Below are 72,089 nucleotides of genomic sequence, written 5' to 3'. Positions count from 1 at the left end.
ATCACTGACTGGATGGACGTGAGTCTGAGTGAACTCCAGGAGTTGGTGATGGACAGGGATGCCTGGCGTGCTGCGATTCATGGGGTCGCGAAGAGTTGGACACGACTGTGCGACTGAACTGAACTGAACTGAAGACACTACTATGAGCAACTATATACCAATAATATAGACAATTTGGAAGAAATTGACAAATTCTTAGAAAAGTATAACCTTCAAAAACTGAACCAGGAAGGAATAGAAAATTTGAATAGACCAATCACAAGCATGGAAATTGAAACTGTAATAAAAAATTCTTCCCTCAAACAAAAGCCCAGAACCAGATGGCTTCCCTCGTGAATTCTACCAAAAATTTACAGAAGAGTTAATACCTATCCTACTCAAACTCTTCTAGAAAATTGCAGAGGAAGGAACACTCCCAAACTCATTCTACAAGGCCACCATCACCCTGATACCAAAACCAGATGAAAATGCTACAAAGCAAAAAAAAAAAAAAAAACTACAGGCCAGTATCACTGATGAACTTAGATGCAAGAATCCTCAACAAAATTCTGGCAAACAGAATCCAACAGCATATTAAAAAGATCATATATCTTGATCAAGTGGGCTTTACTCCAGGGATGCAAGTATTCTTCAATATTCACAAATCAATCAATGTGATACACCATATTAACAAATAAACAATGAAGCCATATGACGGATGCAGAGAAAGTCTTTGACAAAATTCAACACTCATTTATGATAAAAACTCTCCAGAAAGTAGGCATAGAAAGAACATGCCTCAACATAATAAAAACCATATATGACAAACCCACAGTAAACTTTATCCTCAATGGTGAAAATGGAAAGTATTTCCTCTAAACTCAGGAACAAGACAAATGTGACCACTCTCACCACTAATATTCAACATAGTTTTGAAATTCATAACCTCCACAATCAGAGAAGAAAAAGAAATAAATGGAATCCAGATTGGAAAAGTAGAACTCTCACTCTTTGCAGATGACAAGATGCTCTACATAGAAAACCCTAAAGATGCCACCAGAAAGTTACTAGAGCTAATTAATAAATATAGTAAAGTTGCAGGATATAAAATCAATACACAGAAATCCCTTGCATTCCTATACACTAACAATAAAAAAAATCAGAAAGAGAAATTAAGGAAACAATCCCATTCACCATTGCAATGAAAAGTATAAAGTATTTAGGAATAAATTTACCTAAGAAACAAAAGACCTGTGAAGAGAAAGCTATAAAACACTGATGAAAGAAATCAAAGATGACAGAAACAGATGGAGAAATAGAAACCATGTTCATGGATTGGAAGAATCAGCATAGTGAAAATGAGTATACTACCCAAAGCAATCTATAGATTCAACACAACCTCTATCAAACTACCAAAAATGTTTTTCACAGAACTACAACAAATAATTTCACGATTTGCATGGAAACACAAAGTGCCCCAAATAGACAAAAGAATCTTGAGAAAGAAGAATGGAACTGAAGGAGTCAACCTTCCTGACTTCAGACTATACTACAAATTTGCAATCATCAAGACTGTTTAATACTGACAAAGACAGAAATATAGATAATGGAATAAAATAGATAGTTTAGAGGTAAATCCATGTGCCTATGAAGAGCTTATGTTTAAAAAAGGAGGCAAAAATATGCATTGGAGAAAAGAAGGTCTCTTCAACAAGTGGATTTGATTTAGGTCATACCTGAATGGTCTAGTGGTTTTCCCTACTTTCTTCAATTTAAGTCTGAATTTGGCAATAAGGAGTTCATGGTCTGAGCCACAGTCAGCTCCTGGTCTTGTTTTCCTTGATTGTATAGAGCTTCTCCATCTTTGGCTGCAAAGAATATAATCAATCTGATTTCAGTGTTGACCATCTGGTGATATCCATGTATAGAGCCTTCTCTTGTGTTGTTGGAAGAGAGTGTTTGTTATGACCACTGCATTTTCTTGGCAAAACTCTATTAGTCTTTGCCCTGTTTCATTCCATATTCCAAGGCCAAATTTGCCTGTTAGTGCAGGTGTTTCTTGACTTCCTACTTTTGCATCCAGTCCCCTATAATGAAAAGGACATCTATTTTTGGCTGTTAGTTCTAAAAGTTCTTGTAGGTCTTCATAGAACCGTTCAACTTCAGCTTCTTCAGTGTTACGGGTAGGGACATAGACTTGGATTACTGTGATGTTGAATGGTTTGCCTTGGATACGAACAGAGATCATTCTGTTGTTTTTGAGATTGCATCCAAATACTGCATTTCAGACTCTTTTGTTGATCATGATGGCTACTCCATTTCTTCTGAGGGATTCCTGCCCGCAGTAGTAGATATAATGGTCATCTGAGTTAAATTCACCCATTCCAGTCCATTTCAGTTCGCTGATTCCTAGAATGTCGATGTTTACTCTTGCCATCTCTTGTTTGACCACTTCCAATTTGTCTTCATTCATGGACCTGACATTTCAGGTTCCTATGCAATATTGCTCTTTACAACATCAGACCTTGCTTCTATCGCCAGTCACATCCACAGCTGGGTATTCTTTTTGCTTTGGCTCCATCCCTTCATTCTTTCTGAAGTTATTTCTCCACTGATCTCCAGTGTCATATTGGGCACCTACTGACCTGGGGAGTTTCTCTTTCAGTATCCTATCATTTTGCCTTTTCATACTGTTCATGGGGTTCTCAAGGCAAGAATACTGAAGTGGTTTGCCATTCCCTTCTCCAGTGGACCACATTCTGTCAGATCTCTCCACCATGACCCACCCATCTTGGGTTGCCCCAAGGGCATGGCTTAGTTTCATTGAGTTAGACAAGGCTGTGGTCCTAGTGAGATTAGATTGACTAGTTTTCTGTGAGTATGGTTTCAGTGTGTCTGCCCTCTGATGCCCTCTTGCGACACCTACCCTCTTACTTGGGTTTCTCTTACCTTGGGTGTGGGGTATCTCTTCAAGGCTGCTACAGCAAAGCCCAGCCAATGCTCCTTACCTTGGACGAGGGGTATCTCCTCACCACCACCCTTCCTGACATTCAACATGGGATAGCTCCTCTAGGCCCTCCGGTGCCCATGCACCATGGTGTGGGGTTGGTCCTCCCAGCCACCGCCCCTGGCCTCGGGCGTGGGGTTGCTCCTCCCACCGGCCACCCCAAGCCTCGGACTTAAGGGCGTGGGGTAACTCCTCTAGTCACCGCCCCTGACCTCAGATGTTGGGTAACTCCTCTCGGCCGTTCCTGCGCCGTTGCACACAGTGGAAGTAAGAAATAGACTTAAGGGCCTAGATCTGATAGATAGAGTGCCTGATGAGCTGTGGAATAAGGTTTGTGACACTGTACTGGAGACAGGGATCAAGACCATCCCCATGGAAAAGAAATGAAAAAAAGCAAAATGGCTCCCTGGGGAGGCCTTACAAATAGCTGTGAAAAGAAGAGAAGTAAAAAGCAAAGGAGAAAAGGAAAGATATAAACATCTGAATGCAGAGTTCCAAAGAATAGAAAGAAGAGAAAAGAAAGCCTTCTTCAGTGATCAATGCAAAGAAATAGAGGAAAACAACAGAATGGGAAAGACTAGAGATCTCTTCAAGAAAAGCAGAGATACCAAAGGAACATTTCATGCAAAGATGGGCTCAATAAAGGACACAAATGGTATGGACCTAACAGAAGCAGAAGATATTAAGAAGAGGTGACAAGAATACACAGAAGAACTGTACACAAAAGATCTTCACAACCCAGATAATCACGATGGTGTGATCACTGACCTAGAGCCAGACATCCTGGAATGTGAAGTCAAGTGGGCCTTAGAAAGCATGACTATGAACAAAACTAGTGGAGGTGATGGAATTCCAGTTGAACTATTTCAAATCCTGAAAGATGATGCTGTGAAAGTGCTGCCCTCAATATGCCAGCAAATTTGGAAAACTCAGCAGTGGCCAGAGGACTTGAAAAGGTCAGTTTTCATTCCAATCCCAAAGAAAGGCAATGCCGAAGAATGCTCAAAGTACCGCACAATTGCACTCATCTCACAAGCTAGTAAAGTAATGCTCAAAATTCTCCAAGCCAGGCTTCAGCAATATGTGAACCGTGAACTTCCTGATGTTCAAGCTGGTTTTAGAAAAGGCAGAGGAACCACAGATAAAATTGCCAACATCTGCTGGATAATAGAAAAAGCAAGAGAGTTCCAGAAAAACATCTATTTCTGCTTTATTGACTATGCCAAAGCCTTTGACTGTGTGGATCACAATGAACTGTGGAAAATTCTGAAAGAGATGGGAATACCAGACCACCTGATCTGCCTCTTGAGAAATTTGTATGCAGGTCAGGAAGCAACAGTTAGAACTGAACATGGAACAACAGACTGGTTCCAAATAGGAAAAGGAGTACATCAAGGCTGTATATTGTCACCCTGCTTACTTAACTTATATGCAGAGTATATCATGAGAAACACTGGACTGGAAGAAACGCAAGCTGGAATCAAGATTGCTGGGAGAAATATCAATAACCTCAGATATGCAGATGACACCACCCTTATTGCAGAAAGTGAAGAGGAGCTAAAAGGCCTCTTGATGAAGGTGAAAGAGGAGAGTGAAAAAGTTGGCTTAAAGCTCAACATTAAGAAAATGAAGATCATGGCATCCGGTCCCATCACTTCATGGGAAATAGATGGGGAAACAGTGGAAACAGTATCAGACTTTATTTTTCTGGGCTCCAAAATCACTGCAGATGGTGACTGCAGCCATGAAATTAAAAGACGCTTTCTCCTTGGAAGGAAAGTTATGACCAACCTAGATAGCATATTGAAAAGCAGAGACATTACTTTGCCAACAAAGGTCCGTCTCGTCAAGGCTATGGTTTTTCCTGTGGTCATGTATGGATGTGAGAGTTGGACTGTGAAGAAGGCTGAGCGCCGAAGAATTGATGCTTTTGAACTGTGGTGTTGGAGAAGACTCTTGAGAGTCCCTTGGACTGCAGTGAGGTCCAACCAGTCCATTCTGAAGGAGATCAGCCCTGGGATTTCTTTGGAAAGAATGATGCTAAAGCTGAAACTCCAGTACTTTTGCCACCTCATGTGAAGAGTTGACTCATTGGAAAAGACTCTGATGCTGGGAGGGATTGGGGGCAAAAGGAGAAGGGAACGACAGAGGATGAGATGGCATCACTCACTCGATGGATGTGAGTCTGTGTTAACTCTGGGAGATGGTGATGGACAGGGAGGCCTGGCGTGCTGGAATTCTTGGGGTCGCAAAGAGTCGGACACGACTGAGCGACTGAACGGAACTGATGAAATACCTAGAATACTCAAGTTCATAGAGTCAGAAAGTACATTGAGTCTCAGTTTAGGAAAGTGAAAACTTCAGGAGATGGATGAGAGAAAGAGGAAAGAATTGGTTGAGAATCTTTGATTTGAGGCTGCTCAAGAACTGTAATTTCTGAAGGAAACATATTTATAGTACTTGTAGACTGTGAATTCATGGTTGAGGATATGGCTAAATGTATTAGAAAAAAATCAGACATATATAAGGTAAGCAAGTAATACAGTATGTTAGCTGCTTCTGTCTGCTTTGGTGAATGGAAAGTAAAATAAAAATAGCTCCAGGCTTCCAGAACCACCTTGTTATGGGTGATGGGTCAGTCTAAAAAGAAGAGAGATGTTACCTTAAAGGAGCATATACCTCTTTTGATTGAAGTATGATCTGTATCATAATAAAAATATAGTGTATAGTGTAAAATATGGGAATATTCAGTCAACAGTTAAATTATTTTGTGGATCTCCCTAGGCAACCTCCTGTTGAAATGCTTTTACTCAGCCTCTTTTGAAATAAGTTTTATAATTAATGAAAAGGAAGCTACTGTTACCAAATTCAAGCTGGCTTTGCTTACTACAGTACAGGCCAATGAACTTGAGAGATGAGGTGTTGAGACAAGGAATACAACTTTATTTGGAACTGTGGCTGGTTGAGAAGATGACAGACTAGTGTCTCAGAGTAACCGTCTTGTCAAAGTCTGGATGCCATTTTCTTTTTTAGATTCAGAAGGAAGCAATAGGAACTAAGGTCGAAAGCTAGAATAGAGAGGGAGAAGCAGTGAGGAAGTAAAGTGAAATAGAGGGAGAGCAATGGGGAAGTAAAGTGAAAGGGTCTTCAGTCTTACTGAACATCTCCAGGAATGACCTGTCTTTGGAAGGGGTGTGTAATATCTTCTTTTTGTTGCACCTATTCACAGGTGGTGAGGGTTAGATTATTTCTCTATAAGCTGAACAGAGTCACTTTATTTTACAATCAAGCAGAGGGACCGGATCCTCTGAGGCAGGCTATTTTATATGATTATAATAGCAAATCTAGGGCTTCTCAAGTACTGCTAGTGGTAGCAAACCCACCTGCCAATGCAGGAGACATAAAAGAGGTGGGTTAGATCCCTGGGTTGGGAAAGGCCTGGAAACTCACTCCAGTATTCTTGTCTGGAGAGTCCCCAGACAGAGGGGCCTGGTAGGCTACAGTCTATAGGGTTGCAAAGCACCGGGCATGACTGAAGTGACTTAGCACACATTATAACAAAAGCAACAAAAAGAAAGTCAAAGAAACAGTTTCTAACATGGAATCAGAATTGATTTCTTCTCCACAATACTGCTTCTTTTGATTATTGAGCATGCTTGCTCAGTTGCAGCTGATTCTTTGTGACCCAGTGGACAGCAGCCCACTAGGCTCCTCTGTCCATGGAATTTTCCAGGCAAGAACACTGATGTGTGTTGCTATTTTCTACTCCAAGTGTTCTTCCAAACCCAGGGATTGAGCCCATATCTCCTTAGTCATCTGAATTGGCAGGCAGATTCTTTACCACTGAGCCACCTGGCAGGCTCCCTTTCTTGATTAAGATACTGCCAACTGGAAGGGTTTATTTAATGTTTCTCTGGGTCCACAATTAGATATAGCCTTTTCCAAAAATATGGACATGTGACAAAATTACAATTAAGCAAAATAGAGATGGAGTTCAAACATGCCTTAACAATTTAATTGTCCAGTTTTCCTTTGATACTTGTAGATTCTTCTTCTAAGGGTGGTAAAATATTGAGCATGCCATCACTTTTGTATTTTTTCATATTCTGCTAGTAAAGTTTCCTATAACTCTATGCCTTTGGCCCAAGTGATACTTGATGCTTTGTTAAAAGAGATTCCCAGCTCCTATGAGACTCTGTTGGAAATAAGGAGGCACACTAGGGAGAGTAATATTAGGACCTTTTTTTGCCAATCTCACGGTATAGCTTTAACCATTGGGAATGAATGATGATAAATCATGTAATATTGCTCATTTATCTACTTATTTTTGTTTCATTGTGTTGCTAATGGTGGTGAGATGGTAATAGGAGTTCTTGTCTGCAGAGCTGAAGAATGGAATCCACAAACACTCAAGGTAGCAAGCAAATAGGATTTATTAAAGAGGAGAAAAGTACAAAGCTCTCAGCATAGACACTGAGAGGGGATAAGGAGTCACACCAAAGTGGAACTTACAGTAGTTTTTATATCCTTACTTAAATCACATTATTTCTACCCAATCAATTTAAAGGTCAAGATATTTAACATCTTTATGGCTTCTCTTGATTCTTGGATAAAGTCACCACACTTTTTCATGATCTCTGGCCATTTTAACATGGTCCAGATGTGCGGACTTAAGATTAATGATCATCAGTTTCTAAAGCATATAGAACAGAATTTAATTACTGCCCTTCCCTGGATCTGAGTGCTGGTAGTTTTTTAGACTAAAGACGCAGTCCAGGAGTTCAGGACAATGGAGTGGGATGCTTACTGAAAACAAGACTGAGGTCTCAGAGCTCTATACAAACTGCATAGTAATTTCTACTTCAATCCCCTCCCTCTAGAGATGGAGACTCTAACTGCCATTATAGGTAAAAAGGAAAGATGACCGATCTGGCTTCTCAAGCTATGTAGGGGTGTCATTAAGGGATGGCAGTTAGGTCTCCACCAGTGGGATGATCTAGTGGACCTCAGTATATCATCTTAGGCTCCATTTCCATAACCATTTGAAGTTTGATAGTTTCTATGTGAGCTATTGAAAAGCAAGAGAGGCAATTTAGAATACAAGGACCAAAAAAGCAATAAGAGTAAAACAAGGCTTCCTATCAGGACCAGGGGTTTCTGCCAGGTGGAAGTTGATATCCAGTTCCATAATGTGGTCCCAAAAGGAGAAATGGAATCAGCCATTGCCTGGACTTGACTCTTCATTTCTTTTGAAAATTGGGTCCATCTAAGGGTGATACTAATCAAGGCAGTCCATTATTGAAGGATAATGATAAGCCTCCACAGACCCAACAGTCTGATTGATTTTGGAACATTGCATAAGAATGTGCTCATGAAATGAAAACATTACCCTGCGTCCAATCTAAAGGGACTTGACAGGCCATTATTACATTAAGAAGAACAAAATAGAGTAAAATGTATGTCTGAGCATGTTGAGTTAGAAGAATTACTTATCTGGGCACTTCTTGAACAGTCCTTTCAATCCTTCTAAGGGGGTATATTGATATTCCAAGCAATGAGAATTTTCCTGTGAATTTTCCTCTGGGGATGTTGGATGGTCTTCATGATTTTCTCCAGGAGACTTTCAAGGCTTTATCCTTGTGTGATGAATCCAGGCATCAGATACCTATAAGCTTAACAGCAGTGGGTGAAGAAAGAATAATAGAAAATGGTCCCTCCCATGTGGAAGCTAAGCTGGGACCATTGCCAGGAATAGTCTTTACTAATACCAAGTCCCCAGGATTATAAGGATTTTTTGCTTTCTTTTGGTTGTGAGATCTCATTTTCTAGGGATTGTAACTGTTTTCGAAAAGAAGTTAAGCTAGTGACATATTTTGTTAGTTCAGCAGTTTCTTGGAGTAGAAGTAAATCATTTTTGAGAAATGGCCTCCCATATAACATTTCAAAAGGCTTAAGTTCCAGTGACTGTGGAGTATTTCTTATTCTCACTAGAGCTAAAGGAAGTAATGAAGTCCAGGAAAGGTGAGTAGCTTGTAAGTGTTTTCATAAATGTCTCAATTATATCATTAGCTTTTTCTACTTTCCCAGAGGACTGAGGCCTCCAGGCGCAATGTAAATGAAACTAAATTCCTAGGGCCTGGGAGAAGCCCTGCGTTATTGTAATCTTAAAAAGGAAGGGCCATTGGCACTTTAAATCATGAGTGGCAGGAAAAAGTGAGGAATGATCTCATGTACTAAAGTTTTAACAACGTCTTTTTCTTGTTCTGTTCTACAAGGGAAAATCTCTATCCACCCGGTAAAGGTATCAACCCAAAACAGTAGGTATTGATGTCCCTTGGCTTTTGGCATATGAGTGAAGTCTACCTGCCAATCCTCTCCAAGATATCTTCCGGTACACTGTAAGCCTGAGAGAGCTGACAGGTTGTTACAGGATTATTCTTTTGACAGATTTCACATCTTTTGACAATCTGGCTTATAGTTTTTACTAATCCTTTTCCCTTGAAAAGACTCTTAGCAAGTCAGTAAGTATTTTCAATTTCCAAATGGAAAGTGTGATGTAGAGTTTTAAGAATTTTCCATTGGGTGCTCTGGGCAATACAAATTTTTCATCTTCTGCTTGAAGCCATCCAGAGTGGAGTAGAGTATCTCCACAACAAAGAGAGTGGTGGCATTCCTTGGGAGAATACTGGGGTTTTATGTCAGTGGGGAACTTATCCCACAAGAGGGGAACCTGAGTATTAAAAGGCTGGGTGGCTGCCTCTTTTGCTTGTTGGCCAGCTCTCCTACTTCCCTCTGTTATGTCAGAATCATCCCTTTGATGGCCCTGGCAGTGTATCACTGCCACTTCTTTGGGTAGTTTAATTGCATCTAAGAGGTGTATAATTTCTTGGCAGTATTTAATGGAACTTCCATCTGAGGTCTTAAAGTTCCTTTCCTTCCAGATAGCAGAATGAGCATGAAGTACTAAGTAAGCATATTTAATCAGTATAGATATTCACTCTCTTGTCAGGACTCATCTCTAAGGCTCTGGTTAAGGCAATCAATTCAGCTAATTGAGCACTAGTTCCAGTGGATAGAAGATTACTTTCTAAAATTTTAGATAATGCGACCACTGCATACCTACCTTACATTCTCCTTTTCCCGTGAAGGAGAAGCCATCTGTAAACATAGTTTCATCAGGATTTTCTAAAGGCTTATCTTTTAAGTTCTCCCTGGATGAGTAATTTAAAGATAGGACTTTATGGTAATCAGGTTCTGGCTTCTTCTGTAATGATTCAGGAGGGAATTTTGTGGGATTAAAGGCTGGACAAGATTTCAGCTGAATTATAGGTCCTTCTAAGAGCAGGGATTATCTGAGAAGCTGATTGTCAGAAAGTCATAGCTATCCCTTAGAACTTAAAATTCCAGAGATATCATGTGAAGTATAGACTATCAGATCTTGGCCTATAATTGACTTAGTGGCTTCAGGAATTAAAAGGGCGACTGAGGCCACTATTAATAGACAATGTGGTCATCCTTGGACTATAGAATTGAGCTATTTACTTAAATAAGAAACAGGTTTTTGTGAGCTTTCTTTCGCCTGAGATAGAACTCTCAAGATTATTCCTGATCTCTCTATTACAAAAAGTTTAAATTGGTCTCCTGTAGCCAGGCTGAGAGCAGGACCCTGAAAAAGAGACTGTTTTAAAGTCTTAAACACATGTATTTCTCCAGGTTCCCATTGTAATACCTTTTGTTCTGATTGTTGAGTTTCTTTTAATAACTTATATAAAGGTCAAGCCAGCTCTCCATATCCAGGAATACAGTAGCCAGCTATGCCAAAGAAACCTCAGAGCTGCCTGAGAGTATTAGGGAAAGGATGTTGTAGAATGGGTTCCATTATTTCATTGCCCAGAGATCAAACTTCATGGGAGAGTTTGACTCCTAAATATTTGACTTCATGTTGGCATATTTGAGCTTTTGATTCTGATATCTTGTAGCCATTCCATGTAAGGCTACCCAAGATGGACAGGTCATGGCAGAGAGTTCTGAAAAAATGTGGTCCACAGGAGAAAGGAATGGCAAGCCACTTCAGTATTCTTGCCTTAAGAACCTCATGGATAGTATGAAAAGGCAAAAGGTAGGACACTGAAAGATGAACTCCCAGGTATATAGGTACCTAATATGCTACTGGAGAAGAGTGGAGAAATAACTCCAGAAAGAATGAAGAGACAGAGTCAAAGCAAAAACAATGTCCAATTGTGGATATAATGGGTGATGGAAGTAAAGTCTGGGACTGTAAAGGACAATATTGCACAGGAAGCTGGAATGTTAGGTCCATGAAGCAAGGTAAATGGGAAGTGATAAAAACAGGAGATGGCAAGAGTAAACATTGACATTTTAGGAATCAGTGAACTAAATGGTCTGAAATGGGTAAATTTATTTCAGATGACCATTTATATCTACTACTGTGGGCAAGAATCCCTTAGAAGAAATGGAGTAGCCCTCATAGTCAACAAAAGAGTCAGAAATGCAGAAATGTCATCTCAAAAATGACAAAATGATCTCTGTTCATTTTCATGGCAAACCATTCAATATTGCAGCAGTACAATTCTATGCCACAGCCAGTAATGCTGAAGAAGCTGAAGTTGAACAAGACCTTCTAGAACTAACACCCAAAAGAGATGTCCTTTTCATTATAGGGGACTACAATGCAAAGGAAGGAAGTCAAGAGATACCTGGAGTAACAGGCAAATTTGGCCTTGGAGTACAGCATGGAGCAGGGCAAAGGCTAAGAGTCTTGCCAAGAGAACACCCTGGTCATAACGAACAACCTCATCCAACAACAGAAGAGATGACTCTACATATTGACAATACTGAAATCAGATTTATCATATTCTTTGCAGCCAAAGATGGAGAAACTCTATACAGTCAAAAGAAACAAGACTGGAAACTGACTATGGCTCAGATCATGAACTCCTTATTGCCAAATTCAGACTTAACTTGAAGAAAGTAGGGAAACCACTAGACAATTCAAGTATGACCTAAATCAAATCACTTATGATTATACAGTGTAATTAACAAATGAATTCAAAGAATTAGACCTGATAGACTGAGTGCCTGAAGAACTATGGATGTAGTTTTGTGACACTGTACAGGAGGCAGTGATCAAGACCATCTCCAAGGAAAAGAAATGCTGAGGCAAAATGGTTGACTGAGGAGGCCTTACAAATAGCTAAGAAAAGAAGAGAAGCCAAAGGCAAAGAAAAGGGAAAATATACCCATTTGAATGCAGAGCTCCAAAGAGTAGCACAGAGAGATAAGAAGCCTTCCTCAGTGATCAATGCAAAGAGATAGAGGAAAACAATAGAATGGGAAAGCCTAGAAATCTCTTCAAGAATAATAAAGATACTAAGGGAACATTTCATGCAAAGATGTGCACAACAAAGGATAGAAATGGTATGGACCTAACAGGAGTAGAAAATACTAAGAGGTGGTAAAATACACAGAAGAACTATACAAAAAAAAATCTTCATGACCCAGATAAAAATGATGGTGTGATCACCCACCTAGAGCCAGACATCCTGTAATGGGAAGTTAAGTGGGCCTTAGGAAGCATCACTACAAATAAAGCTAGTGGAGATGAAAGAATTCCAGTTGAGCTATTTCAAATCTTATAAGATAATGCTGTTAAAGTGCTGCTTTCAATATGCCAGCAAATTTGGAAAACTCAACAGTGTACACGGGACTGAAAAGGGTTAGTTTTCATTTCACCCCCCCCCCCCCCATAAAAGCAGTGTCAAACAATGCTCAAATTATCACACAATTGCACTCATCTCACATGCTAGCAAAGTAATGCTCAAAATTCTCCAAGCCAGGCTTCAACAGTATGTGCACCATGAATTTCCAGATGTTCAAGCTGGATTTAGAAAAGGCAGAGGAACCAGAGAGCAAATTGCTAACATCTGTTGGATCACTGAAAAAACCAGAGAGTTTCAGAAAAAAAATCTATGTCTGCTTTATTGACTACGCTAAAGCCTTTGACTGTGTAGATCACAGCAAAGTGTGGAAAATTCTTAAAAAGATGCTAATATCAGACCACCTTACCTGCCTCCTGAGAAATCTATAGGCAGCTCAATAAGTAACAGTTTGAATCTAACATGGAACAACAGAATGATTGCACATTAGAAAAGGAGTACTTCAAGGCAGTATATTGTTGCACTGATGATTTAACTTATATGCAGAGTATATCAGGTGAAATGCCAGGCTGGATGAAGCACAAGCTGGAATCAAGATTGCCAAGAGAAATATCAATCACCTCAGATACACAGATGACACCACACTCATGGCAGAATGTGAAGAAGAAATAAAGGGCCTCTTGATGAAAGTGAAAGAGGAGAGTGAAAATGTTGGCTTAAAACTTAACATTCAGAAAACTAAGATCATGGCATCAGGTCCCATCACTTCATGGCAAATAGATGGGGCAACAATGGAAACAGTGAGGCACTTTATTTCTTGGACTCCAAATTCACTGTGGATTGTGACTGCAGCTATGAAATTAAAAGATGCTAGCTCCTTGGAAGAAAAGCTATAACAAGACTAGACAGCATCTTAAAAAGCAGAGACATTACTTTGCAACAAGATCCACCTAGCCAAAGCTATGGATTTTCCAGTAGTCATGTTTGGATGTAAGGGATGGACTATAAAGAAAACTGAGCATCAAAGAGTTGATGGTTTGGAACTGTGGTGTTGGAGAAGACTCTTGAGATTCCCTTGGACTTCAAAGACATCAAACCAGTCAATCCTAAGGAAAATCTGCCTTGAATATTCATTGGAAGGACTGACACTAAAGGTGAAAGTCCAATACTTTGGCTACCTGATGCAAAAACTTACTCATTGGAAAAGACCCTGATGCTGGGAAATATTGAAGGCAGGAGGAGAAGGTGATGACAGAGGATGAGATGTATGGGTGGCATAACTGACTTGATGGACATGAGTTTGAGTAAGCTCCAAGAGTTGGTGATGGACAGAGAAGCCTGGCTTGCTGCAGTCTATGCAGTCACAAAGAGTTGGACATGATTTACCAACTAAATTAACTGAGCCACATCGAGCTAGATGTGGCTAGATTAAGGTTATCACAGGTGGCTTGGTAACATATTTTCCCTGTGTCAGCACAAAGGAGAATGCCATAGATTCAGTTGTCCAAAATGCAGCTAGGTCTTTGGCTAAAGCCTGCCCAAACAACTGAGTGCTATTTCTGAATCCTTGGGGAAACTCTGTCCTAGTTAATTGAGTAGTGGAATCAAATGGATACTCAAAATCAAGTAAAAATTGTGAACTCTGAACTAAGTGTATGGATAAAAAAGGCATCCTTCAAATCTAAAATGGTAAAATAAGTGGCTGTTTATGGGATTTGGTAGAGTATAGAGATTAGGCATTACAGGATGTAATGGAATTGCAGTCTCATTAATGAGACAGAGATTCTGAACAAATGCCATTCCCCATTAGGCTTTTGGACTCCCAGGATATGTGTACTACAATGGCTGTTACATTCTATTAAGAGCCCCTGCCCTTTGAGGTTTTCAATTAAGGGAATGAGTCCCTCTTTTGCCTCTGGCTATAAAGGGTATTGTTTCTGGTGAGGAAAGTTATTAGGATTTTTAAGAGTTATCTACACTGGTTGAGCTGAGATGGCTCTTCCTTATCTTTCCTCTGGTTGCCCAGACTTCAGGTTAATTTCTACTTCTGTCAGGGATAAGCATACATTTTCTGTAGATTCCTTTTCCATATGAATTTATGCTTACATTTTAGATAGACTCTCTCTTCCTAGGATCAGGGTTGGGCTTTCTGGAGAAAAAAAGAATGGAATCCCAGTTACAACTCAACTGTTGTGTAAAGAATTTTATAATCCACTTTCCAGAAATGCCAGGTATATAGTAGCTGACTTAGTAGAAGGAGAACCCAGATTAGAGAGGATGGCTGAGAAAGTGGCTCCTGTATCAAGTAGGAAGCTAACAGGATGGCCTCCTACAATCAGAGTCACCTGAGGCTCATGTGGGGTGATGAGGATAGGAGCCAAAGTAGAAAGCCCAGGGCCCTATCAGTCTTGATCCTGGGTCTGAGATTCTGACCCCTGAAACCTACATCCCTGGGGACAGTGACTATTCCAGTGATCTCCCTTGCAAGTGGGGCAAGTCTTATGTGGTGGTTTATGGTTGCCTTGGGGACATTGTCCCTTTAAGTGTTCATCCTTGCCACAACGGAAACAGGCTCCAGGTTTTTCTATTGTCCTTCTGACTTTGGAGCCCTAAGGTTTGGAGCTAAGGTAGGGCCATAATAAAACCTTTGGCATTTCTCCTATCTCTCCTCTCTTTTTCCTTACATCCCTCCTGATCTCTCTTGAAGAATACTGATGTGGTAGCTCTTAGAACGGAGAAGGCAATGGCACCCCACTCCAGTACTCTTACCTGGAAAATCCAATGGACGGAGGAGCCTGGTAGGCTGCAGTCCATGGGGTCACTAAGAGTCGGACACGACTGAGCAACTTCACTTTCACTTTTCACTTTCATGCATCGGAGAAGGAAATGGCAACTCACTCCAGTGTTCTTGTCTGGAGAATCCCAGGGAAGGGGGAGCCTGATGGGCTGCCGTCTATGGGGTCGCACAGAGTCGGACACGACTGAAGTGACTTAGCAACAGCAGCAGCAGCAGCAGCCCTTAGAAGGCACTGTAAATCCATATTGGGGCAGAAGACCAATTTCTGGAGTTTCCTTCAAATATCTGGAGCTGATTGAGTAGTAAATTTGTCTTTAAGAATAAGTTGGCCCTCTGGGGAATCTGGGTCCAAATAAGTATGTTTTCTCAATGCTTCCCTGAACCTTTCCAGAAAAGCTGTGGGATTTTCCTTCTTTTCCTGAGTCACTCCAGTTAGTTTGGAGTAGTTTAAGGGTTTAGTTGGCAATTTTTTAAGCCTTCCTTATTGTAAGTGATAAAGTGAACTCTCTTCCAGTCATCACTGTCTTTGTTGTGTGCCAAGTTAGGATTAGCTATGGACACTGCCTGGAGTCCTGTAGGTAACCAGGTTGATTCACTGTCAGAGCTCCCTGGCATGCTAGTAGCATATCATTCATCTCCCCATCCTCTGTCATCCCCTTCTCCTCCTGCCTTCAATCTTTCCCAGCATCAGGATCTTTTCCAATGAGTCAGCTCTTCACATCAGGTGGCCAAAGTATTGGAGTTTCAGCTTCAACATCAGTCCTTCCAATGAACACTCAGGGCTGATCTCCTTTAAGATGGACTGGTTGGATCGCCTTGCAATCCAAGGGACTCTCAAGAGTCTTCTCCAACACCACAGTTCAAAAGCATCAATTCTTCATTGCTCAGCTTTCTTTATAGTCCAACTCTCACATTGATACATGACTACAGGGAAAACCATAGCACTGACAAGACGGACCTTTGTTGGTAAAGTAATGTCTCTGATTTTTAATATGCTGTCTAGGTTGGTTATAACTTTGCAGGAAGTTATAGGCAGCATAGAGGGAACAAGCCCACAACTTCTGTATAAGAAGGTGTTTTCTCTCAAGGCAAAGAAAACCTGTATATATGGGACTTCTGACTTTTCCTTCTCGTCTACAAAAGAGGTCTAGTTGGAGGATGGTATTATAATTAAGTGCACTGTGGTGTGGGGTGGGGCCATTCTTCACCATCAGATAGATTATATTGAGGCCATGCCTCAGTGCAGAAAAAGATCATATGCTTCTTTAACAGGGTCTGAGGGTCAAACATCTTCTAGTTCTTCAGTATACATGCCAAAAGAATCCACTTTGAGCATGGTATGGGACTCAGAGAGGTTGTTCCCATCTGAAAGAGAGAAGACCAGATTCTAGTGCTCATTGTCTTTTCTCTGGTTCCTCAGATAGAGGGCATCCCCTCTTTATGGAGTGGGAAAAAAGAAGCACCCATAACATATGATTTCCTCAAATTTGGAGTGCACCTAGGATTGACCACTTTTATGTGGGTGCCCTGGCCTTTCTCCTCTTCCTGTCTCTATCTTCCCTTCCGCTTAAAGATGGAAGGAGTTAGACCCTAGGTTGGTGAACTTCCTATGTGCTTAAACATTGGATATGCCCGAACGGGAGTTCCCCTAAAGCAAGCTACAGGACAAAAGGTTCAGTTCGGTTCAGTCACTCAGTTGTGTCTGATTCTTTGCGACCCCAAGAATTCCAGCACGCCAGGCCTCACTGTCCATCACCAACTCCCGGAGTTCACTCAGACTCACATCCATTGAGTCACTGATGTCATCCAGCCATCTCATCCACTGTCGTCCCCTTCTCCTCCTGCCCCCAATCCCTCACAGCATCAGAGTCCTTTCCAATGAGTCAACTCTTCACATGAGGTGGCCAAATTACTGGAGTTTCAGCTTTAGCATCATTCCTTCCAAAGAAATCCCAGGGCTGATCTCCTTCAGAATGGACTGGTAGGATATCCTTGCAGTCCAAGGGACTCTAAGGAGTCTTCTCCAACACCACAGTTCAAAGGCATCAATTCTTCGGCGCTCAGCCTTCTTCACAGTCCAACTCTCACATCCATACATGGCCACAGGAAAAACCATAGCCTTGACTAGATGGACCTTTGTTGGCAAAGTAATGTCTCTGCTTTTGAATATGCTATCTGGGTTGGTCATAACTTTCCTTCCAAAGAGTAAGCGTCTTTTAATTTCATGGCTTCAGTCACCATCTGCAGTGATTTTGGAGCCCAGAAAAATAAAGTCTGCCACTGTTTCCACTGTTTCCCCATCTATTTCCCATGAAGTGATGGGACCAGATGCCATGATCTTCGTTTTCTGAATGTTGAGCTTTAAGCCAACTTTTTCACTCTCCTCTTTTACTTTCATCAAGAGGCTTTTTAGTTCCTCTTCACTTTCTGCCATAAGGGTGGTGTCATCTGCATATCTGAGGTTATTAATATTTCTGCCGGCAATCTTGATTCCAGCTTGTGTTTCTTCCAGCCCAGTGTTTCTCATGATGTACTCTGCATATAAGTTAAATAAGCAGAGTGACAATATCCAGCCTTGACCTACTCTTTTTCCTATATGGAACCAGTCTGTTGTTCCATGTCCAGTTCTAACTGTTACTTCCTGACCTGCATACAGATTTCTCAAGAGGCAGGTCAGGTGGTCTGGTATTCCCATCTCTTTCAGAATTTTCCAGAGTTTATTGTGATCCATGCAGTCAAAGGCTTTGGCATAGTCAATAAAGCAGAAATAGATGTTTTTCTGGAACTCTCTTGCTTTTTCCATGATCCAGCGGATGTTAGCAATTTGATCTCTGGTTCCTCTGCCTTGTCTAAAACCAGCTTGAACATCAGGAAGTTCATGGTTCATGTATTGCTGAAGCCTGGCTTGGAGAATTTTGAGCATTACTTTACTAGCATGTGAGATGGGTGCAATTGTGCGGTAGCTTGAGCATTCTTTGGCATTGCCTTTCTTTGGGATTGGGAAGAAAGTCAGACCTTTCTGTCTGACATTTTCAAGTCCTCTGGCCACTGCTGAGTTTTCCAAATTGGCTGGCATATTGAAGGCAGCACTTTCACAGCATCATCTTTCAAGATTTGAAATAGCTCAACTGGAATTCCATCACCTCCCCTAGCTTTGTTCATAGTGATGTTTTCTAAGGCCCACTTGACTTCACATTCCAGGATGTCTGGCTCTAGGTCAGTGATCACATCATCGTGATTATCTGGGTCGTGAAGATCTTTTTTGTACAGTTCTTGTGTCTATTCTTGCCACCTTTTCTTAGTATCTTCTGCTTCTGTTAGGTCCATACCATTTCTGTCCTTTATCGAGCCCATCTTTGCATGAAATGTTCCCTTGGTATCTCTAATTTTGTTGAAGAGATCACTAGTTTTGCCCATTCTGTTGTTTTCCTCTATTTCTTTGCATTGATCGCTGAGGAAGGCTTTCTTTTCTCTTCTTGCTGTTCTTTGGAACTCTGCATTCAGATGCTTATATCTTTCCTTTTCTCCTTTGCGTTTTCCTTCTCTTCTTTTCACAGCTATTTGTAAGGCCTCCCCAGACAGCCATTTTGCTTTTTTGCATTTCTTTTCCATGGGGATGGTCTTGATCCCTGTCTTCTGTACAATGTCATGAACCTCGGTCCATAGTTCATCAGGCACTCTATCATATCTAATCCCTTAAATCTATTTCTAACTTCCACTGTATAGTCATAAGGGATTTGATTTAGGTCGTACCTGAATTGTCTAGTGGTTTTCCCTACTTTCTTCAATTTAAGTCTGAATTTTACAATAAGGAGTTCATAATCTGAGCCATAGTCAGCTCCCATTCTTGTTTTTGCTGACTGTATAGAGCTTCTCCATCTTTGGCTGCAAAGCACATAATCAATCTGATTTTGGTGTTGACCATCTGGTGATGTCCATTTGTAGAGTCTTCTCTTGTGTTGTTGGAAGAGGCTGTTTGCTCTGACCAGTGTGTTCTCTTGGCAAAACTCTATTAGCCTTTGCCCTGCTTCATTCTGTATTCTAAGGCCAAATTTATCTGTTACTCCAGGTGTTTATGGACTTCCTACTTTTGCATTCTAGTCCCCTAAAATGAAAAGGACATATTCTTTGGGTGTTAGTTCTAAAATGCCTTGTAGGTCTTCATAGAACCATTTAACTTCAGCTTCTTCAGCATTACTAGTTGTGGCATAGATTTTGATTACTGTGATATTGAATGGTTTGCCTTGGAAATGAACAGAGATCATTCTGTCATTTTTGAGATTGCATCCAAGTACTGCATTTTGGACTCTTTTGTTGACCATGATGGCTACTCCATTTCTTCTGAGAGATTCCTGCCCACAGTAGTAGATATAATGGGCATCTGAGTAAATTCACCCATTCCAGTCCATTTTAGTTTGCTGATTCCTGGAATGTCGATGTTCTCTCTTGCCATCTCCTGTTTGACAACTTGCAATTTGCCTTGATTCATGGATCTGACATTCCAGGTTCCTATGCAATATTGCTCTTACAGCATCAGGTCTTACTTCTATCACCAGTCACATCTACAACTGGGTATTGTTTTTGCTTTCGCTCCATCCCTTCATTCTTTCTGGAGTTATTTCTCCACTGATCTCCAGTAGCATATTAGGCACCTACCAACCTGGGGAGTTCCTCTTTCAGTATCCTATCATTTTGCCTTTTCAAACTGTTCATGGGATTCTCATGGCAAGAACATTGAAGTGGTTTGCCATTCCCTTCTCCAGTGGACCACATTCTGTCAGATCTCTCCACCATGACCCGCCCATCTTGGGTGGCCCCTCAGGGCATCTCTTAGTTTCATTGAGTTAGACAAGGCCCTGGTCCGTGTGATTAGATTGATTAGTTTTCTTTGATTATGGTTTCAGTGTGTCTGCCCTCTGATGCCCTCTCTCAACACCTACTATCTTACTTGGGTTTCTCTTACCTTGGACATAGGGTATTTCTTCACGGCTGCTCCAGCAAAGCACAGCTGCTACTCCTTACTTTGGAGGAGGGTATCTCCTCACCGTGGCCCCTCCTGACCTGTTGTGGGGTTGCTCCTCTGACCTCAGGCATGGAATAGTTCCTCCTGGCCGCCATCTCTGGCCTCAAGTTCAGGGGCTGTTTGGATTTCTGCTGCTGCTGCTGCTAAGTCACTTCAGTCGTGTCCGACTCTGTGTGACCCCATAGACAGCAGCCCACCAGGCTCTGCAGTCCCTGGGATTCTCCAGGCAAGAACACTGGAGTGGGTTGCCATTTCCTTCTCCGATGCATGAAAGTGAAAAGTGAACGTGAAGTGGCTCAGTCGTGTCCGACTCTTAGCGACCCCATGGACTGGAGCCAACCAGGTTCCTCCATCCATGGGATTTTCCAGGCAAGAATAATTCCAGAATAGAGGCAAACTGATATCATCATAAATCTGTGACCAAATTGCAAGCCTGGTTTCATGTTAATGCTGTTTGTTCTGTATGGTAAAACTTGGACTGTTGCTAAGCCTGGGGCTTAGTTGACCAGGCTTCCTCCAGGGACTCAATAATCTCAAGATTCCTGCCCCATTTTATCTATGGTGCTGCAAGTCTTAGACTCACAGCAGGCAGTCACTCCTAGTCATTCCCAGTGAAGGCAGTGTCGAGTCAGGTTAGAAGCAAGGTCAGAGGAATACTCTGCTTTGTCTCTGAAGCCTAAACAAGACTATTTGATTTCCCTAACTGTATCACATCTGGGACTTCTATTAGCCTCTAATTACAAGGTTACCAGGAGAAGAACTGAATTTAAGAAGGCTCTGAGCAACAAAGATCTTTGTGGAAGTTTCTAAGAGACACAGCTCAATTATTCCCTTGGTTTCCTCTGTTCCTCTATAATTGTGGAAGTTCAAATAATGAGCTTGAGCTCCAATAATATTGGAGCCTTCAATAATATTGGAAGTATCCACTATGCTCAGTCATGCTGATGGACAGAAATCTTCTTGATTTCCTGTGAAAAAACATATTTTCTAATTCTTTTTGCTAAATTTTGTTAATTTTCCTTTATAAAATTATGTTATTGGGAATATATCAATTTATAATTATTTTATATGACTCACGATTTAAGACTATAATATGAAATGCCTTATTTACAATGGTAAGGTTCATGTCACTGTCTCCTTCGTCTAATGAGTTAGGTACATCAGCGTTTTTCTGATCTATTTTTGCATGCTACATACTTATCTTTACTTTAACTGATAACATCTGCTAATAAATATAGATTTTTGTTTTACTTCCCTACTAAAATGTACTTTTCATAATACTTGGAATATTTTCTCTTTATATATTGTGTAATTATTGCTATACTTAGTTTAAATCTATAAGCTTTCTTTTGCTTTCTGTTGTTGCAACTTGTTTTGTTGTTTCTATTTTGCTTTTTATTTTGGATTAATCAAGATTTTCTCTTAAAAAATTTCATTGTTACTAGTATCTTGTTAGTTATATGTTAATTTATAATTTATTGCCATATTCTATAATTGGCGTAGACTGCTGTTGTGGTCCTTTAATGGACTGGAAACTGGCAGTCTGGAGTCAACAATAAGAAAGTGAAAGAGAGAAAAAGAGAGAGAAAGAAAGAAAGACTTGGGGACCCAAACTCTGATGGAGCAAGGGTGCTTTATTAGCAGAAATGTAGGCTTATATATCTTTAGTAAGATGATTACTCAGCTATCACACAGGATGAAATTTTATCAATAGCCACAATATGGATAGTCTAATACATACAAAGTCGCTGACGCTGAAAAGTCACTGCTTGTCTCATCCTATGACCTCAGTCCTGAGAAGTGCAAGCACCTCTACTCGTTCTCGGAATAAGAACTGATAAGGAACAGAGAATCCTTGAGAAATAGAAAACAGGATGCAGGAATCCTCCTGTTAAATGTTCCCTAACAGACTGCTTAGTCACTGCTTGAAATTTTTGCTTCTAACCATTTTCTGAAAAATGGAAAGATCTTAAGATAGTTTAGCTGGATTTTGGTCTATAATTTAGTTGGATTTTGTTCTATACTTAATAGAATTTCACATACATTTACAGTTACATGTTAGAAAATTATCTACAAAGATATATTTTTCAGTATCATCTTTTCTTTTAAAGTATATCTGGAATTATTTTCTCTTCATCTTGAAGAATTCTCTTTAGTATTTCCTTAGAATTTCTTTTTAATATTTCTTTAAGAATTATCTTTAGTACTTCTTTCTTTTTAGTATTTTGTACAGGTTTACTGACAAATCCTATTAACTTTTGTTTCTGCCAACACATACTAGTTTGGATATCATTTTTTCAAAAATGATGGTTTTTACATTGACAAAATTGTATTCTTTGATGTTAAAGATATTTTAAAATGTTTATTCTGTCATATTTCTAAGGTAAACTGTCAGTTTTAATTTTACTATTAAAATAATAATGATATTTCATTTTTTCTAGATGCTTTCAATTTCAAGATGTTTTCTTTGAATATAATTTTCCAGTGTTTATCATTATATACCTGCATTTAGTTATAACCTGAAAATAATTTAATTAAATATAATCTATACTTGTTATACTTCATCTTGCTTGAATTTTGCTGATAGGCACATCACTTCATTCTAATCATGAATTGAATTAAATGGGACTTGGCTGATGTTGTGATCATACTCATTGAACATCTGGCTCTTTTCTGTTTCTTATGGAGTACTCTTAGGTTTTAAAATCAGAATCTAGCAGATTCGCAAGTTCAGTTTCTCAGATGTGCCATTTTGTCTTCTGAATATCAATTAATCTCCTTAATCTCTTGGCTGGAGATGGCTGAATAAACATAAATAAAAACACACATTTACTAAACATATATACATTTATGTGCATTTGAAATTTCTAATTTTAATCATTAATATCTTTTTATATAATTTTATACACAACTGTAATTTTTATTTACTTATTTCTAGTTTTTCAGTAAAAGCATTGGTCTACTATGCTCAAATACATCTTTATTACAAGCAGACTACACAATTCTTGGCTTATATTTTGAGAACAATATTGACAAGCTGGCCTCAGTGACCAAATTTTATGTGTAAATACTCACAAAAAGGAATTTATTTTGAGCAGCATTTAGTTACTTGTGGCAGCTCTAGAAACATTATCTACTACATGCTGTGTTTTCATTTGCTGCTGCTGCTGCTGCTAAGTCGCTTCAGTCGTGTCTGACTCTTAGCAATCCCATGGACTGCAGCCTACCAGGCTCCTCCGTCCATGGGATTTTCCAGGCAAGAGTACTGCAGTGGGATGCCATTGCCTTCTCCACTTCATTTGCTAGATTAGTAAGTTTAGGAATATATGTGTATATTTATAAGCTCAGTTCAGTCACTCAGTCGTGTCTGACTCTTTGCAACCCCATGGACTGAAGCATGCCAGGCTTCCTATCCATCACCAAATCCTGGAGTCTATTCAAAATCATGTCCATTGCGTTGGTGATGCCATCCAACAATCTCATCCACTGTCGTCCCCTTCACCTCCCTACTTTAATCTTTCCCAGCATCAGGGTCCTTTTTCAATGAGTGCATTCTTCACATTAGGTGACCAAAGTATTGGAGTTTCAGCTTCAGCATTAGTCTTTCAAATTAATATTCAGGACTGACTTCCCTTAGGAGTGACTGGTTGGATCTCCTTGCAGTCCAAGGGACTCTAAAGAGTCTTCTCCAGCACCAGAGTTCAAAAGCATTAGTTCATCACACTTAGCTTGCTTTATAGTCCAAATCTCATATCCATACATGACTACTGGAAAAATCATAGCTCTGACTAGATGGACCTTTGTTGGTAAAGTAATGTCTCTGCTTTTTAATATGCTGTCTAAGTTGGTTATAACTTTTCTTCCAAGGAGCGTGTGTCTTTTTATTTAATGGCTGCAGTCACCATGCTCAGTGATTTTGGAGCCCCAAAAATAAACCCTCTCACTGTTTCCATTGTTATTTCACCTATTTGTCATGAATTGATGGGACAGGATGTCATGATATTTGTTTTCTGAATGTTGAGTTATAAGCAAACTTTTTTACTCTCCTCTTTCACTTTCCTCAAAAGGCTCGTTAGTTCTTCTTCACGTTCTGCCATAAGGATGGTGTCATTTGCATATCTGATGTTACTTATATTTCTCCTGGCAAACTTGATTCCAGCTTGTGCTTCATCCAATCCAGCATTTCACATGAGGCACTCTGAATATAAGCTAAAAAAGCAGTGTGACAATATACAGCAATGACATACTCCTTTCTTGATTTGGAATCACTAAGATCATGACATCTGGTCCAGTCACTTCATGGCAGATAGATGGGGGAATAGTGGAAACAGTGTCAGACTTTTTTGGGGGGTGCTCCAAAATCACTGCAGATGGTGATTGCAGCCCTGAAATTAAAAAACGCTTCAGTTCAGTTCAGTCGCTGTCATGTCTGACTCTTTGTGACCCCATGATTTGCAGCACAACAGGCCTCCCTGTCCATCACCATCACTGGGAGTTCACTCAAACTCCAATCCATCAAGTTGGTGATGCGATCCAGCCATCTCATCCTCTGTCGTCCCCTTCTCCTCCTGCCCCCAATCCCTCCTAGCATCAGAGTCTTTTCCAATGAGTTGACTCTTCACATGAGGTGGCCAAAGTACTGGAATTTCTTTAGCATCATTCTTTCCAAGGAACACCCAGGGCTGATCTCCTTTAGAATGGACTGGTTGGGTCTCCTTGCAGTCCAAGGGACTCTCAAGAGTCTTCTCCAACATCACAGTTCAAAAGCGTCAATTCTTCGGTGCTCAGCTTTCTTCACAGTCCAGCTATCACATCCATACATGAGCACTGGAAAAACCATAGCCTTGACTAGATGGACCTTTGTTGGCAAAGTAATGTCTCTGCTTTTGAATATGCTATCTAGGTTGGTCATAATTTTTCTTCCAAGGAGTAAGCATCTTTTAATTTCATGGCTGCAGTTACCATCTGTAGTGATTTTGGAACCCAACAATATAAAGTCTGACACTGTTTCCACTGTTTCCCCATCTATTTCCCATGAAGTGATGGGACCAGATGCCATGATCTTCGTTTTTTTGAATGTTGAACTTTAAGCCAACTGTTTCACTCTCCTCTTTCTCTTTCATCAAGAGGCTTTTTACTTCCTCTTCATTTTCTGCCATAAGGGTGGTGTCATCTGCATATTTGAGGTTATTGATATTTCTCCCTGCAATCTTGATTCCAGCTTGTGCTTCTTCCAGCCCAGAATTTCTCATGATGTACTCTGTATATAAATTAAATAAGCATTTATTTAACCCCACGTCCAAGGAAAGAGAAACCCAGGTAAGACGGTAGGTGTTCCAAGAGGGCATCATAGGGCAGACACACTGAAACCACACTCACAGAAAACTAGTCAATGTAATCATGCTAGGACCACAGCCTTGTCTAACTCAGTGGAACTAAGCCATGCCCTGTGGGGCCACCCAAGATTGGCGGGTCATGGTGGACAGGCCTGACAGAATGTGGTTCACTGGAGAAGGGAATGCAAACCACTTCAGTATTCTTGCCTTGAGAACCCCAGGAGCAGTATGAAAAGACGCTTACTCCTTGGCAAGAAAGTTATGACCAACCTAGATAGCATATTCAAAAGCAGAGACATGACTTTGCCAACAAAGGTCTGTCTAGTCAAGGCTATGATTTTTCCAGTAGTCATGTATGGATGTGAGAATTGGACTGTGAAGAAAGCTGAGTGCTGAAGAATTGATGCTTTTGAACTGTGATGTTGGAGAAGACTCTTGAGAGTCCCTTGGACTGCAAGGAGATCCAACCAGTCCATTCTAAAGGAGATTGGTCCTGGGTGTACTTTGGAAGGAATGATGCTAAAGCTGAAACTCCAGTATTTTAGCCACCTGATGTGAAGGGTTGACTCATTGGAAAAGACTCTGATGCTAGGAGGGATTGGGTGCAGGAGGAGAAGGAGACGACAGAGGATGAGATGGCTGGATGGCATTACCGACTTGATGGACGTGAGTTTGAGTGAACTCCCGGAGTTGGTGATGGACAGGGAGGCCTGGCGTGCTGTGATTGATGGGATCGCAAAGAGTCGGACACGACAGAGCAACTGAACTGAACTGAACTGAACTGTTGTTCTATGGACAGTTCTAACTGTTGCTTCCTGACCTGTATACAGATTTCTCAGAAGACAGATCAGGTTGTCTGGTATTCCCTTCTCTTTAAGAATTTTCCACAGTTTGTTGTGATCTGCACAGTCAGTAATTTGGCGTAGTCAATAAAGCAAAAGTATATGTTTTTCTGGAACTCTCTTGCTTTTTCAATGATTCAGTGGATGTTAGCAATTTGATCTCTGGTTCCTCTGCCTTTCCTAAAACCAGCTTGAACATCAGGAAGGTCACGGTTCATGTATTGCTGAAGCCTGGCTTGGAGAATTTTGAGCATTACTTTACTAGCATATAAGATGAGTGCAATTGTGAGGTAGTTTGAGCATTCTTTGGCATTGCCTTTCTTTGGGATTGGAATGAAAACTGACCTTTTCCAGTCCTGTGGCAACTGCTGAGTTTTCCAAATTTGCTGGCATACTGAGTGCAACACTTTCACAGCATCATCTTTCAGGATTTGAGATAGCTCAACCGGAATTCCATCACCTCCACTAGCTTTGTTCGTAGTGATGCTTTCTAAGGCCCACTTGACTTCATATTCCAGGATGTCTGGCTCTAGGTGAGTGATCACACCATTGTGATTATCTGGGTTGTGAAGATCTTTTTTTTTTTTTTTTTGGACAGTTCTTCTATGTATTCTTGCCACTTCTTAATATGTTCTGCTTCTGTTAGGCCCATACCATTTCTTTCCTTTATTGTGCCCATCTTTGCATGAAATGTTCCCTTGGTATCTCTAATTTTCTTGAAGAGGTCTCTAGTCTTTCACATTCTATTGTTTTCCTCTCTTTCTTTGCATTGCTAGCTGAGGAAGGCTTTCTTATGTCTCTATGTTATTCTTTGGAACTCTGCATTCACATGGGTATATCTTTCCTTTTCTTCTTTGCCTTTAGCTTCTCTTCCTTTCTCAGCTATTTGTAAAACCTCCTCTGACAACCATTTTTTCTTTTTGCTTTTCTTTTTCTTGGAGAAGTTCTTGATCACTGCCTCCCATACAATGTCACAAACCTCTATCCATAGTTCTTCAGGCACTCTCTCTATCAGATCTAATCCCTTGAATCTATTTGTCATGTCCACTGTATAATTGTAAGGGCTTTGGTTTAAGACATAGCTGAAGGGTCTAGTGGTTTTCCTTACCTTCTTCGATTTAAGTCTGAGTTTGGCAATAAGAAGTTCATGATCTGAGCCACAGTCAGCTCCTGGTCTCATTTCTTGTGACTGTACAGAGCTTCTCCATCCTGGCTGCAAAGAATATAATCAGTCTGATTTCAGTATTGACCATCTGTTGATGCCCATGTGTTGTGTCTTCTCTTGTGTTGTTGGAAGAGGGTGTTTGCTATGACCAGTGTGTTCTCTTGGCAATACTCTGTTAGTCTTCGCCCTGCTTCACTTTGTACTCCAAGGTCAAATTAGCTTTATACTCCAGCTAGCTCTTGACTTCTTACTTTTGCATTCCAGGCCCCTATTAAGAAGAAGACATCTATTTTGGGTGTTCTGGAAGATCTTGAACGTCCTCATAGAACAGTCCAATTTCAACTTCTTCAGCATTACTGTCAGGGCATAGACGTGGATTACTGTGATATTGAATGGTTTGCCTTGGAAATGAACAGACAGCATTCTTTCATTTTTGACAGTGCATTTCTTTGTTTTGAGAGTGCAAGTATGGATTTTGGAGTCTTTTGTTGACTTTGATGGCTACTCCATTTCTTCTAAGGGATTCTTGTCCACAGTAGTAGATATAATGTTCATCTGAGTTAAATTCACCCATTCTAGTTCATTTTAGTTCATTGATTTCTAAAATGTCAGTGTTCACTCTTACCATCTCCTGTTTGACCACTTCCAGTTTGCCTTGATTCATAGACCTAACATTCCAGGTTCCTATGGAATATTGCTCTTTGCAGCATCGAACTTTACTTCCATCATTCGTCATATCCACAACTGGGTGTTGTTTTTTCTTTGGCTCCATTGCTTCATTCTTTCTGGAGTTATTTCTCCACTCTTCTCCAGTAGCATATCGGGCACCTACCAACCTGGGGGATTCATCTTTCAGTGTCATACCTTTTTTCCTTTTCTTACTGTTCATGGGATTCTCATGGCAAGAATACTGAAGTGGTTTGCCATTCCCCTTCTCCAGTGGACTATGTTTTGTCAGAACTCTCCGCCATGACCCATCTGTCTTGGTTGGCCATACATGGCATTGCTCAACATTTCATTGAGCTAAACAAGGCTGTGACAGTTTGGTTAATTTTCTGTGATTGTAGTTTTTCATTCTGTCTGCCCTTTGATGGATAAGAGGCTTATGGAAGCTTCCTGATGGGAGAGACTGACAGAGGGGAAACTGGGTGTTGTTCTAATGTGCAGGGCATATTCAGTAAATCTTTAATCCAATTTTCTGTTGTTAGGAAGGGCTGTGTTCCCTCCTTGTTGCTTGACCTTAGGCCAAACTATGGTGGAGGTAATGAAGATAATGGGACCTCCTTCCAAAGGTCCCATGCACTCATTGCTGGACACTGCTCCTTTCTCCTGGCTCCTGATGTGCACAAGGTTTTGTTTGTGCCCTCCAAGTGTCTGTTTCCTCAGTCCTGTGTAGGTTCTGGTGGTTCTATGGTGGGGTTAATGGTGACATCCTCCAGGAGGGTTTATGCTTTATCTAGGTCTGCTGCACCCAGAGCCCCTTCAGCAGGCCATTTCTGACCTGTACCTCCACAGGACACTCAGACACAGTTCTGGCTCAGTCTCTGGTTTGGGTGTGCATTTTGTGCCCTTTCCAGGTCTGAGCAGCTCAGGCAACCAGGTGCCTGGTGCGCACACTGTCCCAGGCGGGCCATGCATCTTAATCACCTCCCTGGTCCCAGAAGCTCGGTTTCACCAGGTGCTCATACCTGGAGAGCACCGGCTCAGGTGTGCCATATGTCTCCTCTCGAGATCTGATCTCAGGCTGCGACCCTCCTGCTAGAAATCAACCATCCAGGATCTCAGGAAGACGTGGTTAGCAGCTGTAAGGCTGCTCACAGTTTGGTGGAGAGCTTAGCTCTCGTCTCTGGAGCAGAGATTGGAGCAGTACCTTGTCTTCTGGCTCTGACTGTCTCAAGCCTACCTCTCAGCCTCTGGGTGGATGCGAGCTGGTACACACTGGTTAGGTTGTTAGGTTAGAGCTTTTTGCAGGAAAGTTCTCTTTTCTGGAGTTGCAGTTAGGTGTGTATTCTGTATTTCCTTTTTTTTTTTTTTCCCCTCTTGTTTATTTTCGCCCTATGAGATTCCAAAACTCTCCACACACCCACCTGTGAGCAGGTTTCCTACTGTGTGGAAACTTTTCCTCCTTGATGACTCTCTCCCCAGGGCAAGTCTAGTTTCTAACTCTTTTGTCTCTCTTTTTGTCTTTTATATTTTGTCTATCTTCTTTTAAAGAGAATGGGCTGCCTTTCTGGGTGTCTGGTGTCCTCTGCTAGTGTTTAGAAGTTGTTTTGTGGAATTTGCTCAGCATTCAAATGATCTTTTGAAGAATTTCTGGGGGAGAAAATGGTCTCCCTGTCCTATTCCTTCATGTATATTTATACATCTAGCTATATTCTGCTTCAGGATATTGCCCCCCTCCCCCCAAAAAAGTGTGAAATTTATTATTCAAATTCATTTAAATAACAAATATTCATTAATAGTACTACACTCATTAATAGTGTTTTTTAAACCCCAAATACTGTTGCATAGTGTTTCATATAATAACAAACTTGTTTTAAAGTCAACTTACTTAATTGCAAATATGAAGAAACTTCTGAATAATACTAAATTTATTTCTCTGGAGAGTCAATCTGTTACTATAATACAGTATGTTACATAGAATTGTCATTGTTCAATATTAAAGATATGATTTTAGGGAAAATATCAAGTTGAGTTTATGAGTTTTGAAAATCTGGAGAAATTACCACATGTATCTTTATCATCGGTTCATAGCGATAACTAATGAAAGTCCCAGTACCCAACTTTGCCTTTTCTTACTTTAATAAGAAGTAAAACACTAAGACAGTGGTTATGTCAAAAGCCGATGGCAAGTAAATTAATATAATCTCCCTCTAGTTATCAATTATAGATTTTCTGAAAGCTTGTGATAATAGGATCATTTTTAGCTATTCATTCTAATAAAGACAACAATGTAGCTTAAAAGGTATAAAAAGTGAATTCATTGGATCAAAAAATAATTTCCATGATTAAAATAGACTTTAGGAGGAAAATCCTTTTTCAATATTATACATGAGAAAATATAACTGCTTGTCAAATGTAAATGTTCAAAGATGTCTAATAAAACCATATTTATAGAAAGTTTTATTAGACTAGAATAAAAATTCTTACAGAGGTTGCTATGGATATGAATTATTAGGCTCAAAAAGCCAGTTATATTTTTTAATCATTTCAATATTAGCCTGGAAAATCCCATGGTTGGAGAAGCCTGTAGGCTGCAGTCCATGCGATCGCTAGGAGTCGGACACGATTGAGCGACTTCACTTTCACTTTTCACTTTCATGCAAATGGCAACCCACTCCAGTGTTCTTGCCTGGAGAATCCCAGGGACAGGGGAGCCTAGTGGGCTCCCCTCTATGAGGTCGCCCTGAGTAGGACATGACTGAAGCAACTTAGCAGCAGCAGCAGCAATATTAGCAGTGGCTGAGGAGAAGACTCCTGAGAGTCCCTTAGACTGCAAAGAGATCCAACCAGTCCATTCTAAAGGAGATCAGCCCTGGGTGTTCTTTGGAAGGAATGATGCTAAAGCTGAAACTCCAGTACTTTGGCCACCTCATGCAAATAGTTGACTCATTGGAAACGACTCTGATGCTGGGAGGGATTGGGGGCAGGAGGAGAAGGGGACGACAGAGGATGAGATGGCTGGATGGCATCACTGACTCGATGGACGTGAGTCTGAGTGAACTCCGGGAGTTGGTGATGGACAGGGAGGCCTGGCGTGCTGTGATTCATGGAGTAGCAAAGAGTTGGATACGACTGAGCGACTGAACTGAACTGAACTGAACTGAGGGTCAAATAAAGTTGATATCTTTGTTGTTACTCAATTTTTTCCCCTTTTTTAATATTAATAGACTTCTAATTTTTTTTTTACTGTTACCTGTTTATATATCATAAAAGAAGGCAAATTTAGTTAGTTAAAACATATTAATGATCACTTTTGCTATCTCTCCAAAATTACCATATTCTTTGATTCTATATTTGTGTTAAATTTGGCATACCAGTTGCATTAATAGTTTTTAACAGTATTTCTTTATATGCATATTTACTTTTAGTTACCTCTAATTCCATCCTTCCTGCAGGATTTCAGTCTAGTATTATTTTCTTTCTTCCTGAATGACTCTCTTTGGACTTTGTTTTAGTACAAGGTTTGCTGCTGCTCCTGCTAAGTTGCTTCAGTCGTGTCCGACTCTGTGTGACCCCATAGACGGCAGCCCATCAGGCTCCCCCGTACCTGGGATTCTCCAGGCAAGAACACTGGAGCGGGTTGCCATTTGCTTCTGCGATGCATGAAAGTGTAAAGTGGAAGTGAAGTTGCTCAGTCGTGTCCGACTCTTAGTGACCCCATGGACTGCAGCCTACCAGGCTCCTCCATCCATGGGATTTTCTAGGCAAGAGTACTCGAGTGGGGTGCCATTGCCTTCTCCAAGTGCAATGTTTACTGATGTTGAAAGCTTATAGATTTTTTTTGGCATTACATGTCTTTATTTTGACCTCATTTTTATTGGACTTTTATTTTGCGGAGATGGTTTATAGAGCTGTTTGTACAAGTCACCTTAAAGATGCCATCGAAAGCTTCAGACTTTTAACATATATGAAATTTAGTTTTGAATTTTTATTTTTTGTTTCTTTAAATATAACATAATATGTTTTTTATTTGACTGCTTGGAAGATATCCTTTGCCTCTAGTTTTCTTTGTATTTATTCTGATTGATATTTGTACAGTTCTTGAATCTGTGATTTGAGTCCATTTGTGAATTTTGGAAACCTATCAATTGCAACATTCTTGAATACAGTGTTAGTCTTATACTGTCTGTTGCTCTCTTTCTCCTTCTTTCCATCCCTCTTCTGGAATTTTATTTAGTAATATGAAAGATTTTCTGTGTCCCTGGTAACAGCAGTCTCCAACCTTGTTGGCACCAGGGACAAGTTTTGTGGAAAATAATTTTCCCATGGACTGGAGTGAAGGGAAAATGGCTTCAGGATGATTCAATCGTGTTACATTTATTGTGCTCTTGATTTATATTATTATTACATTGTAGTATGAAATAATTATACAACTCACTATAATGCAGAATCAGTGGGAACCTTGAGGTTGTTTTCCTACAACTAAACAGTCCCATTCCAAAGTAATGAAAGACAGAGACACCAAAAGTAGTTTGCTTCTATCCAGTCTATTCCATGATCTTTTTTGGTTGTTGCAGTCCAAAAAATCCCGTTTCACAAAGAATGCTGGAAACAGAAGCTGGCTTTTCAGTGCTTTTACTGAGTTTAATCCAGAATATATGGAGATTTGAAGTTGTCTCAAACATACTTTTAAGACCATTGTCATTTAGATCTCAAGCAGTTGAACTTCTATCATGGACAAAGTTGATTCACCTGGTTTATTCACAACTGGTTCAATGATCCATTCCTCCCTATTTTGGAAATATTTTGTCATTGGGAAACAGTGTCCAAACTCTTTTGAAAGCTGAGATATGTGTTTATGCACCACCTGGGAGAAAAGAAGACTCTGGTTTGGTCTCTTTCAAAATCTCTGCTAATGTTTGTTGAAACATGTCAAAAATTCCAATGTTCAGTTTTACCCCCATAATTTCAAGTTGGCTGTGAAAGTAGCCATTTTATCTGCTGACTTATACAGTTGTTATTCTTCCCTGAACAGACAGATTGAGTTCATTGAGAGATTGAATATGCCAGTTTTGTGACCCATTCTGTGTCACTGAAATGTGCTGCCAATGGTGACTCTTCTTCTAAAAGAAATCTCTAGAGTGGACTGGTAACTCAAAAGCTCTGGCCATTGACCAATCTTTAGAAAATCATCTCCCTCTTCTGTATAAGAGAAGACATATATGTTCTGTGTTCCTCTCTTCACTGCATGAAAAGACCTGAGTTAAAGACATGTAATTTAATGTGATAATTTTAATTACATTTTGCAAAACTTTGTTAAATTCAGTTGACACTTTTCAGCTAACCAGGATTTCTTTATGGATGACAGATTGCATCAATTCGCATTCAGAAACAACTTATTTGACTCAAGTTATGAAACCAGAAAACCATCCAGTCATTACAGCCAATCCATCCATGCATATACCAAGACAAAAAGACCAGTTCACTTTTCCTGATATGTAATAATCAAAGACTTGAGTAGTTCTGCAGCTCTGGTGTTGGTTAGCAACAAAACTAAATATAATACATCCTCATGTACATCTTCTTGAAAAATATATCATGCAGAACCAAACATTATTGCCTTTTTGTCAGCAATGGTAGATTCACCAACCAGGATAGTGTACCACAGTTCAGTTCAGTTCAGTTCAGTCACTCAGTTGTGTCCGACTCTTTGAGACTCCGTGAATTGCTGCACTCCACGCCTCCCTGTCCATCACCAACTCCCAGAGTTCACTCAAACTCATGTCCATTGTGTCGGTGGTGCCATCCAGCCATCTCATCCTCTGTCGTCCCCTTTTCCTCCTGCCCACAATTCCTCCCAGCATCAGAGTCTTTTCCAATGAGTCAACTCTTCGCATGAGGTGGCCAAAGTACTGGAGTTTCAGATTCAGCATCATTCCCTCCAAAGAACACCCAGGGCTGATCTCTTTAGAATGGACTGGTTGGATCTCCTTGCAGTCCAAGGGATTCTCAAGAGTCTTCTCCAACACCACAGTTCAAAAGCATCAATTCTTCAGTGCTCAGCTTTCTTCACAGTCCAACTCTCACATCCATACATGACTACTGGAAAAACCATAACCTTGACTAGATGGACCTTTGTTGGCAAAGTCATGTCTCTGCTTTTGAATATGCTATCTAGGTTGGTCATAAATTTCCTTTCAAGAAGTAAGTGTCATTTAATTTCATGGCTGCAATCACCAACTGCAGTGATTTTGGAGCCCCCCCAAAAAAAGTCTGACACTGTTTCCCCATCTATTTCCTATGAAGTGATGGGACCAGATGACATGATCTTAGTTTTCTGAATGTTGAGCTTTTAGCCAACTTTTTCACTCTCCACTTTCACTTTCATCAAGAGGCCTTTTAGTTCCTCTTCACTTTCTGCCATAAGATGGTGTCATCTTCGTATCTGAAGTTTTTGATATTTTTTCTCCTGGCCATCTTGATTCCAGCTTGTGTTTCTTCCAGCCCAGCGTTTCTCATGATGTATTCTGCATATAAGTTAAATAAGCAGGGTGACAATATACAGCCTTGATGGACTCCTTTTCCTATTTGGAACCAGTCTGTTGTTCCATGTCCAGTTCTAACTGTTGCTTCTTGACCTGCATACAGGATTCTCAAAGGCAGGTCAGGTGGTCTGGTATTCCCATCTCTTTCAGAATTTTCCACAGTTTATTGTGATCCACACAGTCAAAGGCTTTGGCATAGTCAATAAAACATAAATAGATGCTTTTCTGGAACTCTCTTTCTTTTTTTGATGATCCAGCAGATGTTGGAAATTTGATCTCTGGTTCCTCTGCCTTTTCTAAAACCAGCTTGAACATCTGGAAGTTCATGGTTCGCATTTGCTGAAGCCTGGCATGGAGAATTTTGAGCATTACTTTACTAGCGTGTGAGATGAGTGCAATTGTGCAGTAGTCTGAGCATTCTTTGGCATTGCCTTTCTTTGGGATTGGAATGAAAACTGACCTTTTCCAGTCCTGTGGCCACTGCTGAGTTTTCCAAATTTGCTTGCATATTGAGTAAAGCACTTTCACAGCATCATCTTTCAGGATTTGGAATAGCTCAACTGAAATTCCATCACCTCCACTAGCTTTGTTCGTAGTGATGCTTTCTAAGGCCCACTTGATTTCACATTCCAGGATGTCTGGCTCTAGGTGAGTGATCACACCACTGTGATCATGTCGGTCATGAAGATCTTTTTTGTACAGTTCTTCTGTCTATTCTTGCCACCTCTTCTTAATATCTTCTGCTTCTGTTATGTCCATCCATTGCTGTCTTTTATCAAGCCCATCTTTGCATGAAATGTTCCCTTGGTATCTCTGATTTTCTTGAAGAGATCTCTAGTCTTTCCCATTCTGTTGTTTTACTCTATTTCTTTGCATTGATCACCGAGGAAGACTTTCTTATATCCTCTTGCTATTCTTTGGGACTCTGCATTCAGATGCTTATATCTTTTCTTTTCTCCTTTGCTTTTCACTTCTCTTCTTTTCACAGCTATTTGTAAGGCCTCCACTGACAGCCATTTTGGTTTTTTGAATTTCTTTTCCATGGGGATGGTCTTGATCCCTGTCTCCTGTACAATGTCACAAACCTCCGTCCATAGTTCATCAGGCACTCTATTTATCAGATCTAGTCCCTTAAATCTATTTCTCACTTCCACTGCATAATCATGAGGGATTTGATTTAAGTCATACCTGAATGGTCTAGTGGTTTTCCTTACTTTCTTGAATTTCAGTCTGAATTTGGCAATAAGGAGCTCATGATCTGAGCCACAGTAAGCTCCTCATTTTGTTTTTGCTGACCGTATAGAGCTTCTCCATCTTTGGCTGCAAAGAATATAATCAATCTGACAGTGACCCATTAATTCTCTCTAATAATTGTGCTTCAATATCCTTTTCTATTTCATTAATTTGTCTAGTTATAGTGCCATCCAAAAGAGGAACATATACCACCTTTTGAACTGCAGCCTCTCCTCAAAGTTCATGACAAATATCCTTGGCAGCAGATAGGATCATCTTTTCACCAATGTTAAAGGGCTTCTTAACTTTGGCTATGTGTTTAGCCATGAAGAATGATGTTCTCAGTAAAGACATATTTGATGAAAAGGAGGACTTTAATAATTGTTTTTTATTCATGTTCACTTATTTTTTCTTTTGAAAAATTCCAAAGGCTTGTCTTTTAATGCAGGGTGCTTGGTTTCAATTTGGCAAAGTGGTTTTGAAGGTTTCATGGCTTCACTGGATAGCTGGTCACATTTTATACAAAGGCAACTTGGCTATCCTAATCACCTGTTGTAATGAACTGAACCCGTAATTTAAGTAGGACTCTTGTCATTTCCTTTTAAATGAAATATTCTTTTTTGTTAGCAGTCAGAGTACTCTGCTAAGTGCATCATTGGATCTTTCTCCTTTTTCAAAGAAACTCTCTAAAGACATTTGTTTTCACTCACTTTGTCTAAGACTAGTTTACCAAAGGGGCTTCCCTGGTAGCTCAACTGGTAAAGAATCCACCTGCAATCCAGGAGACCCCAGTTTGATTCCTGAGTTGGGAAGATCCCCTGGAGAAGGGTAGGACACCCACTCCTATATTCTTGGGGTTCTCTGGTAGCTCAGATGTAAAGAATCCCCTGCAGTGTGGAAGACCTGGATTCGATCCCTGGATTGGGAAGATCCCCTGGAGGAGGACATGACAACCCACTCTAGTATTCTTGCCTGAAGAATCCCCATGGACAGAAGAGTCTGATGAGCTACAGTTTATGGGATTGTAAAGAGTCAGACAGGACTGAGTGACTGAGCACAGCATAGCATAGCTTACCAAAACTGTGTTTGAGATAAGTGCTCAGTGAAGGAAAGAGATACAGATGGGAAGTGGTAAATAAATAAAACAATGAGTAGGCTCTGCATGGACTAAAGTAAGTGTCAGATTCTGACATAATACTTGCCACCAGATACAGTTGTACAATTGAAGTACATAGACTCATTGCCACTACAACACCTGCCACGAGGTGCAACTTAATTGTCACTTGCCACTCACTGTTAGGGTTCTAATATGAATCTGCAAGCAATTGATTTATTATGGTCTCTGTGCAGACCTCTCTGCTAATGATAACTTTTATTTTCAGTCACTCCACAATTTCATCTCAGGTCATCAGGCATTATATTCTCATAGTGTGCAGCATAGATCCCTTACAAATGCAGTTCACAGTAGGGTTCACACTCCTATGAGAATCTAATGCTGCCACTGGTCCGACAAGAAGCAGAGCTCAGGCAGTAATGCAAGCAATGAGAGTCTGTAAAAACAGCTTGTTGTTTGCTTGCTAGACCACTGCTCACCTCCTGCTGTGTGGCTTGGTTCTTAACAGTACCAGTTCATGGTCCAGGGATTGGGGGCCCTTAGCTTTTAGCTCTGTCTCACACTTTTTTTTTTTTCTTTTCTATTTGCATAATTTCCTTATTTGAACCTCTATCCAGATATTTTTCTGATCTTTCAATTTACCTATATTCTGTTCTGTCACAACTAACTTTCTTTTAAATATATTTATTGGGCATTTTCTTTTGGTTACTGTATTTTCTACTTCTACTATGAACATTTGATTTTTTTTTTTTTTGGTATATTTTAAGTAGCTGATGCTATTCATGTTCACTTTTTGTTGACAAAAATCTGCATAATCAAAACCATTGTTTTTCCAGTAGTCATGTATGGATGTGACAGGTATACTCTGAAGAAGACTGAGCACCAAAGAATTGATACTTTTGAACTGTGGTACTGAAGAAGACTCTTGAGAGTCCGAAGGACAGCATGGGAACCAACCAAACCCTGGTTGAAAATCACCAAATTCATATACCATGAATATTCAGGAAATCAACCCTGGATACTCATTGGAAGGACAGATGCTGAAGCTGTGGCTCCAATCCTTTGGCCACCTGATGCAAAGATCTGACTCATTGGAAAAGATCCTGATTTTGGAAAAGATTGAGGGCAGGAAGAGAAGGGAATGACAGAGGATGAGATGGTTAGATGGCATCACTGACTCAGTGAATATAAGTATGAGCAAATTCTGAGAGATAGTGAAGGACAGGGAAACCTGGTGTGCTGCAGTCCATAGGGTTCCAAAAAGTCAATCATGACTGAGTTACTGAACAATTATTTTTTATGTATTATTCTCTATTTTTGTAAATAGGTTGACCTGAATCACTTTATTTTTTTAATTTTATTTTATTTTTAAACTTTACATAATTGTATTAGTTTTGCCAAATATCAAAATGAATCACTTTAAAGATATGTCTTAAAGTTTTGAAGTCTAGATCAACAAGGTAGTTCTGTTAGGTTTTATTTTAATTTTGGCTTTAGGTTAGTTGATGTTCCTTTATGCAATATGATTCTTTCTTTTGACCTAGGGAATTAAGCTTTCCCTTTGCAAGGAATATAGATGGCTTCTCTTGTGGCTCAGTTGATAAAGAATCCACCTGCAGTGCAGGAGACCTGGGTTTGGACCCTGGGTCAGGAAGATCCCTTGGAGAAGGAAATGGAAACCCATTCCAGTATTCTTGCCTGGGAAATCTCATTGACAGAGGAGCCTGGTGGGCTACAGCCCACCATACATTCTCAAGAGTCAGACAAGACTAAGCAACTAAATCAAATCACCATTGCTAGAAAAATAGAGTGACTAATCACCTTAATTCAATCCAGACCAAAATGACTAAAAGGTGTTTTATGTTTTGGATTAATTTCTGTTTTCTGTTTCATGGCTAGTCATCAAGTATATCCATGTAGTAGTTCCACCTGAGTATCGGGTGTTATGCAACACTGATGTATATCCAAACTAAACTATGATTCAGGTCCCTCAAGTACCTGTTTGTTATGTTTTGTCTTAAAAATTGATAGAAGAATTTGTCCTTCTATTTCTTAGTATCAGATCATTCCTGCAGGACTTTGTTGAAATCATAAGACTTTGATGTGTTCTCAGAATTCAAGAATGTCCTAAGGGAAATAGCTGCTACAGAGTGTGTTCAGTCACTCAGTCATGGGCTGTAGCCTGCCAGGCTGTACTGAACATGGAGTTTTCCAGTCAAGAATACTGGAGTAAGTTGCCATTTCCTATTTCAGGGGATCTTCCCAACCCAGGGATTGAACACATGTTTCTTAGGTCTCCTGTGTTGGCAGGTGGATTCTTTATGACTAGTGCCACATTGGAAGCCCTGGCTGCTGCAGAATGCCATACCAAATTTTAGCACAATTCCCATTTTCCTAAACTTGTGTTCTCTCAAGTCCTTGCTGCCTTAGAAGATTTCTGATGCCTTCAAGTATATTTAATTTGTTTATTACTTTTTCTTGTCAATGGGATTCTCTTATTTCCTTTAGATCAGTTGATCTATTGCAAGATAAACCATCTTTTCTGAAAGCAGAACTATAATGGTCTTATAAGTCTTTCAAATTATTTAAATTATAATTTTAAATAATCTTTTAAAAATAAGATTTTACTGTCAACTTTGAGAACAAGCTGTTTGGATGTCTATCTGCCATCAGAATAAGTCTCAGCTATTCTCAGTTGTAAGTGACTGAGTAAAATGTCCCAGCCAAATTTGATGAAATAATATATCTATCCTATTTCTCATGTGAGAGGTTGTTATGCTAAAGGAATTCATCACATATTTCTGAATAGTTTACTTTTATTCCTAAATGAAAATATCATTTGAAAAGGATAATTGCACACATATTTTTAAAAAATTGTTAAATAGCAAGTAGTCATCATCTAAAGAACCACAATTTTTAAAGAGTTCTGAAATATATTAGGAAAAAATAATTTGTGTTAGATCTCTACCTCATACCATATATGAAAATAAACTTGAGCTATGCTTAATAATTGAAAATAACAAAAGTTAAGTGAACATAAAGAGGGCATGAAATAATAGTTGAAGATGTACTATGTGGAGGTCTTCCTAAGTAAGAAAGCATCATATACAAAAGAGATGGATACAGCTTTCAAATTACTCATATGTACACATTTTCCACCCTTGGGGTCATAATTGCTTGATCTCTGAACTTCCAAGGATATTTTTAGCCTCTTCACTGTTGACATTTACTCCCAAAGTCACATAATAAAATTCTCAGCACCAAAAAGGTAATTGCCCAAATCGCAAAATCTCCAGTAATTTCTAGGCATACCATTGAAATTGTTACTCAAAGTCATTATGACAAGAAATCAATTAATTCAATTTTAATTTCACTATTTCTAAAACTCCAACTTTCTTGCTGTTTCAAGAAATGCTTCTGGTCTATTTTTTTTTTTTTAAGATACTTCTTCATAATTATCTCAAAACACTTTTGCCACATTGCTCTCTAACAACTGACAGTGAATTTACTTACTCTATGGTATCACTTTTCAGTTTCCTCAAAGTTCAAAAATCTCAAAGAAAAAAGAAAACTAGACATTTTAATAAATAGTTCAGATTTCTGGATTTCATTATTTAAAAGTAAACTGGCATAAATAGAATTATGAATGCTGTTTATGTGTCTTCACTGAGCACCATTAATGGAGAAAACTGCATACCGTATGCACTGAATTCATGTTAAATTAGTAAACCCACACCTCAAACAGTCTCTCAATATTGCCTAGTCTTAAAAATTAATAATCTTAGAATAAGTGTGAGTTTCTAGCTTAAAGTTACATGTTTTTATCAGTAAAGATTCTCTAGAGCAACAGAACAATTGGATATGTGTATGTGTGTGTCTATCTGTATACCTAGAAATGGAACCCATAGAGATTGAGGGATGATTGTACCTTGCCATTTTATATAAGCAACTTGAGTATCTGAAGAGATTGATATCTTTGGAATTCTAGAGCAAATTTCCCATAAATACCTAGGGACACCTGAGATAGAGACAGAAAGACAATTTATTTTTATTTTTAGGAATTCATACAGTTGTTGTATTAATTGATACAATTTGGTAAATTGGGGGTTGGTAAATTTGAGATTTCTAAGACGGGCCAACAGGATGGAAACTTGTGGGGGTATGGAACAGTGGTTGCTTGTTATACCAATCTAGTCATACATCTTGTAAAATTTAATTGACACATTCCAAACTAAATAACTTTTAAGTGTTTCACAGATGTTTGTATTTATAATTTCCTGCATACATACACGTTAATAATCTTTGATTAACAAATTATTGAAAAGCAGAGACATTACTTTGCCAACAAAGGTCCATCTAGTCAAGGCTATGGTTTTTCCAGTGGTCATGTATGGATGTGAGAGTTGGACTGTGAAGAAAGCTGAGCACTGAAGAATTGATGCTTTTGAACTGTGGTGTTGGAGAAGACTCTTGAGAGTCCCTTGGACTGCAAGGAGATCCAATCAGTCCACTCCGAAGGGGATCAGCCCTGGGATTTCTTTGGAAGGAATGATGCTAAAGCTGAAACTCCAGTACTTTGGCCACCTCATGTGAAGAGTTGACTCATTGGAAAAGAGCCTGATGCTGGGAGGGATTGGGGGCAGGAGGAGAAGGGGGTGACAGAGAATGAGATGGCTGAATGGCATTACTGACTTGATGGACGTGAGTCTGAGTGAACTCTGGGAGTTGTTGATGGACAGGGAGGCCTGGTGTGCTGAAATTCATGGGGTCGCAAAGAGTCAGACACGACTGAGCAACTGAACTGGACTGAACTGAACTGAACAGTAACTAAACCATGAAAAACTTGAAAACCACTGCTGCAACAGGTAACTATTACTTTTCAACTTATGTTTGGTTGAAAATTTGAGTTCATTCATCAAAGGGTATGGAGATGCCAATAAAACATGAATTCATGAATAAAAGGAGTGAATCAAATGGAACTGGGTCAACAATAAACAGAAAAAATATATAAATTTCACTTGGTTTTATATTTTTACATCACATCACATTCAAAAGAATATCTAATTCTACTTTACTACAATAGTACTACAGTATAATAGTACCTTATGTCTGTGTTTGTACTGGTATGAGATTTTTCTTGTACAATTATAGGGTGAGAAATAATGTAAACAAAACAAAACCAAAAAGGCAAAAAAAAAAAAAAAAGGCTTTAAAAAGTTCTGCTTGAAACTTTTCCATTTCCATGGATTAAAAAAAAAAAAAAAAAAAAAAAAAGCCTTTTCCATGTTTGAAGAATAGAAACATGGGCAAAATTAGGTTTTCATTACCATTTTAAAGGGGATGATTATATGATTATAGAACCATAATATTGAGCTAGAAGGAGGGAAATCAGACAGATTAATCTCATTACCAAAAAGTCAACAGGAAAGAATAAACTATGGAAACAAAATATCTGGATTATTGAAGAGAAATTAATTAACAGAGTAAGAAAAAAACAAGCCTTCCCTCTGAATTAAGAAGGGACATTATAAAGGGTATAATCACAACACTGACAATGATTGTCAACACCTCTTGTAGTAGGCACGTTTCCCCTAAGGAGACACATAATTACAACAAATTGTGATTTGGTAGGCATGAGTTTTCTCGTAAATTCAAACATTTTTAAGTCACAGAAATGTACCTTATAACTATGCTTAATTTATCCTTGGACCTATAGATTTTAATATTCCAATCATCACAAATCACCAAGTAATTACTAAAATAAGCTATTTAATATTATTTTTGATAAAATATATAAAACACTATTTTATATTATAATGTATGTACTGAATTTGGAAGTGCAAAAACCATTCACATAATCAAATAACTTAATCACACTGTAAGATGAAGATGCCTAAATGCCCTGTGTCACATTTTTTTTCTTTGTTTGTGAAAGCCAATAAGTAAACACCACTGGGAACACATTTATGTTTAATAAAATTAGTTTTGATTTCCTTGGTTGTCCAGTAGTTAAGACTCCATGCTTTCAATGCAGGGGGCATTGGCTTGATTCCTGGTGGGGAACTAAGTTCCAACATGCCATACTGAGTGGCCAAATAAATAAATAAAATTAGGTTTATGAATTTGGTATATCAAGGAAAATGTATCTTAGGAGAAATGAAGATGTCCTGAGACAGCTGGAGTAGGGGTACTTCTTTGAAGATTTAAAATTGTGGTTAAGGTTTTAAGGAGGGGTTAAACAAAGGAAAGAGAGTTACCTATTAGCTGATGTCAAGAAATTATGGCAGTTCAGAAAATAATTTTCAAACCAAAAAACTGGCATCACTTTCACTCAGAAATTATTCTGGGAAGTTGGCAAAATAAACAACAATAATAGAATATATTTACGTGGTCTGACTTAAAAAAAAATACCAGAAAAATGCTTACCTGGAAAGGATTTCAAGTGGGGGGATGGGGTGGAAATTGACTGAAATGGAAATATGGGAGCATTCTGGTCATCGGAAACTGTTCTATGACATAACGTGGCATAATTTACCTGGATATATCCATTTGGCAAAATTGTAACGCTGTTTTAAGTCTGGCAATGATGACTTTATGTACTGTTGATTAAATAAATATATTAATCATTAAAATTATGGCAGTTCAGTGACTGCATTTTAAAATCAACTTTATAAAACAGTAGTCTTATTTTATTGCTTATACAGAGAAAGGGGTATTTAGTAATTTTTGTCATTTACGTGGCCTTCTATCACACTGAGAATATGATTCTAATGTAGACTTTTCTAAGCTTTACCATTTGACTTCCAGCAATGCTAATGTTTGTTGTTGTTTTTCAGTCAATCTGTCACGTCCAATTCTTTGTGACCCCATGGACTACAGTATGCCAGGCTTCCCTGTCCTTCACTATCTCCTGGAGTTTACTCAAACTCATGTCCATCAAGTTGGTGATGCCATCCAACCATTTCATCTTCTGTTGCCCTCTTTCCTCCTGCCTTCAATATTTCCCAGGATCAGGGTCTTTTCCAATGAGTCAGCTCTTCACATTCAGATCAGATCAGTCGCTCAGTCGTGTCCGACTCTTTGCAACCCCATGAATCGCAGCACGCCAGGCCTCCCTGTCCATCACCAACTCCCGGAGTTCACCGAGATTCATGTCCATTGAGTCAGTGATGCCATCCAGCCATTTCATTCTCTGTCGTCCACTTCTCCTCCTGCCCCCAATCCCTCCCAGAATCAGAGTCTTTTCCAATGAGTCAACTCTTCGCATGAGGTGGCCAAAGTACTGGAGTTTCAGCTTGAGCATCATTCCTTCCAAAGAAATCCCAGGGCTGATCTCCTTCAGAATGGACTGGTTTGATCTCCTTCAGAATGGACTAGTTGGATCTCCTTGCAGTCCAAGGGACTCTCAAGAGTCTTCTCCAACACCACAGTTCAAAAGCATCAATTCTTCGGCGCTCAGCCTTCTTCACAGTCCAACTCTCACATCCATACATGACCACAGGAAAAACCATAGTCTTGACTAGACGGACCTTTGTTGGCAAAGTCATGTCTCTGCTTTTGAATATGCTATCTAGGTTGGTCATAACTTTCCTTCCAAGGAGTAAGCATCTTTTGATTTCATGGCTGCAGTCACTATCTGTAGTGATTTTGGAGCCCAGAAAAATAAAGCCTGACACTGTTTCCCCATTTATTTCCCATGAAGTGGTGGGACAGGATGCCATGATCTTCGTTTTCTGAATGTTGAGCTTTAAGCCAACTTTTTCACTCTCCACTTTCACTTTCATCAAGAGGCTTTTTAGTTCCTCTTCACTTTCTGCCATAAGGGTGGTGTCATCTGCATATTAGGTGGCAAATATTGGAGTATTGGAGAATACTCCAATACTTTGAGTATCAAATATATTTGATACTCAAATATTGGAGAATCAGCTTCATCATCAGTCTTTCTAATGAATATTCAGGATTGATTTCCCTTAGGGTTGACTCACCTGATCTCAAAGTCCAAGGGATTTTCAAGTCTTCTCCAGTACCACAATTCAAAAGCATAAATTCTTTGGTTCTCAGTCTTCTTTAAGATCCAATTCTCAAATCCATACATGACTACTGGAAAAACCATAGCTTTGACTACATGAATCTTGGTTAGGAAAATGATGCCTCTTCTTTTTAATATGCTATCTAAGTTTGTCATAGATTTTCTTCCAAGGAACGAGTGGTCTTTAATTTCATTATGGAATTACAAGTCCCATAATGCAATTGGGAATAAGGGAGAGAAAAATTTATAAGCAACCCCTTTGATTAGGGGGAAGTGAGAGATGACTACTGTCACTGGCTAAGTTATTTTGCAATACAGTAGGCATATTTTCTCCCCAAAGTACAGAGTCGAGGAATATTTCATTTGACTTCTCAATGTGGACTCTCCAGTGCATTTTCTCTGCAACTTTCCCTTCTGTTCTCTAGGAAACTCTTGTTGTTGTTTCTTTTTTCCCCCTTCTTGAACACTTCTGAATAAGGCATTGGGTTATATGCTCTTCAAATAAACTTCTCAGCCTGTTTTCAGCCTGGAGAAATTTGGGGGCCTAAGGTGTATTTCCATCTTGAAAGTTTTACTCTCTTTTAATTAAAGGTGGGAGCTAATACAGTTCCTTTTAAAATTTATTTTTTTTTCTTTTTATTTATTTCCTATAAATCTGAATTCTATATGTCAAAAAACATTTTCACACTTTGTATCTAACAATTGCCACTCTGGGTTTGTGATGCTGTGACATAATGTCCTTAAGGTTTCTTGTGCTGCATGTCTGTGCTCAGTCGCTCAGTCCCATGCAACACTTCGTGACACTTTGGGATATAGCCCACTGGGCTCCTTTGTCCATGGGATTTTTCAGGAAAGAATACTGAAGTGGGTTGCCATTTCCTCCTCTAGGGGATCTTCCTAATCCAGAGATTGAACCCACATCTCCTGTGTCTTCTGCATTGCAGGTGGATTCTTTACCTTCCAAGCCATTAGAGAATCCTCTATGAGGTCTCCTAGAAGTCATTTTACCTGAGAGGACAAATCTCTTTAACTTTTTCTATGGTATTAACAAAGGAAATTACAGTTATATTTCCAATTTGCTTTGCCTCTAGATTTTTTTTTCTCAAATTTTTAACTTTACAATATTGTATTGCTTTTGCCATATATCAACATGAATCCACCACAGGTATACATGTGTTCCCCATCCTGAACCCTCCTCCCTCCTCCCTCCCCATACCATCCCTCTGGGTCATCCCAGTGCACCAGATTTTATTTTAATTTAAGAAGGTTTTTTTTTGTCTAAAAGTGTGAGTGAGAGATACACTTTCTAACTAAAAGAGTTTTCAGCTTCTTCTATTTCTTCTAAGTTTTGCTTGCAATCTCTCACTTTATCTCTTTAGTTTTTCTCATTTTCTAGTATCCTATCATATGCACCTGGTAAAATCTACATAAAATGTTAACATTATTCTATGAAACTTTATTTCTCAAATCTTAAATGTCCTTAGGCACATGCTTCTCTATCCATCCAAGAAATTGGAAGTAGAAACCTAACCATTTTTTTGGTCAAAACTATATTATATGGATTATCATTTTTCAAGCTTTCTGTAACAATTTTTTCACCATCTTTCAGCTCCTGCAAATAGTCTCTTCAAACTTTACGAGAGTATGCTACTGAAAAATCTCAAGACCCAAAACTCAAGGTTTGGGTTTTTTTGTTTGCTTGTTTTATCTTGCTTTGTTTTTCCAGCAGCACCACACTCTTGTAACAAATTCATCTCTTACAGCTGTTGTAGAAAAGCAAACCATCTCTATAATATTGTATTTTATTCCATGTCATAACTTCTCAGAGTGTACTCCAAGAACTCTTGAGATCCCAAAGTCCTTCTAGGATCTGTAATTGTCAAAAATGTTTTTTTTTTCCATATTTCTAATATATAATTTACATTTTCTAGTGAAAATTGTACAGCAAAGCTTTTCAGATGTCATACGAAATATGATGACACACTTCTAAATGTTAATGGATATGTAATTGTGTATTTTTTGCCTTAATTTTCCAAGATAGTCTGTTTAGCATATAAAATGCATGCGTTTTCAGAGACTAGTTCATTTGTCCTCAGTACTCCTCAGTTCAGATCAGTTCAGTCACTCAGTCATGTCCGAATTGTGACCCCATGAGCTGCAGCATGCCAGGCTTCCCTATCCATCACCAACGCCCAGAACTTGCTCAAACTCATGCCCATTGAGTTGGTGATGTCATCCAATCATCTCATCCTTTGTCAACTCCTTTTCCTCCTGCCTTCAATCTTTCCCAGCATCAGGGTCTTTTCCAATGAGTCAGTTCTTCACATAAGGTGGCCAGAGTATTAGAGGTTCAGCTTCATACCAGTCCTTCCATTGAATATTCAGGACTGATTTCCTTTAGGATTGACTAATTTGATCTCCTTGCAGTCCAAGAGACTTTCAAGAGTCTTCTCCAAAACCACTGTTCAAAAGCATCAATTCTTTGGCACTCAGCTTATTTATACTCCAACGCTCATATCCATACATAACTACTGGAAGAAACATAGTTTGACTAGGTGAACATTTGTTGGCAAAGTAATGTCTCTTCTTTTAATATGCTGTCAAGATTCGTCAGAGCTTTCCTTCCAAGGAGCAAGTGTCTTTTAATTTCATGGCTTCAGTCACCATCTGCAGTGATTTTGGAGCCACAAAAAATAAAGTTTCTCACTGTTTCCATTGTTCCCCAACTATTTGCCATGAAGTGATGAGACTGGATATCATGATCTTATTTTTTCTGAATAGTTATTTTTAAGCCAACTTTTTCACTCTTTTTTCCTTTTCATCAAAAGGCTCTTTAGTTCTTCTTCACTTTCTGCCATAAGGGTGGTGTCACCTGCAAATCTGAGGTTATTAATATTTCTCCCAGCAATTTTGATTCCAGTTTGTGCATATATAAGTTACATGAGCAGGGTGACAATATACAACCTTGATGTATTTATTCCCTATCTGGAACCAATATGTCATTCAATGTTTATTTCTAACTCTTGCTTCTTGACCTGCATACAGATTTCTCAGGAGGCAGGTCAGATGGTCTGGTATTTCATATTTTGAAGAATTTCCACCATTTGTTGTGATCTACACAGTCAAAGGCTTTGGCGTTGTCAATAAAGCAGAAGGAGATGCTTTTCTGGAACTCTCTTCCTTTTTAGGTGATCCAACAGATGTTGGCAATTTGATTTCTGGGCCCACTAACTTGTCTAAATCCAGCTTGAACATCTGGATGTTCACTGTTCATGTACTGTTGAAGCCTGGCTTGGAGAATGTTGAGCATTACTTTGCTATCATGTGGGACGAGTGCAATTGTGTGGTAATTTGAAAATTATTTGGCACTGCCTTTCTTTGGGATTGGGATAAAAACTGAACTTTTCCAGTCCTGTGGCCACTGCTGAGTTTTCCAAATTTACTGGCAAATTGAGTGCAGCATTTTAACAGCATCATTTTTAAGGATGTGGACTAGCTCAATTGGAATAATTAACTTACTGCATGGCAAAGTTTATAATTATCTCCATCTTCCTCATGAATGATGGAAGGCCTCATTTGAAAGAGCTCTGCTGGAATTCCATCACCTCCACAACCTCTGTTTGTAGTTATGCATCCTAAGGCCCACTTGATTTCACATTCCAGGATGTCTGGCTCTAGGTGAGTGATCACACCATTGTGGTTAACTGGGTCATGATAATCGTTTTTCTATAGACTTGGTAATCTTGCTACCTCTTCGTAATATATTCTGCTTCTGTTAGGTTCAGTTTATTTCTGTCCTTTATTGTGCCCATCTTTGCATCAATATGCTGCTGGATATCAGTGGATAAATAACTCCAGAAAGAATGAAGGGATGGAGCCAAAGCAAAAACAATACCCAGTTGTGGATGTGACTGGTGATAGAAGCAAGGTCTGATGCTGTAAAGAGCAATATTGCATAGGAACCTGGAATGTTAGGTCCATGAATCAAGGCAAATTGGAAGTGGTCAAATAGGAGATGGCAAGAGTGAACAACAACATTCTAGGAATCAGAAAACTAAGATGGACTGGAATGGGTGATTTAACTCAGATGACCATTATATCTACTACTGTGGGCAGGAATCCCTTAGAAGAAATGGAGTAGCCATCATGGTCAACAAAAGAGTCCAAAATGCAGTACTTGGATGCAATCTCAAAAACGACAGAATGATCTCTGTTCATTTCCAAGGCAAACTATTCAATATCATGGTAATCCAAGCCTACGCCCCAAACAGTAACGCTGAAGAAGCTGAAGTTGAATGGTTCTCTGAAGACCTACAAGACCTTTTAGAACGAACACCCCCAAAAGATGTCCTTTTCATTATAGGGGACTGGAATGCAAAAGTAGGTAGTCAGGAAACACCTGGAGTAACAGGCAAATTTGGCTTTGGAGTACAGAATGAAGCTGGGAAAAGGCTAATAGAGTTTTGTCAAGAGAACGCACTGGTCATAGCAAACACCCTCTTCCAACAACACAAGAGAAGACTCTATAAATGGACATCACCAGATGTTCAACACTTAAATCAGATTGATTATATTCTTTGCAGCCAAAATGGAGAAGCTCTATAGAGTCAGCAAAAACAAGACTGGGAGCTGACTGTGGTTCAGATCATGAACTCCTTATTGCCAAACAGACATAAATTGAAGAAAGTAGGGAATACCATTAGGCTATTCAGGTATGACTTAAATAAATCCCTTATGATTATACAGTGGAAGTGAGAAATAGATTTAAGGGACTAGATCTGATAGATAGTGTGCCTGGAGAGCTATGGATGGAGGTTTGTGACACTGTACAGGAGACAAGGATCAAGACCATCACCATGGAAAATAAATGCAAAAAAGCAAAATGGCTGTCTGAGGAGGACTTACAAATAGCTGTGAAAAGAAGAGAAATGAAAAGCAATGGGGAAAAGGAAAGATATTTCCATCTGAATGCAGAGTTCCAAAGAATAGCAAGGAGAGACAAAAAGGAAAAAAATAAAAGAAAAGCCTTCCTAAGCAATCAATGAAAATAAATAGAGGAAAACAACAGAATGTGAAAGACTAGAAATCTCTTCAAGGAAATCAGAGATACCAAGGGAACATTTCATGCAAAGATGGGCACAATAAAGGACAGATATGGTATGGACCTAACAGAAGCAGAAGATATTAAGAAGAGGTGGCAAGAATATTCAGAAGAACTGTACAAAAAAGATACTCATAACCCAGATAATCACAATGGTGTGATCACTCACCTAGAGCCAGACATCCTGGAATGTGAGTCAAGTGGGCCTTAGAAAGCATCACCATGAACAAAGCTAGTGGAGGTGATGGAATTCCAGTAGAGCTATTTCAAATCCTGAAAGATGATACTGTGAAAGTGTTGCACTCAATATGCCAGCAAATTTGGAAAATTCAGCAGTGGCCACAGGACTGGAAAAGGTCAGTTTTCATTCCAATCCCAAAGAAAGGCAATGCCAAAGAATGCTCGAACTACTGCACAATTGCACTCATCTCACATGCTAGTAAAGTAATTCTCAAAATTCTCCAAGCCAGGCTTCAGCAACATGAACCGTGAACTTCCAGATGTTCAAGCTGGTTTTAGAAAAGGCAGAGGAGCCAGAGATCAAATTGCCAACATCTGCTGGATCATGGAAAAAGCAAGAGACTTCCAGAAAAATATCTATTTTGGCTTTATTGACTATGCCAAAGCCTTTGAGTGTGTGGATCATAATAAACTGTGGAAAATTCTGAAAGAGATGGGAATACAAGACCACCTGATCTGTCTCCTGAGAAACCCATATGCAGGTCAGGAAGCAACAGTTAGAACTTGACATGGAACAACAGAATGGTTCCAAATAGGACAAGGAGTCCGTCAAGGCTGTATATTGTCATCATGCTTATTTAACTTATATGCAGGGTACATCATGAGAAACGCTGGGCTGGAGGAAGCACAAGCTGGAATCAAGATTTCCAGGAGAAGTCTCAATAACCTCAGATACGCAGATGACACCACCCTTATGGCAGAAAGTGAAGAGGAACTAAAAAACCTCTTGATAAAAGTGAAAGAGGAGAGTGAAAATGTTGACTTAAAGCTCAATATTTAGAGAACTAAGATCATGGCATCTGGTCCCTTCACTTCATGGGAGATAGATGGGGAAACAGTGGAAACAGTGTCAGACTCATTTTTTAGGGCTCCAAAATCACTGCAGATGGTAACTGCAGCCATGAAATTAAAAGATGCTTACTCCTTGGAAGTATAGTTATGACCAACGTAGATGGCATATTAAAAAGCAGAGACATTACTTTGCCAACAAAATTCCATCTAGTCAAGGCTATGGTTTTTCCAGTGGTCATGTATGAATGTGAGAGTTGGACGGTGAAGAAAGTTGGACGGTGAAGAAAGCTGAGTGCGAAGAATTGATGCTTTTGAACTGTGGTGTTGAAAAGACTCCTGAGAGTCCCTGGGACTGCAAGGAGATCTACAAGTCCATCCTAAGGGAGATCAGTCCTGGGTGTTCATTGGAAGGACTGATGTTGAAGCTGAAACTCCAATACTTTGGCCACCTCATGCAAAGAGTTGACTCATTGAAAAAGACCCCAATGCTGGGAGGGATTGGGGGCAGGAGGAGAAGGGGATGACAGAGGAGGAGATGGCTGGATGGCATTACTGACTGAATGGACATGGGTTGGGTAGTCTCCGGGAGTTGGTGATGGACAGGGAGGCCTGCCATACTGCCATTCATGGGGTCACAAAGAGTGGGACACGACTGCGCACCGGAACTGAAGTGAACTTGCATGAAATGTTTCCTTAGTATCTCGAATTTTCTCGAAGAGATCTCTAGTCTTTCCCATTCTATTGTTTTCCTCTATTTCCTTGCATTGACCACTGGGGAAAGCTTTCTTATCTCTCCTTGCTATTCCTGGAACTCTGCCTTGAAATTGGTGTAACTTTCCTTTTCTCCTATGCCTTTGGTTTCTCTTCCTTTCTCACCTCTCTTTAAGACCTCCTTAGAAAACTGTTTTGCCTTTTTGCGTTTCCCTTTATTAAGGATGGTATTTGTTACTGCCTCCTGTACAATGTCTCAAATCTCCATTCATCATTCTTCAGGCACTCTCTCAGATCTAATGCCTTGAATTTATTTGTCACTCACTGTATAATTGTAAGGGATTTGACTTAGGTCATACCTGAATAGTCTAGTCGATTTCTTTACTTTCTTCAATTTTAGTCTAAATTTGGTAATAAGGAGTTCATGTTCTGAGCCACAGTCAGCTCCCAGTCTCATTTTTGCTGGCTGTATAGAGCTTCTCCATCTTAGGCTGCAAAGAGTTTAATCAATCTGATTTTGATATTGACCATCTGGTGATGTCCATGTGTAGAGTTGTCTCTTGTGTTGTTGGAAGAGGGTGTTTGATATTACCAGTGCATTCTCTTAGCAAAACTCTGTTATACTTTTCCCTGCATCATTTTATACTACAAAGCCAAATTTGCCTGTTACTCCAGGTATCTCTTGACTTCCTACTTTGCATTCCAGTTCCCTATAATGAACATCTTTTTTGTCTGTTAGTTTTTTAAAGTCTTGTAGGTCTTCATAGAACCATTCAATTTCTGCTTCTTTGGCATTAGTGGTTGGGGCATAAACTTAGATTATTGTTATATTGAATGGTTTGCCTTGGAAAAGACCAGAGTTCATTTTGTCATTTTTGAGATTGCAGCAAATACTGCATTTCAGACTCTTTTGTTGACTATGATGGCTACTCCATTTCTTTTCGGGGATTCTTGCCCACAGTAATAGATGTAATAGTCATCTGAGTTAAAGTCACCCATTCCAGTTCATTTTAGTTTACAGATTCCTCAAGTGTCAATGTTCACTCTTGCCATCTCCTGTTTGACCACTTCTAATTTTCCTTGAACCCTAGACCTAACATTTCAGGTTCCTATTCAATACTGCTCCTTACAGATTCAGACTTAATTTCCATCATAGTCACAGCAACAACTGTGTATTGTTGTTGTTTTGGCTCAGTCTCTTCATTCTTTTTGGTGTTATTTCTCCACTCTTCTCTCAGTAGCATATGGGCACCTATTGACCTGGTTAGTTTATCTTTCAGTGTCATATCTTTTTGCCTTTTCTTACTGTTCATGGAGTTCTCAAAGCAAGACTACTGGAGTGGTCTGCCATTCCCTTTTCCAGTGGACCACGTTTTTTATGAACTCTCTACCATGACCCATCCATCTTGGATGGCCCTACAGGGCATGGTTCATAGTTTCATTGAGTTAGACAAGGCTATGTTCAATGTGATCAATTTGATTATTTTCTGTGATTGTGGTTTTCATTCTATCTGCCCCCTGAGGGATAAGGATAAGAGGTTTATGGAAGCTTCCTGATGTGAGAGACTGTGGGTATATTCCAAGTACATAATGCAAAACAGGCCTGTATGAAGCACAAGCTGGAATTAAGATTTCAGGGAGAAATATCAAGAATCTCAAATATGAAGATGACACCACTCTTAGGGCAGAAAACGAGGAGAAACTAAAGAATTTCTTGATGAAATTGAAAGTGGAGAGTGAAAAAGCTGACTTAAAACTCAGCATTCAAAAAACAAAGATTGTAGCATCTTGTCCCATCACTTAATGGAAAATAATGAGGCAACTATGGAAACAGTGAAAGACTTTCTTTACATGGGCTCCAAAATCTCTACAGATGGTGACTGCAGCCATGAAATTAAAAGAGGCTTGCTCCTTGGTTGAAAAGTTATGACCAACCTGGGACAGCATATTAAAAAGCAGAGACATTACTTTGCTAATAAGAGGGTGGGAAGATTTGGGAGAATGGCATTGAAACATGTAAAATATCATGTATGAAATGAGTTGCCAGTCCAGGTTCGATGCACGATACTGGATGCTTGGGGCTGGTGCACTGGGAGGACCCAGAGGGATAGAATGGGGAGGGAGGAGGGAAGAGGGTTCAGGATGGGGAACACATGTATACCTGTGGCGGATTCATTTTGATATTTGGCAAATCTAATACAGTTATGTAAAGTTTAAAAATAAAATAAAATTAAAAAAAAAAAAATCCATCTATTCATGTTGATGTATGGCAAAACCAATACAATATTGTAAAGTAATTAGCCTCTAATTAAAATAAATAAATTTAAATTAAAAAATAATAAAAAATAAAATAAAAACAGCTATATGATTGGTTAAATAAAAAAAAAAATTAAATGACAAAAAAAAAAAAAAAGCTATGTTTTTTCCAATAGTCATGTATGGATGTGAAAGTTAGACCATAAAGAAAGCTGAGCACTGAAGAACTGATGCTTTTGAACTGTGGTGTTGAAGACTCTTGAGAGTCCCATAGACTGCAAGGAGTTCAAACCACTAGTCAATCCTAAAGGAAATCACTCCTACATATTCACTGGAATCACTGTTGCTGACGCTGAAGCTCCAATACTTTGGCCAGCTGATGCGAAGAACTGACTCATTGGAAAAGACCTTGATGCTGGCAAAAATAGAAGGCAGGAGGAGAAGGGGACGACAGAGGATGAGATAGTTTGTTAGTATCCCCAGCTCAATGGACATGAGTTTTAGCAAGCTCCAGGAGTTGGTGCTGGACAGTGAAGCTTGATGTGCTTCAGTCCATGGGGTCGCAAAGAGTCAGACAGAACTGAGCGACTGAACTGAACTGAAGTTAATTATTCTTGCTATAATTATTGAGCTCTTTCATAAATAAATTGAAATTTAGAAAAATTTGAAAATAATAGTGATAATAATTGAGTGATTCAAATTTATTCAAATAAGTGTAAGAAATATAAAAATATTTATAAAACATTAAAAAATAGATAACATTCAATAAATTAAACAAATATTTGTGTTAGTAAAATGTAGTTAATTAGTAAGTGTAATGGGATGTACTTAATACTCTCATAATGGGCAAATTTAATAGACTTTAATAAAAATCAAACTCTTCACAAGTAAGGCAAATAATACACAAAATTTCAATTGAAAGCTATAGATCAAGTTGCACCAATAAGAGTGTAACCAAAAGAAAATAATTTAACTATATTCATCTAAGACAAACACCTTGAAAGATATAAAATATTGTGAGAGAAAATATAATATAATGAAATATTTAATTTACCAATATTATAATCCATTTAGAGTATATAAAATAATTTCACAATGTATAAAGCAAGTCATGACAGAATTACAGGAAGAATAAAAATCTGTCTTCAGTGGGAGATAGTAACATGGCTCTCTTTAATAACTGATATAAAAAGTGCACAAAATATGTCAGTAGGAATAATGATTTTAACAAGAAGAATAAAAGAATAATGTATCTGTTTTAATTGGCTATACAGAGAACATTTTACTCTGCAATAGTTTTCAATTATGCATAAACATTTACAAACTATTTGCACATAAATTTTTAGCAAATAAATGCAAAGAATTTAAATAAGAATAACACATTTTGGCAAGAACAATAGTTTACTAGAAATTAAGTGCAGAATGTTAACTGCACTTATAGGACTTATATAACTGCACTTATATAATGTTGATTATTCTCCTTGTATCCTCTCGCACTTTTCTACTAGCTTATCCTAGAACTTAAAAATGCTATTAGCTTTTCCTAGCATTTAAAATTAAATATCCTTCACCCTTTCATCTTAGTGGAGTTGAGTTGAATACCTTGCCTTTATTGCATAAGTCTTGAATGAGGTCTTCTTTGCCTGTTTAAGGTTTGTTGGTTTGTCAGTGGCTGCACACATGCATTTAAAACTTTTGAGTGAATGTAGCATGTTAAGGAGACAGTTATAATTATTAACAACACAACACTGCCTGCTGTTTGGAGAGCACTCCTGAGCCAGGTTACCCATGACCCAAATCACCTAGAAGCAAATAAGTCAAAAATATGATCCTAAATAGTGAATATTTCTTTAAGCCAGTTAGCCTGTTTATATATTTCACATAGCTGTGTCTTTATTCTCCCAGAGGTGTTTGTCCAGCAAGTTTGTTTCAAGGAAACAGAGCCATTGAAAATTAGGGAGAAGTTCTTAAAGGGCAGGACTATAGGATCACCAACACCACAGTAAATCCAACAGTTAGTTGGACACTAGATTACTATCTTTTTAAATGATATGAACATACTGAACAATGCCAACTTCCCAGACCAGGGCAAGGCAAAAGTGGATAATAGAGAATTATAAAAAGCTTCATGGTGTAAGAATTAGAAAAAGGATGGTCACAGAGGGAAGGAGAAATGAAAAAACAACAAAAAAAGAAAGGTTCTTGATCTGATGTTTTGGAATGAAGCAATCCACCTCAGTGTAGCTATTTTTCTTCCTAGCCCACTTGATTTTGAGGTCTTTGACATTTACACAGGACCAGAGTGGGTGCTGACAACTTACAACTTGACAGCTGCACCAGGGGTCAAGAGTACTTGATAGGGTTCTTTCCTTGAATCTCACTTTTGTAAAAGCTTCATAGTAAAGCAAGCCTCTGCAGACAGCAGAAACAAGAACCACAGCCCTTCAGTCTGCATAATGGAAATCACAATCACAGAAAGTTAGTCAAGATGAGAAGGTAGAGAAATATGTTCCTTATGAAAGAACAAAATGAAACACTAAAAGAACAAATAAGTGAAGTGGAGATAACCAATCTACCAGAAAAAAAATAATTCAGAATAATAATAATGAAGATGATCAAAGATCTTGGGAAAATAATGGAGGCAAGGATTGAAAGGATGCAAGAAATATTTTAAAAAGACCCAAAAGAACTAAAGAACAAACAACCAGAGATGTGCAATACAATAATGGAAATGAAAAATACATTTGAAGAAATTAACAGCAGAAAAAGTGAGACAGAAGAAAAGTAAGCTGTAGACAGAATGGTAGAAGTCTTCAACACAACAGAATAAAAATAAAAAGGATGAAAAGAAGTGAAGGTATTCTAACAGTTTTCTAGGAAAGCATTAAATGCACCAACATTCACATTATAAGGGTCACAGAAGGAGAAGAGAGAAAAAGGATGTGAGAAAATATTTGAAAAGTTAATACCAATTTCTTCTAACTTAGGAAAGGACACAATCATCTATGTCCAGGAAGAACAGAGAGTCCCAGGCATGACAAACCCAAGAACATGCCAAGACATATATAGTAGTCAAATTGACAAAAAATAAAGATAAAAAAACATAAAAATGCAACAATGGAAAACCAACAAATAACATACAAGGGAACTCTCATTATCTTGAATGTAAGTAAATTTAATCTTCCAAACAAAAGACATAGACTGGATGAATGAATACACAAACAAGGCCTGTGTAAATACTGTCTACAAGAGATCCATTTCAAACCTAGGAACAAATAGAGACCGAAAATGAGGGGATGGAAAATGATATTCCACACAAATGGAAATCAAAAGAAAGTGAGTATAAAAATACTCATATTAGACAAAATAGAATTTAAAATAAAGACTTTATAAAGGAAAAATAATGATACTGCATAATGATCAAGGGTCAATCCAAGAAGATAAAGCAACTATAAATATACATGCAGTTAATATAGGAGCACCTCAATATAAAAGATAGTTACTAACAGCCATTAAGGGAGAAATTGACAGTAATAAAGTAATAGTGGAGGACTTTAACATCCCATTTTTATCAATGGACAGATCATCCAGCCAGAAAATCAAAAAAGAAACACAAGTCTTAAATTACACATTAAGCTAGATGGATTTAATTGGTATTTGTAGAGCATGCTGTCCAAAAGAAGTAGAATATATAAACTTCTCATGTGTATATGGAACATTCTCCAGGATTGACAACATGCTGAACCATAAAGCAAACTCCAGTAAATTTAAGAAAATTGAAATCATATCAAGCATCCTTTCCAACCACAACACTGTGAGTTTAGAAAGAAACTATAAGAAAAAGAAAAACTGTAACAAGCACAAACCAGTGGAGGCTAAATAGTATGCTACTAAACAACAAATGGATCACTGAAGAATCAAAGAAATTTTTTAAAAAATACATAGAGACAAATGAAAACAAAAGTGCCACAATCAAAACTTATGGGGTGCAACAAAAGCAAATCTAAGAGGGAAGTTTGTAGCAAGAAAAAGTCTACTTCAGGGCAAAAGACAAATTTAAAATAAATAACCTAAACTTACACCTAGAGCAACTAGAAAAAGAAGAATTAACAAAACACAAATTTAGTAGAAGGAAAGATAATATAATGATCAGAGCAGTAATAAGTAAAATAGAGATGAAGAAATCAATAGCAAAGATCAATGAAACCAAAAGCTGTTTTTTTGTAAAGGCAAACACAATTCATAAATTTTTAATCAAACTCATAAAAACGTGGTGGGGGGGAAGAAGACTAAAATCAATAAAATTAGAAATGGAAAAGGAAAAATTACAATTGACATCACAGAAATACAAAAGATCATAAGAGATTACTACAAGCAACTGTATGCCAATAAAATAGACAATCTAGAAGAAATAACAAATTCTTAGAAATGTCTAATCTCACAAGACAGAACCAGGAAGAAACAGAAAATAAAAACAGACCAATCATAAGTACTGAAGTGGAAGCTGTGATTTAAAAACTCACAACAAATGAAAGTCCAGAACCTGAGGGCCTCACATGTGGTTTCTATCAAACATTTAGAGAATATTTAACACCTGTCCTTCTGAAACTGTTCCAAAAAATTGTAGAGGAAGGAAAGTTAGCAAACTCATTCTAAGAAACTACCATCACCTAAAGACCAAAACTAGAAGAAAAAAAAAAAAAAGCCACACAAAATGAAAGCAACTGGCCAATATCACTGATTAATATAGATGCAAAAATCCTCAACAAAATACTAGGAATCTGAATCCAATAATACATTAAAAGTATCATACATCATGATTAAGTAGGATTTATCCCAGGGATGCAAGTATGTTTCAGTATCCAGAACTCAATTAGTGTGACATACCACATCAACAAATTGGCTAAAGCATATGGTCATCTCAGTAGATGTAGGCAAAATTTTGACTAAATTAAATACACATTTATGATTAAAACTCTCCAGAAAGTGTTCATAGTGAGTACATTCCTCAATATAATAGAGAGTATACATGACAAACTGACAGCTAACATCATACTCGATGTGAAATGCTGAAAGCATTTCCTCTAAAATCAGGAACAAGACAAGCATGTACACTCTCATTACTTTTATTCAACATAGATTTGGAAACCAGGGGGAAGAAAGAAATAAAAGGAATCAAAATTGGAAAAGAAGTAAAGCTGTCATTGTTTACAGGTGACATGATACTACACATAGAAAATTCTGAAAACACTACCAGAAAATTACTAGAATTTATCAATAAATTTGTTAAAGTTGCAAGTTACAAAATTATACACAGAAGTCTGTTGCATTTCTAAACCCTAAAAACAAAAGATTAGAAATAGAAATTAAAGAAACAATCACACATATAAATAAATAAAAAAGACCTAAGAATAAACCTATCTAAGGAAAACAAAGACCTGTTCCACCTAGAGCTCTAAGATACCTGTAAAAGAAATCAAAGACAACAGAAACAGATGGAAAGAGATACCATGTACTTTGACTGTAAGACTATAATATGCATGGTAATTTACAGACTCAATGCAATCCCTATAAAATTACCAGTGGTATTTTTCACAGAACTAAAATTAAAAATATTATGTGGAGACACAAAAGATTCTGAATACTCTAAGCAATCTTTTTATTTTATTTTATTTTATTTTTAAACTTTACATAATTGTATTAGTTTTGCCAAATATCAAAATGAATCCACCACAGGTATACATGTGTTCCCCACCCTGAACCCTCCTCCCTCCTCCCTCCCCATACCAGCTCTCTAAGCAATTTTAAGAAAGAAAAATGGAATGGAGGAATCAGGCTCTCTGACTGCAGACACTGTTACAAAGGTATAGCTATCCAAACAGTAGAATTCTGACACAGAAACAGAAATACAGATCAAAGGGACATAATAGACAGTCCAGAAATAACCCATATATCTATGGTCTATTAATCTTTGATGAAGGAGACAAGGCTATACAATGGAGGAAACACAGTCTCTTCAATAAATGCTTCTTGGAAAACTGGAAAGCTACATGTAAAAAAAAAAAAAAAAAATGAAGTTCCAACACTTGTTAACACCCTACACAAAAACAATCTCAAAATGAATTAAAGAGCTAAATGTGAGAATAGACACTATAAAACTCTAAAAGGGAAACATACACAGAACCCTCTTTGACATAAATCACATCAATTTTTTTTTAATCTGTCTTCAAAAGTAATGGAAATAAAAACAAAAATAAACAAATGGGATCTAATTAAGCTCAAAAGCTTTGGCAAGCAATGGAAACCATAAAAAAAGTGAAAAGACAGCCCACAGAATGGGAGAAATATTTGCAAACTATGTGACCAACAAGGAATTAGCCTCCAAACTTACAACCAACTCATGAGGCTTAATATTATAAAAACAAACCAAAAAATGGGCAAATGGACATATGACCTTAAGAGGTATCCCTCCAAATAAGACATACAAATGGCTAAGATGCACATGAAAAGATGTTCCTTGTTGCTAATTATTAGAGAAATGTAAATCAAAACTACAATAAGACATCAGCTCACACAGGTCAGAATGCCACCAAAAAGTCTTTAAACAACATATGCTGGACAAGGGGTAGAGAGAAGGATGCCATCCTATACCATTGGTAGGAATGTAAATTGGTATTATAACAATGACTGTACCAACTTACATTACCATCAAGAGTATAGGAGATTACTCAAAAAAGAACAACAACAAAAAAACTAAAAATAAAGTTACATTATGATCCTGCAATCCCAATTCTGTTCATATATTTGAAGAAAAACATGGTCCAAAGTATCCACGCACCACAATGTTCATTGTAACACTGTTTACAATAGATAAGACATGAAAGCAACCTAAATGTGCATTCACAGAGAAATAGATAAAGGAGTAGTGATATATATATATACAATGTAATATTACTCAGACATCAAAAAAAATGAAATAATATAAAGAATCTGCCTGCAATGTGGGAGACCTGGGTTTGATCCCCAGATTGGGAAGATCCCTTGGAGAAGGAAATGGCAACCCACTCCAGAATTCTTGCCTGGAGAATTCCATGGACAGAGGATCCTGGTGTGCTACAGTCCATGAGGTCACAAAGAGTCAGACATGACCTAGAGAGTTTCACTTTATCCTGGCATATACCTAGACATTGCCATACTAAGTGGAATAAGTCCAAGAAAGACAAATTTCACCTGATATCACTTATATGTGAAATCTAAAGTAAAAATGATAAAAATAAGCTTATTTACAAAACATAAACAGACTCACAGACTTGGAGAATAAACTTCAGCTCCATGAACAAGGGTTGACAGGACTCCAGTGGATTGTCTGATAAATTGCAGCCAATTGAAACTATACACCAATTACTATGTTTTATGATATATGTATTTAAAAGTGGTTTCCATAATCCTTTTGATAACTTGAAACCTTGAAGTTATACTGTAATAATTAAATGATGGATTTTCATCAAATATCTTGATCATTTCCAAATAAGATAAAACACTGAAACATTAATTACTGAACACAGATTTATCCACTTTGAGTTCCTTTTATCCTCATTAAGCCTTAATTGGAAGTGTCATTGCATCAGTGCTTGATGGCTGCTTCAATCTCTACAGAAATGGCACATGCCCTTCTTGTTGTGGTTATTCAATCACTAGCAAATGCTCTTGACAAGTGCAAGTTTGTAGTTGATAGGCAAGTGCTAATTTTTAGTTGACAAGCACAAGATACTTTTATTCATAGTGAAGTTTCATCAGGACAAATAGTAAATATTCCTAGTGTTAAAGCAGGCAGATAGCTAGATATAAACAAAGAAAGAGGGGCAGAGGCCAAGTAGCAGGAAACTATACATATGTGAACAGCGAGGGTCCTGGTGGTGACAAAGAAAAGCAGGAACCTCCAAGCTGATGCGGCTGCTAAGTCACTTAAGTCATGTCCGACTCTGTGAGACCCCACAGACGGCAGCCCACCAGGCTCCCCGGTCCCTGGGATTCTCCAGGCAAGAACACTGGAGTGGGTTGCCATTTTCTTCTCCAATGCATGCAAGTGAAAAGTCAAAGTGAAGTCGCTCAGTGTGTCCGACTCTTAGCGACCCCATGGACTGCAGCCTACCAGGCTCCTCCCTCCATAGGATTTTCCAGGTAAGAGTACTGGAGTGGGGTGCCATTGCCTTCTCCATCCAAGCTGATAGGAAGACATAAATCTAGAGGTGACAGTGGTTCTAGAGGCTGTCAAAGAAAGATAGGAAAGGTGGAATCTCTGGCGTCTGAATGTAAACTTTGGCTCATTATGTCCTCATTAGAGTTGAAAACCACACTGATTTAAAGAAGTATATCCAAGATAATACAGTTAGATTTATGGGGCATTTCCTTGATATCATTCAGGCTGACACCCAATTCTCTGATAAAGACAACTGCTCTTGTCTTACAAACTGAGTCTTTATAAGAACAGAAAAGCCTACCTATCCTTTTAACCAATCCCCAAACCTCCTGTATGCATTTAAAAATGTTTGCCAAGAGCATTTGCCAGTGACTGAATATCAATAACAAGGGCATGTGTCATCTTTCTCTGCAGATACTGAACCCTGTGCTGGTGCCACTGCTGACCTTCAATACTCCCTGAGGGGAATTCAGGATGGAGAGTGAGGCACACTGTGCTTCAGGGAAACTGGTGAAACAGGTGTTTAGTTATATATTTTCAGGAACTAATTTCATGATCACAATCCTTGCATCTCTTCATATCTAGAAAATCACTAAATGTCTTCATGGTGCCATCAGCTGCTCATGACTAGCAGAAAGAAAAACTTTTATAAAGTAAGCACTTGATTGCACTGAACTCTCCTTTCACCAAAATGTTATATATTGATCTTCCTTTATCACCTCTTTGGGGCAGTCTCTCAGAGTTATTTGAGGTGCTGTCTCCCAGGCTGCAGTCCTCATTTGTCCCCAAATAAAATTGAATTCACAACTCTCAAGTTGTGCATCTTTTCAGTCGACATGCCACATTAATTTTTTTAGTTTAAGGAAGGATACATTTTTATAATTTATTAGTGTTTAAAAACTTATCAATCACAGAATTCTCTTATAACAGATACCCACAGTTGCTTATTAGTTTTCACTAGAAATGAAGTATTCTAAGGGTAAAGAACTTTGATTATTATTTTCAATTAAATCTAAGAGACCTAATAATAACAGTAATCCAAGTCTATGCCCCAACCACTAATGTGGAAGAAAGTGAGTTGAATGTTTCTATAAAGACCTATAAGACCTTCTAGAACTAACACCTTAAAAAGATGTCCTTTTCATCATAGGGGACTAGAATGCAAAAGTAGAAAGTCAGGAGAGACCTGAAGTAGTAGGCAGTCATGGCCTTGGGGCACAAAATGAAGCAGGGCAAAGGCTAAAAGAATTTTCCAAGAGAACAAACTGGTCATAAAAAAAAAAAAAAAAAAAAAAACACCTTCTTCAAAACACTGTCTTCCAGCAACACAAGGGACAACTCTACACATGGAAATCAGCAGATAGTTAATTCTGAAAATCAGATTAATTATATTCTTTGCAGTCAAAGATGAAGAAGCTCTACAAAGTCAGCAGAAACAAGACCAGGAGCTGACTGTGACTCAAGTCATGAGCTCTTTATTGCAAAATTCAGTCTTAAATTGAAGAAAGTAGGGAAAACCACTAGACCATTCAGGTAGGACCTAAATAAAATCCCTTATGATTATACAGTGGAAGTGAGAAATAGATTTAAGGGACTAGATCTGATAGACAGAGTGACTGAGGAATTATGGAAGAAAGTTAGGAACACTGTACAGGAGGTGGTGATCAAAACCATCCCCCCAAAAAAGAAATGTAGCAAGGTAAAATGGTCATCTGAGGAAGCCTTACAAATAACTGAGAAAAGAAGAGAAGTAAAAGGCAAAGGAGAAAAGGAAAGATATACCCATCTGAATACAGAGTTCTAAAGAATAATAAGGAAAGATGAGAAAGCCTTCTCCAGTGAACAGGACAAAGAAATAGAGGAAACAAAAGAATGGGAAAGACCAGAGATCTCTTCAGGAAAACTGAAGATACCAAAGATGGGCACAAAAAAGGACAGAAACGATATAGACCTAACAGAAACAGAAGATATTAAGAAGTGGCAAGAATACAAAGAAGAACTCTGCAAAAAGGATCTTATTGACCTAACTTACCATGATGATGTTATCACTCACATAGAGACAGACATCCTGGAGTGTGAAGTCAAGTGGTCCTTAGGAAGCTTTACTGTGAACAAAGCTAGTGGAGGTGATGGAATTCCAATCAAACTACTTAAAATCCTAAAGATGATCCTGTTAAAGTGCTGCATGCAATATGCCAACGAAATTGGAAAATTCAACAGTGGCCACAGGACTGGAAATCATGTTTTCTTTCCAATCCCTAGAAAGGCAATGCCAAAAAATGTTCAAACTACTATTCAAATGAGCTCAGTTCACATGCTAGTAAGGTAATATTCAAAATCTTTCAACTAGGCTTGAATATGAACCAAGAACTTTCAGATGTACAAGCTAGATTTAGAAAAGACACAGGGACCAGAGATCAAGTTGCCAATATTCATTGGATCATAGAAAAAGCAAGGGAATTTCAAAAATATCTACTACTTCACTGACTACCTGAAAACCTTTGATTGTGTGGATCACAGCAAAGTGGAAAATTCTTAAAGAGATTGGAATACCAAACCAACTTATCTGTCCTCTGAGAAACCTGCATGCAGGTCAAGAAGAAGAAACCTGTATTAGTATTTCTTCATGTACTAGTTAGAAACAGACATGGAACAATGGACTGGCTCATAATTGGGAAAGGAGTATGTCAAGTCTGTATCAAAACACCCTATTTATTTAACTTCTATGCAGAGGTGGTGTTCAGTCTCCCAGTCATGCCCGACTCTTTGCAATCCCATGGACTGCAGCATTCAAGGCTTCCCTGTCCCTCACTATCTCCTGGAGTCTGCCCAAGTTAATCTCCATTGTATCAGTGAAGCCATCCAGCCATCTCATCTGATGCTTCTTCTCGTTCTGCCCTTGCTCTTTCCCAGCATCAGGGACTTCTCCAATGAGTCATCTGTTCACATCAGATAACCAAAATACTGGAGCTTTAGCTTTAGCATCAGTCCTTCCAATGAATATTCAGGGTTTATCTCCCTTAAGATTGACTGGTTTGATCTCCTTGCTTTCCAAGGGACATTCAAGTGTCTTCTCCAGCACCACAAGTTTTCTAAGAGATTTGTGCAGGTTTCCTGATGGGAGGGGTTGTTCCCACCCAGTGATGAATGAAGCTGGGACTTTTACCTCTGGAGGGTGGTGCCATGCTCAGGGGGACCTTGAGCCACTTGTCTGATGATGAATGGGTCTTTGTTTCTTCCTTGTTGATTTTTTGTCTTGAGGCAACCTACTACTGGAGACTACCTGCTGTTTGGTAGGGCTAATAGCAGCCTGTGGGAGGGCTCCAGTAAATTAGTACTTCCCAAAACTGCTGATGCCAGTTTGTCTATGCGATGAACCACAGCCACACCCTGACCCTGCAGGGATCCCCCAGTACAAGAAGATAGGGCAGGTAGGTATGGCACAGTTTCTTATGGGGTCACTGCTTTTTTCCCTTGGTTCCTGATGTGCATGACACTTTTTGTGCATCCTTCAAGAATGGAATTTCTGTTTCCCGTTTTTGGAATTCTTGCAATCAAACTCAACTGGTTTTCAATTCTCTGGGGGCTCCTCTTCCCATTGCCAGACTTCTCAGCTGGAAAGCCTGACATGGAGCTCAGAACTTTCCCTACAGTAGGACAACTTCTGGGGTATAATTTATTTTCAATTTGCAGGTCTCCCACCTGGTGTATATCAGATTAATTTTATCACAATTGTGCCCGTTCTATCATTTTGTTGTGACTTCGTCTTTCTCTTTGGATGTATTTCTTACAACCAAAGAGTGTATCTGTTTTGTTAGGTGGCAAGATTTTGTTGTTGTTGTTGATAGTTGTTCAGCAGCTACTTGCGATTTTGATGCTTTTATAAGAAGGGGTGAGCTCATGTAGTCTATTCGGCCATGTTGAGTTGTTCTTTTTTCCATTAGCCTTTTCCAATAAACCTTTCAGTGAAGTTATTTTAGAATTTTGAAGCCTTTCTTTTACATGCTAATTACAATAGAGATCTTATTCTGTCTGTTTAATTCGGGAAGCTTGCTTTCAACTGCACTTCTTAAATGAATGGTCTTGACAATTTGGAACTTTCCTCATAACGGCAGTTTTAACTCTACATTTTCTTGTAAGGTTTTGGAAGATTTTGGTTGATATCTACAGCTTCTAAAACATGAAATAAGGAAGTTTGTCAGAGGGTAGCATGCTTAATTCTTTGACACTTGAGGATCTTATTTCTTTAGTTAAGCCTTGGGTCTCTTGTGGCCAAACTACTACCTAAGGGGGATGTGAAACTGGTTTGGGGATTTTATGATGTCTTGCTACTGCTGCTGCTGCTAATTTGCTTCAGTTGGGTCTGACTCTGTGCGACCCCATAGACCGCAGCCCACCAGGCTCCCCCATCCCTAGGATTCTCCAGGCATGAATACCGGAGTGGGTTGCCATTGCCTTCTCTGTTATGATATCTTACAATGGACATTTTTCCATGAAAGTTTTCTTAAAGTTGTGTGACTTAGTGTAGCTATAACTCATTCTATGACCAGCTTATCTTAGCAAGGTAGTCAGAATTAAGTGGCTGAGCACTCTAACAGGGTTTAAGTGCTCAGTTCCACATCCACCAATTTTGTAGCTTTGGCTTCCAAGGTTATCATTAACAATAAATTTATTATCCCTTTCTCAAAGATATATCTTTATAGTGACAGCTAACTTAAAGGTTAATAGCCCAACTTTTGTGTCTACTTAGATTTTGATTTGCCATTGGTAAAAAACAGTCTGAATTTCTTGTCTTAGTTTATTTCCCCAAGTCTCTCCTATGTTTTTGCTTTGGACTTACCTTGAAGATATGTGAGTTTCCTAAAGTCTGCACCTATTGCTGACTTCCAATATAACTACCCTGGAAACTGTACAGGGTCCCAAAACCTTTCTGGGAAATTTAACAAGCCACAGAGATTTTTCAGATTTTATTTTATTTTTTGAAAAAAAAAAAAAAAAAAAGCTTGGTTGGAGAGCTGCACACAAGGAAGCAGAGCTCAAATATCAGTGAATTACCTCATCAAGCCTTGGTAACAGCAACCAGAAGCAGTTAGCTCAAAATGTTCAGTGAGCCCCTTGCCTGTCCAATTTATTGCCTTTAAGCTATTAACTTCATTCCATTCTTTCTTGCCCAAAAAAACTATCAAAAATTATTGAAAAAGACAATTTAATTGATACAAACAAACTTTATTTAGCACTTCATGAAGTGGACAGTCTCCATTTGGAGATCTGAAAAATGGAGGTGAGTGCCAAAAACACTTTCATAAGATAAAGAATTAAGAACTAGGACATATAAACCAAGTACCTAATTTCCTATTTTAAATCACTTCATTTTTGAAATAGCTAAAGTCCTGTTTGAACCCCAATTAAATAAAAACCAAAAAGGAATGTAAGATCTTTATGAATAGTATTATAAAGTTTTATGTAAGATTAAATAATAATTAAATGGAAATAAATGTTCAATAATATTATCAATAATCACTAAGATAAAAACAATTGGTACAGAGTAAAATTATGAAAGTAAAAGAAAAACATCAAGAAATACAGTCTTTTTTCCAGAATATAAATTAATATTATTTTAGAAAATAAGTTTCATAGCTTATTAAAAACTGCACATGCTCATTTTTTTAATGCTTCAACAATTCCAGTACTGGGCATTTATAATACAGAAAATATTGAACACATGTACCCCAAGAGATAAGTAATAGATATTCAAAGTGACTTTTCTATAATAGCCAAAAAAGGAAATAATATAAATTACCATTAAAAGTACAGGGGGCAAATAGATTATGACAGATTTATATAATCTTTTCACAAAAATGTAAAATTTTAACAAAAATTTCACAAAAAAATTGTGTAATTTTTTCACAGTGATTATATATATATATATATATTTTTTTTTTTTTTTTTCTTTTTTACCCCCTCATAACAACAAAAAGGCAGAGGAACCAGAGATCAAATTGCCAACATCAGCTGGATCATCAAAAAAGCAAAAGAGTTCCAGAAAAACATATATTTCTGCTTTATTGACTATGCCAAAGCCTTTGAGTGTGTGGATCACAATCAACTGTGGAAAATTCTGAAAGAGATGGGAATACCAGACCACCTGACCTGCCTCTTGAGAAACCTATATGCAGGTCAGGAAGCAGCATTTAGAACTGGACATGGAACAAAAGACTGGTTCCAAACAGGAAAAGGAGTACGTCAAGGCTGTATATCATCACCCTCCTTATTTAACTTCTATGCAGAGTACATCATGAGAAATGCTGGGGCTGGAAGAAGCAGAAGCTAGAATTAAGATTGTCAGGAGAAATATGAATAACCTCAGATATGCAGATGACACCACCCTTATGGCAGAAAGTGAAGAGGAAGTAAAAAGCCTCTTGATGAAAGTGAAAGAGGAGAGTGAAAAAGTTGGCTTAAAGCTCAACATTCAGAAAACGAAGATCATGGCATCTGGTCCCTTCACTTCATGGGAAATAGATGGGGAAACAGTGGAAACAGTGTCAGACTTTTTTTGGCCTCCAAAATCACTGCAGATGGTGATTGCAGCCATGAAATTAAAAGACATTTATTCTTTGGAAGAAAAGTTATGATCAACCTAGATAGCATATTCAAAAGCAGAGACATTACTTTGCCAACAAAGGTCCGTCTAGTCAAGGTTATGGTTTTTCCAGTGGTCATGTATGGATGTGAGAGTTGGACTGTGAAGAAGGCTGAGCACCAAAGAATTGATGCTTTTGAACTGTGGTGTTGGAGAAGACTCTTGAGAGTCCCTTGGACTGCAAGGAGATCCAACCAGACCATTCTAAAGGATATCAATCCTGGGATTTCTTTGGAAGGAATGATGCTAAAGCTGAAACTCCAGTACTTTGGCCACCACATGCGAAGAGTTGACTCATTGGAAAAGACTGATTCTGGGAGGGATTGGGGGCAGGAGGAGAAGGGGACGACAGAGGATGAGATGGCTGGATGGCATCACCGACTCAATGGACGTGAGTTTGAGTGAACTCCGGGAGATGGTGATGGACAGGGAGGTCTGGTGTGCTGAGATTCATGGGGTCGCAAAGAGTCGGACACGCCTGAGTGACTGAACTGAACTGAACTGAACAACTGTTAGATCAAAACTCAGATTAGTGGGCTGAAATAGTCAAAAAGGATTTCAAAAGTAAGTAAGATAAAACTGTACTTTGAAGGATATGATGGGTGGAATTAGAGTGGACAAATAAAATAGGAGTAGGGAGGACATATATCCTTCAGGGAAGTTAGGGTAGAATTGTATCTTTTTACAAGGTGTTTATTCCTTGATGAAAGTGAAAGAGGAGAGTGAAAAATTTGGCTTAAAACTCAACACTCAAAAAACTAAGATCATAGCATCCAGTCCTATCACTTCATGGCAATTAGCTGGGGAAAAAATGAAAACAGTGAGAGACTTTATTTTCTTAGGCTCCAAAATCACTGCATATTGTGACTGCAGCCATGAAATTAAAAGACACTTGCCCCTTGGAAGAAAAACTGTGACCAACCTAGACAGCGTATTAGAAAGCAGAGACATTACTCTGCTGACAAAGGTCTGTCTAGTCAAGGCTATGGTTTTTGTAGTAGTCATGTATGGATGTAGGAGTAGGAATATGAAGACAAATGAAAGCCTAAGAATCGATGCTTTTGAACTGTGATATTGGAGAAGATGCTTGAGAGTCCCTCGGACTGCAAGGAGATCCAACTAGTCAATCCTAAAGGAAATAAGTCCTGAATATTCATTGGAAGGACTGATGCTGAAGCTGAAACTCTAATACTTTGGCCACCTGATGCGAAGAACTGACTCACTGGAGAAGACCCTGATGCTGATTGAAGGCAGGAGGAGAACGTGATGACAGAAGATGAGATGATTGGATGGCATCACAGACTCGATGGATATGAGTTTGAATAAGCTCCAGGAGTTGGTGTTGGACTGGGAAGCCTGACATGTTGCAGTCCATGGGGTCACAAAGAGTCGGATATGACTAAGCTAATGAACTGAATTGATAAATTAATAGTAATTATGCTAAACTTTGTTTAATTATGTAATTCTTTAAACTTATGCACTTAATTTTTATAAGTTGTTTATTTGTCTAATCTCAGACAAATAAATTTTTATAAGTATCTGATGTCAGAAGCCAGCATATGTATGCTTTGTTCTATGTAAAGCTGTGATTTTTCATGATTAACAAAGAGGTATTTGCTGAATTTAAACAAAAAAGAGGAAGTTTTGGTTTTCCAAAGAAAAGAAAACTTAGAATTCTTAAATAAAAACATTTTTGGATTTAAAATATTTTTATAAAATATTATTTCATCCGTACTAAGGAAAAATATGTGGAGACTAGCATGAGCATAACTAAATGTGATAGAAAATTCTTGAGTCATTAAAATATTGAGAGACTGAATAATTCCTACTTTCATTCTCACACATCCTAGTAAAAGTCAGCATAACTAAAATTTTTAAAAATCATTTGGATAAAACCAATCATTCTTCAGTATTTCAAAACATAGAAGACATAGATAAAGATATTTGTATTAGCAAAGAATGCAACTCAAAAGAAAATACCTGATAAGAAGGAATGAGAATTGTCTCTCTTAAAATAGAAAATTTTTTTGTTTGTTTTTATTTTTATTTTTTTATTTTTTGACTTTACAATATTGTATTGGTTTTGCCATATATCAACATGAATCCGCCACAGGTATACACGTGTTCCCCATCCTGAACCCTCCTTCCTCCTGCCTCTCTGTACCATCCCTCTGGGTCATCCCAGTTCACCAGCCCCAAGCATCCAGTATTGTGCATCGAACCTGGACTGGCAACTTGTTTCATATATGATATTGTACATGATTCAATGCCATTCTTCCGAATCATCCCACTCTCTCCCTCTCTCGCAGAGTCCAAAAGACTGTTCTATACATCAATGTCTATTTTGGTGTCTCGTATACAGGGTTATTGTTACCATCTTTCTAAATTCCATATATATGCATTAGTATACTATATTGGTGTTTTTCTTTCTGTCTTACTTCACTCTGTATAATAGGCTCCAGTTTCATCCACCTCATTAGAGCTGATTCAAATGTATTCTTTTTAATGGCTGAGCATCTACTTTTGAGTCCAGCCTCGTAGAAAGCAAGTAAGGATTGCTAAGAGAGGATTACATGGGATAAACAGAAGCAGAAAAAAGGTAAAGATTAGAAATTTTAAAAGAAGAATGTAGTGATTTAGTCACTTAGTTGTGACTGACTCTTGTGACCTCATGGACTGTAACCCTTCAGGATCCTCTGTCTGTGAGATTTCCTAAGCAAGAATGGAGTGGGTTGC

The sequence above is a fragment of the Bubalus bubalis genome, chromosome 13 (assembly GCF_019923935.1).
Source record: "Bubalus bubalis isolate 160015118507 breed Murrah chromosome 13, NDDB_SH_1, whole genome shotgun sequence".
Taxonomy (NCBI): domain Eukaryota; kingdom Metazoa; phylum Chordata; class Mammalia; order Artiodactyla; family Bovidae; genus Bubalus; species Bubalus bubalis.
Note: the sequence above shows the minus strand (reverse complement) of the source record.